At 35.5% G+C, this 72,089-nt stretch overlaps 5 protein-coding genes and 1 pseudogene across 7 annotated transcripts in view; 3 read left to right on the forward strand and 3 right to left on the reverse strand.

Annotated features, from left to right (window-relative positions):
• Positions 1-576, forward strand: part of LOC111411742 (dnaJ protein ERDJ3B-like) — a 4,771-nt gene extending 4,195 nt beyond the window's left edge. The window contains exon 10 of the mRNA XM_023042326.1: positions 126-576. Within this exon, the coding sequence (XP_022898094.1) occupies positions 126-284 (159 nt within the window). The 3' untranslated portion in view covers positions 285-576. The remainder of the gene's footprint in view (positions 1-125) is intronic.
• A 207-nt stretch (positions 577-783) lies between these two features.
• Positions 784-3,045, reverse strand: LOC111411743 (transcription initiation factor TFIID subunit 13-like). 3 transcript variants are annotated; one of them, XM_023042327.1, is made up of 6 exons: positions 2,904-3,035; positions 1,932-2,050; positions 1,723-1,760; positions 1,540-1,599; positions 1,363-1,437; positions 784-1,096 (listed from the first exon to the last, which is right to left on the reverse strand). In XM_023042327.1, the coding sequence occupies exons 2-6, from the start codon at positions 2,032-2,034 to the stop codon at positions 986-988; spliced, it is 387 nt and encodes a 128-aa protein (XP_022898095.1). In that variant the 5' UTR covers positions 2,035-2,050; positions 2,904-3,035; the 3' UTR covers positions 784-985. The 3 variants fall into 3 exon arrangements, with proteins under 3 accessions (XP_022898095.1, XP_022898096.1, XP_022898097.1); XM_023042328.1 differs by having other exon boundaries at positions 1,932-2,046; positions 2,904-3,034; XM_023042329.1 differs by lacking the exon at positions 784-1,096 and having other exon boundaries at positions 1,306-1,437; positions 2,906-3,045.
• A 32,453-nt stretch (positions 3,046-35,498) lies between these two features.
• Positions 35,499-36,927, reverse strand: LOC111412498. Its single transcript, XM_023043438.1, has 4 exons — positions 36,763-36,927; positions 36,499-36,645; positions 36,182-36,347; positions 35,499-36,094 (listed from the first exon to the last, which is right to left on the reverse strand). Exons 1-4 carry the CDS (start codon positions 36,925-36,927, stop codon positions 35,499-35,501), a joined length of 1,074 nt encoding a protein of 357 aa, XP_022899206.1.
• Positions 36,928-40,618: 3,691 nt separating this feature from the next.
• LOC111411744 lies at positions 40,619-43,931 on the forward strand (annotated as a pseudogene).
• Positions 43,932-56,206: 12,275 nt separating this feature from the next.
• Positions 56,207-58,144, reverse strand: LOC111411745 (transmembrane protein 205-like). Its single transcript, XM_023042330.1, has 3 exons — positions 57,807-58,144; positions 57,448-57,667; positions 56,207-56,741 (listed from the first exon to the last, which is right to left on the reverse strand). Exons 1-3 carry the CDS (start codon positions 58,010-58,012, stop codon positions 56,520-56,522), a joined length of 648 nt encoding a protein of 215 aa, XP_022898098.1. The 5' UTR covers positions 58,013-58,144; the 3' UTR covers positions 56,207-56,519.
• A 7,119-nt stretch (positions 58,145-65,263) lies between these two features.
• LOC111411747 (BRCT domain-containing protein At4g02110-like) lies at positions 65,264-72,066 on the forward strand. The gene is made up of 10 exons (XM_023042331.1): positions 65,264-65,674; positions 65,864-65,953; positions 66,113-66,217; positions 66,528-66,629; positions 66,784-66,868; positions 67,497-67,566; positions 67,758-67,802; positions 67,995-70,850; positions 70,935-71,151; positions 71,324-72,066. The coding sequence occupies exons 1-10, from the start codon at positions 65,573-65,575 to the stop codon at positions 71,870-71,872; spliced, it is 4,221 nt and encodes a 1,406-aa protein (XP_022898099.1). The 5' UTR covers positions 65,264-65,572; the 3' UTR covers positions 71,873-72,066.
• Positions 72,067-72,089: the final 23 nt, after the last annotated feature.

Consider the following 72,089-nt stretch of genomic DNA (forward strand, 5'->3'; position numbering starts at 1 on the left):
ATTTGTGTTTTTGGGCTAAACATATCCTATTCACTTGCTTCAATTAGTCACAAACTTGTTGAGTAGGGTGTGAGCTCTATTGTCCGAAACACGAATAATATAGATGTGTATTTTCTTCTCTTCAGGGTATTACAAAGCCCAAGGAAGTAAGGAAATTTAAAGGTGAAGGGATGCCGTTACATTTTAGCAACAAGAAGGGAGATTTATATGTCATGTTTGAGGTTTTGTTTCCCACTTCACTAACGGAGGACCAGAAAACAAAGATCAAGGAAGTTCTTGGATAGAAGTTACAGTTTTCTACTCCGATCGATCTAAAATATTTCCCGTTGTTACATGGCCGTTCATGTGGAAGATTCAAACCACACCTTCGTAGCTTAAGAGCTGAATTTGGCAGTAAAATGTGTCATTTTCTTCGTGTACTGCTATTGAATTGATATTATATTCAACTGAGTTGAGGGACTAGATAGCATAGCATTGAGTTGTAGATTGTTATTGTGCATTGCATTTCGTTTATGCTGAAGGTTTTTGATATGCCTCTCGCAATATTTCCATGATATCTAATCACTTTTTATGTTAGTTTGGATAGTGTACAATGCGATATTTAATGATTTATTTTGCGACATTGCCTAGAAAGGATTTTATAGAATTCTCAGCTATGAGCCTCTGAAAACCAGTTGTGTTTAATAAAGCAAAGACATTCCTGGACGCCAATATCATGCCTGCTACAATAAGGGACCATGAAGCACAAGTAGAAGGGCACATGACCAAAAAATTGAGGATAGATTAATAAAAATCCCAAATATTTATAATAACCTTATATTTATTCAATTTTCCTAGCAAAAATGTTCAAAAATAGCGCCAAGAATACCATAGCAAGCGATGTTCTAGCCTGTATGCTTGTGAATTAACATAGAGATTCAATATAATCTTAATTGATAATAGAATTACAAACGCTTGAATCTTTGTTGAAGTGCACATTAGGCTATCAGTCAATTGTAGCAAGTTTCTCTTCATCTACCTCAAAAGCTTTTCTAGCTTGTTTCAGTTCTTCATTCATGGACAACAATTCCGTGCATCGATTAAGTTTCGGCACATCCTACAAGATCCATTATGGAAATTTGAATTTGTCATACTTTCATCGGAGCAGCTAAAAGTTCAAAGTATGTGAGAATGGCAATTGCAAAGAAGAAAATGACATGCAGATCTCCATAATTCCTAAAAAAAATTTGTCAAAAATGAGAAATATTTATTTAATTTTTAGCTCTATCATATGTAAAAGTCCATCATATATTGCCTACCAACCTAATCCAAGTATCTCCTTCATAATTTTATATGCCTTAGGCATATGCCACAGATTTGTACCTTGCGAATTAAGAAGAGAAAATCCTCGGTCAAAAGCTTTCCTCTTTTAGATGCAGTATCCTGAGCTTTATGGACCTGTAGAAGTCACAGTTATGGTTGACATGGAATTGCAGGTTTACAGCAAATTAAACCAGTTCATATGATTAGAGAGATAGGAAAAGAACAAAAATGACTCACCAAATCTGTTACATACTCAACCACAATATCCTCCACAAGTGCCACGGTCTCTGGAAGTGGCTGTAGTGCATCGATTTAAATACCAAAGAATTATAGGTAAGATTAGAATTTAGAAAACCAGAAACTTCAGGGCAAAGTATAAAAGTTTTCAAAGGGAAAGAGAAAAATGTAAACCCGACGTACATTTTGATTGTCGCCGAAACCATACATCATATGCTGCACTGTTGCATCACATCAAATAATAATTAGATTAAAAAAAAATGCATAGTCAGAACTCCAAAGACTACATCATATGCTGGACTGTCGTAGCACATCAAATAATAATTAGATAAAAATAAAAAAATGCATATTCAGAACTCCAAAGACAAATTAACAGTGAGAGAGAATCGCACAATCTTTCTGAAACATTCCACGTTTGCGCTTAAATGAGCTTTCAGAAGGTTGAGACGCTCCCGCTCTTGATTTGGAGGAAGGTCCAGCAGTATTGTTATTCATCCTCAAGCACTTCTACCTTTCATCCAAGGTGCAAACGTGGAGTGAATATTGACAACATAATATAAAATCCAAATATAATTCCTGATAAACAGTTAAGCGCAACAGAGCCCTGGCTCATTTGACCACAATTAATATGTCCATTCGATTTACTCCCAATCTCCCGAACTGGTGATGAAGTGAAAAGTTAACAAAATGAAAGATATTTCCTAAATCTTACAATTGTATAAAAACAAAACTGTAAAGATTCGCCGAGTTGCTCAACAGAATATGCATTAGTAACAACAAAGCCAAAGCAAGAGTTCTCAGACACTTTTTAGTAGAATGCCATATGATCACCAATAAACCAAACTATTAAACAGCATAAACTCATCTTCAGGTCCATGACACAGAAAAAGATTTTTACTTTACTTCAAATCCACAGGGAAAATAACATGTGAACAGATTTACCAGAATTCTAGAAAAACTACACGCAAAATGAACTGGAAAATATCATCATTGATGATATAATCATACACTATTCCAGGTAGACTCAATTGATGAATTTGACAACTGAATAAATATATTCAAACTCCGGAAGCTTTGGTAAAAACTCACGTCGAAAATACACAGAAATTTCCATTAAATAATTATCCAGAGCAATAAAACTAAGTTCTAATCACATAATTCCCAAATGAAAACACTTCAAAACCACATGCACGAGAGTAATTAACTTAACCCAGCGACTAATTGCAACTTCAATTTGACGTACTAAATTCAGAATAAAAAGAATCCATCAGAAAACAAGAAAATTCAATGAAACCAAAAGACGTTATCACAAATTGAGATACAAAAGCGAGAAATTCCAAGAATGAATCTATCCGAAAACATACACCTGAAGCAAAAAACCCAAATTTCAACCGCGGCTGGCGAGTCGGCGACGGACGGTTTAGACTTGAAAGAGAAGTGGGCTTTCGGCCTTCTTGGATCTTCACTTCTCGAAGACTNTTCTCGAAGACTCGAATGCACCAGCACAGGGAGAGGAAGAGAGGAGAATATCAACGAGGGTATCAAAAAGAAAAAATAAAAAAATAAAAAATAAAATTTGAGGCCCCTTTACTTGTTGGGCCTGAGGCATGGGCCTCATTTGCAGCTGCCCAAAACCTGCTCTGAACCGTGCCTAATTCACCGGCCATCGCCCATCGGCGGTGTGTTCATCTCAATACAAAGTTGGGCCTTCTTAGATTGGGCCTAAAATAAAATTCTGGCCTACTGAGATGCTAAATAATAATATGAAAAAATTTCATAAGTAAGAAAATAAGTATCTATCGTTTCAAAACTAAGAATAAAAGTCTCAAATTTCAAAAATTAGATAATTATTAAATTTAATTAATTATATATTTTATTAATTAAATATATTAAAATCACATATTTATGTACTTTGGTCACAAATTGACGTTTTAGTTAGTCACATAATATTTTTCGATCACAGACTTACAAATCAAAATTTTCATATGTCACAAATTATTTTTATGGTCACAATTTATTGGTCACATATTTCATCAATCACATATTTTGTTGGTCACGTATTACTTATTGGTCACAAATTAGTCAATTTGTTGGTCCCAATCATTCAAATATTGGTCACAAATCACTTCACCACCGCACCCTACCCTAACCCCATCCCACCACCACCATCGCCGAAACAAGCACCACGCTGCCGCGCCCTACCTAACCCCAATCCACTACACCACCATCTTTGCTCTCCATATATCACACCTTAAATCACCGCCACACCATAACCCCCTGCGCCATCGCCATCGTCGGTAGAATCACCACCTCACCGTCACATCAACAGCAATTGCGACATCTACAAACCGATCTGAAAATCTCACCATCAACACCACCACCATTGTCATTTACTATTAACCACACACTACCATGAAATAAACACAAATCCCACAGCTACCTCCATGAGGCGCCACCACCACCACCACCAACACCAATCCACCCTCAAACACCACCGTTCGCGCGCCTTGCTGCTTGTACCGTATCATCACTGCGTATTTGGGTTGTTATAGCAACTGTAGCGACAGCGATCTGAGAGTAGAGAGATGGATGGTGAAGAGAGAAAGGAGAGGACGGCGATGCACGGTGGTACAGAGAGAATGAAGAAGAGCAGGGAGAGAGAAACTTCAATTTAGGATTTGAATGGGGATATATATGGTAGGGTGTATGTATATAGATTAATTTATAATATTATTATTAATATTAAAATATTAATTTATAATATTTAAATTAATATCTGATTTTTGTATAAATAAACATTGCATCTTGTTTTTGAAATTGGATCTTTTAAAGTAGGCCTTTATGTAATTTCCACTTATAATAATAATAAGGAGGAGGAGGGAATTTCACCTGCTACCTTAAAAATAAAAATAAAAATTCCTTTTTTATATTACAATAATTTTTTAACCAGATTTACTGTAATATGAGTAGTATAAATAGAAATGGCAAATCATAAACACAACCCCTCAAATAATCCATTTAGAAGCTGAAATCTTTCCTCCAAACATACCGAATAACTCAAACCCATAATCTCGCCCCCATTCATGCCCAATTACTCCCTGCCACATTTACCCCAATTACCCAGCTCACTATTACAGATTTCAAACCAAAAATTGAAAAATTAAAACCCCAGAATCTTCATTACACACAAGAAATCCTCAAATCATATCTCAATCCATATTTATGGAATGTCTTTATCCACAAAATCGATTTCGAGCACTAAAATCTGGGCATATTGGAATTCCTGCGCTGTTATTTAAACTCGAGCGTGAACAATTCACCAGAAAAGCTGATGTCGCAATGAGAGATGGATTGGTGATGCAAATATTCCATGTATGGATGCCGGAAGAGGAGACGTGTTGGAAGAGGAAACCTGACTTTTTGGAACCTTGGTGGTGTTGGGAATTTACTTAAACATGCACAGCGGAAATAAACAGTTTCAATTCTCACCAGGATTCAGCTTTGTATTTAGATAAGAACTGTGATGAAAAATATACCTTTTTCTTGATTTTGCAAACTCCTTTGCGTTATTCTTTTCCAGCAACTTGAATTTACCTCCCACAGCTGTTCAATTGTCTAGCCTCCAATGAAATCCACACAGAGAATAGACTATAACTACTAAGATTTTTCCTTTTGTGCCAGCAAGAATAATGAAAACCTTATGGATCTTAAACCCTAACCATGTATTTATATAACCCAAACGGGCTCGGCCCGTTCCGGTCCAATATTTAATTAATTCATTTAATTAAATTCGGTCCGTGAATTAATTAATCCAATCAATTCATTCGAGGCTATAAATAACCAATCCAATCAATTAATTTTATCCAACGATTGGATGAATTAATTAATTGGCAATTTACAATCTCCCAATTCTCTTTTGTGTGCAACCCATCAGGTTCCCGACCATAATGCCTAACGATGTGAAATATTATTTTGATCTAATCAAAACTGATAAATTAAACACCCTTTTAATTTATCACAAATTCATACTCGCCGTCCCAAATTGACATCTAGTAATGTATCAGGCAATACATGTGATGAGAAATGTCACGTGGTATGACAAAACCAAAAATGTTCGTTTACCATGAAACTATAATCCCTTCGTCAATATGATCCCATCAACTACGAGATATGAAAGTGTGTCAATCTCGATTATCGATCATATCTTTCATTCTACTATTAAGCCAATATGAGTCGAAAACTCCTTTTCGACTTATATGTATACCTTGGCAAAGAATTTCGATATTGACTTAATTGAACGAAATGCAGATCACAATCTCTTACTATCTAAGAATGACGAATCCTCTATTAGTCATTCACAACCTTCATATGATTCTTGACATACCCGAACGATATTGTATTAGCAGCCCTTGGTAGAGCAACATCCAACACCGTCAAAGCATGACTGTCCTCATACAAGGCACTATGATGACCTCAAGTCGTAGGACTAATTCCACTACCGAACGTTAGAGATTAACCACTAACACTCAGATAGTTATCCATGTGGAATCTCTTAGCAGGTCTCAAATATTTTGTTCTATAACAAAACATCCACGTGTTCATTTAAGTGTCACGACACTTGAGTTCGTGAGATCAGCTACTTACTTCACAAGTAAGAAATGCCACACGTGATGGTCTAACTGTATTAACGATATTCGTATCTCATCATTAATTACGACCACGATTTATTCAAGATTCAATCATACGTAGTTTGTATCTCACAATCACAACTCCTTGTGATTAACAAATCACTTAAACTTTGATCTTAGGATTCTATTATTTAATATTATTTATCACAAAATTAATTTAAATAAATAATAGATCTTGCCAAACTAAATGCATTAAATATATTAAAAGTATTTACAACCTAGATCGATTGGATCTAGGGCATAACACTTACTAACTCCACTTGCACTAGATCCAATCACTCATGTATCTAATACCATAAGCATCCACATGACGATTATGTTTCTATTGTGACAACGGATTTGTCAGTGGATCTGCAATATTGTCATCTGTGGGAACTCGCTCTATTGTTACGTCATTTCTTTGTATAATCTCCCTGATGAGATAATATCGCCTTAGCACATGTTTGGATTGTTGATGAGACCTCGGTTCCTTCACTTGTGTGATGGCTCCATTATTATCACAATACAAAGGTATGGGATCAACAATGCTAGGAATGACTCCAAGTTCATTAATGAACTTCTTGATCCGGACAACTTCCTTCGCTGCTTCTGAAGCAGCAATGTACTCAGTTTCTGTTGTTGAATCAGCGGTTATCTTCTGTTTGGAACTTTTCCAACTAACCGCTCCATTGTTGAGAGTAAATATATATCCTGATTGAGACTTGCTATCATCTTTGTCAGTTTAAAAGTTGGCATCAGTATACCTATGAATTTTCAGTTCATTTCCTCCATAGATCAAGAACACATCTTTAGTCCTTCTCAAGTACTTAAAAATGTTCTTAATAGCTATCCAGTGTTTCTCACCAAGGTTTGCTTGAAACCTTCTCGTAACACTTAGAGCATATGAAACATCTGGTCTCGTACATAGCATCGCATACATGATAGATCCTATCGCCGAAGCATAAGGAATCTTATCCATGCGACTCCTTTCATCATGTGTTTTAGGACACATATCTTTTGAGAGGTAAATCCCATGTGACATGGGACATAAACCTCTTTTAGACTCTTCCATATTAAATCTTCTCAAGATTTTATTTATGTACAAAGATTGGGATAAGCCTAGTAATCTTTTAGATCTATCTCTATAGATCTTGATTCCCAAGATATACACTGCTTCTCCTATATCTTTTATGAAGAAATTCTTTGACAACCATAATTTTACCGATTGAAGCATTGAGATGCCGTTTCCCATTAATAATATGTCATCGACATATAATATTAGGAATACGACCGCGCTCCCACTTGTCTTCTTGTAAATACACGGTTCATCTTCATTTTTGATAAAATCAAACCTTTTGATTGTCTCATCAAAACGAAGATTCCAGCTCCTAGAGGCTTGCTTTAATCCATAAATGGATCGATTTAGCTTACATACTTTGTTGGCTCCTTTGGATTCAAAACCTTCAGGCTGTGTCATGTACACCTCCTCTTGTAAGTTTCTATTAAGGAAAGTAGTTTTGACATCCATTTGTCATATCTCTTAATCATGGTATGCAGCTATTGCAAGCAAAATCCGAATGGACTTTAGCATGGCTACAGGCGAAAAAGTTTCATCAAACTCAACGCCTTGTCTTTGTGTATAACCCTTCGCTACTAGCCTTGCTTTGAGATGAACACCTTCTTCTCAACGGGATTATAAAACTGATATCCAATTGTCTCTTTCGGTTATCCCACAAATACGTATTTATCAGATTTAGCCTAAAGCTTATCTGATTCATTTCTCTCTACATAAGCGTCACAGCCCCAAACTTTCATATGAGATAAGTTTGGTCTTTTTCCTCTCCATAGCTCGTACGGAGTTTTGTCGACGGATTTAGATGGGATAGGATTAAGTGTGTAGTACACAGTAATTAGTGCATGACCCCAAAATGATTTTGGGATGTTTGCATGGCTCATCATAGATCGCACCATGTCTAACAAAATACGATTCCTCCATTCAGATACACCAATATGTTGCGGTGTATATGGCTGAGTCTACTGCGAGAGAAACACATTCTCTTTTAGATAATCTAAAAATTCTCCCTTTAAATATTCTCCATCTCGATCTGATCTCAGCGTGAAAATATTTTTACCAGCTATTTCTCTATTTCAAGTTTGAATTCCTTAAACTTTTTAAGTGTTTCATGCTTGAATTTCATCAGATACATATAACCATATCTAGAATGATTATCAGCGAATGTGATGAAGTAAGAGAAACCACCTCTAGCAGTTATTGACATGGGTCCACATACATCAGTATGTATTAGTCCCAGCAGTTCTATGGTTCTTTCTCCTTTTCCAGTAAAAGGGAACTTGGTCATTTTGCCTAACAGGCACGACTCGCATTTGTCAAATGATTCAAAATCAGTTGATCCTAAGTATCCATCTTTATGTAACTTGAAAATGCATTTGTCGTTAATATGCCCAGTCTGCAATGCCAGAGGTATGTATTATTTAGATTATCACTTTGATGCCTTTTATTTTCTATATTCATAATAGACGACTCAGTATCAAGAATATAAATTTTATTTTGCTACACACCACAACCATAAAAGATCTCATCTTTATAAAACGAACAACGATTGTTCTTAACATTAATTGAAAAACCATTCATATCCAAACACGAAATAGAAATAATATTTTTAGTAATGGCGGGAACAAAATATCAATTTTCTAATTCTAATACTAAGCCCGAAGGCAGTGGTAAGAAGTATATCCCTACAGCTAATGCAGCAACTCTTGCTCCATTTCCCATGCGCAGGTCAACTTCTCTTTTCTGTCGTAGTCTACTTCTCTTTAGTCCATGCATATTTATACAAATATGAGATCACATTCGGTATCTAATACCCAAGAAGCTAATGAAGTAGACATATTAACCTCGATAACAAAAATACCTGAAGTAGAAATTTCAGAAGACTTCTTTCCCTTCAAACTAGCGAGGTAAGCCTTGCAGTTCCTCTTTCAATGACCTTTCACTCCACAGTGATAGCATGGGTTATCAGATTTGGTATTGTCCTTGCCTGCTTTGTTATTACCCTTAGCCTTTTTGGATGTTTTCTAAAAACTTCCTTTGATTTTCCTCTTAGTGCTGTTGGAGAAATGAATAGCTAAGACATGTCCAGTGCTAGCCTTGACATTGGGCTCCACAGTTTTAAGCATATTAAGCAACTCAGGGAGTGTGCATTTGATCTTATTCATATTGAAGTTCATAATGAACTGTGAATAACTATCTGGCAGAGATTGCAGAACCAAGTCAATACTTAGTTCGTGATCCATGATAAAACCCAATGAACCCAGTTTTTCAATGAAACCAATCATTTTCAGCACATGAGCACTGACTGAAGATCCCTCAGCCATTTTGCACCGGTATAGTTGTTTAAAGGTCTCATACCTCTCCACACGAAATTGTTCATCATACAACTTCTTGAGATGAAAAATCATAATGTAAGCATCCATACCCTCATGTTGCTTCTGCAACTCAGGTGACATAGCTGCAAGTATCACACACGCTGCAGTGTTATTGTTATCACTGTGTTTGTTGTAAGCAGTCACCTCTTCCTGAGTGGAATTTTCAGTATGCACCACTGGAAAGGGCTGCTCAAGGACATACCCAATTTTATCATGCTTGAGAATGATTCTCAAATTGCGGTGCCAATCGAGAAAATTTGGTCCAGTCAGTTTGTTGGCATCTAGTATGCCTCTCAAATTCATATGATTACTCATGATTCAAAAATTGTAAATGAAGAAAAAATATAGAATTAATATGTATTATAATGCATATGCACAAATTCAATATGAACTTTAATTAAATGTGCTCCCACTGTTTAAAATAAATTCATGACCCTCATACATTTTGATTCCCAGTGGGCTAGGATCCCATTCGTTGTATCAAGATCTTGAGTATACTCACCAAATTTTAATAAAACATTTGGGTAGATATTATTATCAATTGTATCTCTGTACAACTCCCAGATCATTAAGTTGACAACTCTTTTATCTTCACACATCTTACGTGTTAGCTTAACATGCCTCTAAAACTTATCTCCTTGAGTGTACTCAACAAAAGATAAATTTTAGTTAAGTCAAACCTATCATTCAGATATATCAAATATTTCATAGTGTCAAACATATCCCTAATAGACCAGCCTTGAGTGTATTCAACAAGCTAAAGTCGATTTAGGATTCTCGTTTTTCACTATAATGATGGAAGGCAAATAATATTAATTTAATATTTTAATGAGGAATTTAACATGCAATGGTCTCATCAAGTAATTATATATATATATATATATATATATATAATAGTATGGATGATTATGAATTTGTTCTATCTAGTTTTCCCGAGCCAAAGGGAAGACTAGTTGGTCAATTCCTAAGGGGTACAACATTGGATCAACACCAATGCACAATCTCCATGGTGTCCACCTCTTCTTGCGCCTTCAATTAGTCAAACTGCAACATGTATCATATACTAGTTGGCACGCAGGCCTAAAAGAAATCGGACTCGCAAGCCCATAATAATAACAATAACAATGGACTCGTAGGTCCAATATAATAAAGAGATCGCAGGCCCATAACAACAATAATAACAACGGACTCGTAGGTCCAAAACAATTAAGGGCTCGCAGGCCCATAAAACAACAAGAAGTAAATCAACCATTCAACACATCCATGTGATGGAGTCCGTAATCATCTATAAACATTCATCATATAAATGTTTCCTATGTATAATATCTAATATTATATGCAATGTCTCATAAATCTAGCAATTATAGTCATCAAAACTAATTTAAATTTTTGGATCGAAATAATTAAAGAATTAATTAATCATATTAATTAATTAACTTAATTGGCGGGCCTATTTAATTAAAATCAAATTTTAACTAAATCCCAAATTAGAGTCCAACTCTAATTCCATAACTATTGGGCGAAGTAATTTAATCAAAATTGAATTTTAATTAATTATTAAATTAGAGTCATACTCTAAATTTTAATTTGCATTGGGAAGTGGTATTAATAGAAATCAAATTTTAATTAATATAATATTAGAATCCAACTCTAATAAAATTGAATTAATATTTTAATTTAGGACAAAACTCCCAAATAAAATAAAAATTCAATTAAGGGTCAAAATTAATTATTTAAGTTAAAATCTAATTTTAACAAATATATAAAAGTCGTCAATTTTAAATAAAAATTTAAATCTGGGTCAAAATTAAAATTATGGGTCAAACCCATTTAAGATTTAATTTTAAAATCAAATACAAAACACTTTTGAAAATTACAAATTTGACCCAATTGAAAAATTAATAACAGGGGCTTCCATATTCGTAAATTGCAGGAATGCCCTCCTATCAAAATTGCAGATTGACCCCTTTTCCTTTAATTACAGATGGGTCCCCATAATTTCATAAATTTGAAGAGAGGCCTCATCTTCATCTAGGGTTTGAGAAGAAAATTTTTTTTTCTCCAATGGCGGCGCCTGGAAACTAAGACCCGCCGCCCACCAGTAGTGCCTTCGCGCTGCTGCAACGGCATCACAGCTGCTGTTGGCAGCGCCGACGGTGTGCTACTGCCCGTCGGCAGTGCGCCGCCACTGCCCGCTTCGACCCAAATTTCAAAATCAGATTCTGAAAAAATAAAATTAAAACTACAATTGCTAGATTCATGGATAAACATGATTAAATCAACTTTTAATTTAATCATTATGTAAATCAATTCCTAACAAATGCAAAGTTGGCTCTGATACCACTGTTGGTAATTTACTTAAACATGCACAGCAAAAATAAATAGTTTCAATTCCCACCAGGATTCAGCTTTGTATTTAGATAAAAACTGTGATGAGAAATATACCTTTTTCTTGATTTTGCAAACTCCTTTGTGTTATTCTTTTCCAACAACTTGAATTTGCATCCCACAGCTGTCCAATTGTCTAGCCTCTAATGAACTCCACACAGAGAATAGACTATAACTGCTAGGATTTTTTCTCTTATGTCAGCAAGAATAATGAAAACCTTATAGATCTTAAACCCTAACCATATATTTATATAAACCCAAACGGGCTCGGTCCGGTCCGATCCAATATTTAATTAATTTATTTAATTAAATCTGGTCCGTGAATTAATTAATCCAATTAATTAATTCGGGGCTATAAATAACCAATCCAATTAATTAATTTTATCCAACGATTGGATGAATTAATTAATTGAAAATTTGCAATCTTCCAATTCTCTTTTGTGTGCGACCAATCAGGTTCCCGACCACGATACCTAACGACGTGAAATATTATTTTGATCTAATCAAAACTGATAAATTAAACACCCTTTTAATTTATCACAAATTGACATCTAGCAATGTATCAGGGCAATACATGTGACGAGAAATGTCATGTGATATGACAAAATCAAAACTGTTCATTTACCATGAAACTATAATCCCTTCGTCAATATGATTTGATCAATTACGAGATATGAAAGTGTGTCAATCTCGATTATCGATCATATCTTTCATTCTACTATTAAGCTAATATGAGTCGAAAACTTCTTTTCGACTTATATGTATTCCTTGACCAAGGATTTCGTTATTGACTTAATTGAACGAAATGCAGATCACAATCTCTTACTATCTAAGAGTGACGAATCCTCTATTGGTCATTCACAACCTTCATAGGATCAATTCCATTACCGAACGTTAGAGATTAACCACTAACACTCAAATAGTTATCCATGTGAAATTTCTTAGCGGGTCTCCAATGTTTTGTTCTATAAAAAAACATAAACATATTCATTTAAGTGTCACCACAATTTAGCTCGTAAGATCAACTACTTACTTCACAAGTAAGAAATGCAACACGTAATGGTCTAACTGTATTAACGATATCCGTATCTTGTCATTACTTACGACCACGATTTATTCAAGATCTAATCATACGTAATTTGTATCTCACAATCACAACTCCTTGTGATTAACAAATCACTTAAATTTGGATCTTCGGATTCTATTATTTAATATTATTTATCACAAAATTAATTTAAATAAATAATAGATCTTGACAAATAAAATACATTAAACATATTAAAAGTGTTTAGAACCTAAATCGATTGGATTTAGGGCATAACACTTACAGATGGCCAACTCTTTTGGAATAGCTGGATTTAAATATGTTTTCTTTTGTTTTATCAGTTTGTTTGTTTTATCATTATCTTTTCCTAGATTTATGCATTCAGTAGTCATTCTCGAGATAGCCAAGAATAAATAGTCGGTAGGAGTCTTTAGAAATCAGTTTGGTTTCTATGCAGAACCTTGTCGTTCCTTGGAGTGATTCCAAGTTCCACTTGTAAGAATTAATGTCCCACATAACCAAAAAACTGACATTATTTGAATTTTAAATTTGAGGAAGTTATTGGCTCCTTAAGGTAAGTACTTGAGATTTTATGGGAAGTTATTTTTTCCTATTAACCACCTTTATGGGGAGTGGTTTTATGGCAGTTATTTATGGGGAAAAACTATCATCTCTCTACCCTACATATTTTTTGCTACATACCCATAATGATAGACAATAGAAAAGTCATAAGAAAAAGAGGGTTAAGTTGAGAGAACAATTCCTCTATATTTCACGTATATATCTTGTTTTGTAGATTTGAGAAATTTCAATAATCACCATGGATCAAGATATGTATCTTGATCAATTTACTAAAATGTGAAAATCATGAAATTCTAAGATCTTGGCATTAGGGTCAAAATTTAATAGTTTACATTGGCTATTAGAGCCCAAGTTAAAGAATTCTTGATTTTCCTTTCAAGATTGATGTTTTTCGTTTATGGATCTGTAATTTTACGTAGCAATTTATGGATCAATGTGCAAAATAAGAATAAAAGTTTCTGCTACGAATGTATTTCTGTTTGACCGTTGTTGAAATAATAAATTCATCTTTGATTTTTTTTACTACACCGATATTAATCCGTGAAAATTGCAATCCTTGTAGTCATCAGAAAAGTACGAAAATTACTTACATTTATTGTTGTTATCATGCGTCAGATTAAAGGCCTTTAAAGATTTTGGGTTGCTATACTGTACGCATATATATAATGGCAATTAGGGCTTGTCTTTACTTAGAAAATGTGGAGTAACGTATAAATGTAATTCTGCCATACCGTGACTGAAAAGTTTGATTTCTTGGTTTCTACAATGAAAGGACAAGTCTGGCCGTCCATTATGTATATATAATTTGGAAAGTTTCTGGGATGCTTCTCAACTTGCCTATGGCTTTATGGACTTTAATCATTTATAAAATATGATTATTATATGGGTAGTGACTTGTAAGCCTAACACATGGGAATTAATTGAAGGAAAGAACATTGACTTAGTCACACTGATTATGCAGTAAATGTTCTGCTTTTTTGATCTTCGGTTTGATTAAGAAATTCAAGATTTGATCTCAATTACCGAAATCAGTAATTATGTGTTTTTGGAGGCTTAATGAATTTGCACAGAACAATACATGTCCTCTTGCGGGTATTTATATATTCTGCCTTTACAAAATTCTAATATTAAAGTGATGGGTTTATTATGTATTTTTGTCACTAAACGAGTGCATCTAAATATGTAATTGACATTCGATTAATGTTGCTTGTTAGTCACCAAAGTGGCCAAATATTATAATATGCGAACATTAAATTACATAATTTACTTGTCAAATACTCTTGATAGTGCGATGCTTATAATAGGAAATGACATTAAAAATTATTGATGTCAAGAGTATATTGACGTTCATAGATTATAAAATTATTATGGATCGCCCAAAAGTTGATCAGTTAATTTTATTAATCTTGAACATAATTGTGGTTAATTGATATGCTTAATTAGATGTGTTTTGTATATCCAAAGATAACAGACATGTCTAATTGGAGTATATTCAATTACCAATTAAAGTGAAACTAAAGGTAGCATCTTTGTGTTTATTATGATTGGTATAACGTAGTATCTCCCAAATGAGAACTACGGTAACAATTAAAGTTTAATTGCTAGTATATTGCATTAGTTAATCCAAAGATGGAACGCAATAATATTAATGAAAGTTTTTTCTCTCAAAGCATTAATGTTGTGAATGTATGTATTGCAGTGTCAGTTCTTGTTTCTCTCCATTCGCTAGCTTCATCTATTCCGATCTTTAATGGATCAAATTTCTCTGATTGGAAGGAACAGATCCAGTTTCATCTCGGTGTTCTGGATCTCGACTTATCTTTGCGAATTGAAACACCTCCTGCTATTATAGAAACTAGCAGTGCGGAAGAGCGAGCTTTGTTTAAGTCAAGGGAAAGATCGAATAGGTTAGGCATTATGTTTATGCGAATGTGTATGGCGAATAATATTAAGTCAACGCTTCCTCAAAATGAAAATGAAAATGCAAATGAGTATCTCAAGGCTGTGGAAGATCGCTTCCGTTCAGCAGATAAGTCCCTTGGAGGGAGATTAATGGCTGAACTTACCACCATCACATTTGATGGTAGCCATGGGGTGCATGAACATGTCCTTGAAATGACTAATCTGGCTGCTAGACTCAAAACTTTGGGAATGAATGTTGATGAAAGTTTCCTTGTTCAATTTATTCTGAATTCCTTGCCTGCTTAATATGGGCCATTTCAGATTCAAGAAAGAAGCCGAAGAAGAGCTTCAAGAAAGATCCATTAAAGATTGTTGGAACCTCTAATGCTAACGAGGTTCACAAGAAGGAACAGAATGGACCAAAATGTTATTTCTGTCATGGCTCTGGGCATTTAAAGAAAGATTGTTCGAAACGTAGAGCTTGGTTCGAAAAGAAAGGTGAGCTTCTAACTCATGTATGTTTCGAATCAAATACGACTCAAGTTCCTTCTAATACATGGTGGATTGACTCTGGTTCTACAATTCATATTTCAAATTCGACGCAGGGATACCTATCAATCCAAAACATATAGGAAAATGAACATTTCGTAATCTTAGGAAATGGAATGGAAGTACCAGTTATTGGTGTTGGAACTTTTCGTTTGTTTTTAGAATCAGGCCATTATTTGGACCTATTTGATACTCTTTATGTACCTTCTCTTTCCAGAAATTTAGTTTCTTTATCAAGAATTGATTTCTCTGGATATTCATTTGATTTTAATAATAGTAGTTTTCGTTTGTTTAAAAATGGTACATTTGTTGGTTCTGGCATTTTATATGAAGGGTTGTATTGATTTAATCTTAATAAAACTTTTGCGCAAACTCTTCTAACCCTGCATCGCAATGTTGGAATTAAACGTAGACGAGCTTATGAAATTTCTTCCATCTTGTGGCATAAACGACTAGGGCATATATCCAGAGAAAGGATGGAGAGATTAGTAAAGGATGATATTCTTTTAGATCTTGACTTTACTGATTTTGATGTATGTGTGGATTGCATTAAAGGAAAGCAAACCAAACATATAAAGAAATGAGCCACAAGAAGTGAAGAGCTTTTGAAGATTGTCCATATTGATATTTGTGGACCTTTTGACTCACCATCACTTGGTGGAGAAAAATATTTTATCACCTTCATTGATGATTTTTCACATTATAGTTATGTCTATTTGTTACATGAAAAGTCTCAAGCAATAAATGCTTTAAAAACATATATTGCTGAAGTTGAGAGATAATTAGACAGAAAGGTGAAAATCATTCGATCTGATAGAGGTGGTGAGTATTATGGAAAGTATGATGGAGTGAGACAATGTCCTGGTCTTTTTGCTAAATTCCTAGAAGAGCATGGCATTTGTGCACAATACACAACGCATGGTATGCCTCAGCAGAATGGAGTAGCTGAAAGGCGAAATCGTACACTTATGGAAATGGTTAGGAGTATGTTAAGTAATACCTCGGTACCCATATCGTTGTGGATGGAAGCCCTTAAGACCGCTGTCTATTTGCTTAATCGGGTTCCTAGTAAGGCAGTTCAAAAGACACCTTTTGAATTGTGGACGGCAAGGAAGTCGAGCTTACGACATCTTCATATTTGGGGTTGTCCAGCGGAAGCTAGAATCTACAATCTACATGAAAAGAAATTGGATTCTAGAACTATAAGCGGGTATTTCATTGGTTACCCAGAGAAGTCCAAAGGGTATAGGTTTTATTGTCCTAGCTATAGTACAAAGATTGTGGAAATAGGAAATGCCAAATTTTTTGAGAATGGTGAAATTAGTGGGAGTGACGCATCACGTAATGTGATCATCCAAGAAGTTCGGGTACCCGTCCCGATACCCGTAACTTCAAGGAAAATTGTTGTTTCTCCTGTTGTAGAACAGTATAACAACACCGAACAACAATCTAGTGATCAATCACTCCATAATGAGATTGCCGCCAATGAACCGATTGCAGAACAGCCACGAGAAATAATATTAAGATCTCAAAGAGAAAGAAGATCAGCTATTTCAGATGATTATTTGGTATATCTGCAAGAATCGGATTATGATTTGGGGACGAGTAAAGATTCGGTTTCATTTTCACAAGCCGTTGAAAGTAATGATTCTGAAAAGTGGATCAACGCTATGAATGATGAGATGAAATCAATGGAACAGAATGAAGTTTGGGATGTCGTTGATTTGCCTAAAGGTTCTAAGTCAATCGGGTGTAAATGGGTTTTTAAGACCAAACACGATTGTAATGGCAATATTGAACGACATAAAGCCAGACTTGTTGCAAAAGGTTTCACTCAAAAGGGAGGTGTTGATTACAAAGAGACGTTCTCTCCTGTATCAAAGAAGGACTCTCTTAGAATCATAATGGCTCTAGTAGCTCATTTTGATTTAGAGCTACATCAGTTGGATGTGAAAACTGCTTTTTTAAATGAGAATTTAGATGAAGAGGTCTATATGAATCAACCTGAAGGTTTCTTGATTAAAGGAAATGAGCATATGGTATGCAAATTAAAGAAGTTAATATATGGACTTAAACAAGCTTCCAGACAATGGTATATTAAGTTCAATGATACCATCACGTCCTTCGGATTTAAGGAAAACACTGTCGATCGGTGTATATATTTGAAGGTCAGTGGGAGTAAGTTTATTTTCCTGATTCTATATGTTGACCATATATATTGCTTGCTAGTAGTGTTATTGGATTACTGCATGAAACCAAGAAATTTCTTTCTATGAATTTTGAAATGAAAGATATGGGTGAGGCAACCTACATGATAGGAATTGAGATATTTAGTGATAGATCACGTGGATTGTTAGGATTGTCTCAAAAAGGATATATCGATAAAGTTCTTGAAAGATTTAACGTGGCCAATTGTGCTACTACTCCTGCTCCTATTTGTAAAGGGGACAAGTTAAGTGAAAGGGATAGCCCACAGAATGCATTGGAAAGGAAAAGTATGGAAAATATTCCTTACGCATCTGTTGTTGGAAGCTTGATGTATGCACAAACTTGTACGAGACCAGACATCAGCTTTGCAGTTGGTATGCTGGGAAGATACCAAAGTAATCCCGAAATTGAGCATTGGAAAGCTGAGAAGAAGGTGTTGAGGTATTTGAAGGGAACAAGGCAGTACATGCTAATGTATCGAAGATCTGATCAATTGGAGGTGGTTGGTTACTCCGACTCAGATTTTGCTGGTTGTATTGACAGTCGAAAATCAACGTCTGGTTACTTGTTCCTATTAGCCGGAGGAGCAATATCATGAAAGAGCGCCAAACAGACGGTCATAGCAGCATCTACCATGGAAGCTGAATTTGTGGCATGCTTTGAGGCCACGGTTCATGCATTATTGCCACGAAATTTTATCTCAGAACTTGAAATTGTCGACAGTATTGCCAGGCCACTGAGAGTGTATTGTGATAATTCTGCAGCTGTCATTTTCTCCTAGAACGACAAATATACTAATGGTGCTAAGCATATAGAGCTCAAATATTTGGCCGTTAAGGAGGAAGTTCATAAACAAAGAGTATCTATAGAACATGTTAAGACTGAGCTCATGATTGCAGATTCTTTAACTAAAGGATTACCACCAAAGACATTTAAAGAGCATGTTGACCGTATGGGTCTTGGTCTTAATCTATGAGTTTTGTTTATGGATCTCAATCTTTATGTTTTGTTCTAAAACATTAACAGAGATCTCACTTACCGTGTTTCTGATATTTTATTGTTTTCCATGTATTAAGTAACTATGGATATGGATTATTGATAACAAGAATCGTCTTTGACAAAGACATTATTGGGACATTATAGTTACTTCCCGTTATGGATTGTGATTAAGTGATTTATTGACATCGTGGTTCATGGAAGTGAAAATGTTGCTATAATGATATTTACCGCCATGACCCATGTTGGTAAGTTATTTAATTACGATATTAATGTAATCTCATTAAAGGTGCAGATGATCTAATGTTATGCGCATATTATAGTTACCTTATCAATTCAAATAAATTGTCGTTGTCATATGGGCCAAATGGGAGAATGTAAGACTTAATGTCCCACATGACAAAAAAACTGACATTATTTGAATTTTAAATTTGAGGAAGTTATTGGCTACTTAAGGTAAGTACGTGAGATTTTATGGGAAGTTATTTTTTCCTATTAACCACATTGTGGGGAGTGGTTTTATGGCAGTTATTTATGGGGAAAACCGTCCTCTCTCTACCCTACATATTTTTGGCTGCATACCCATAATGACAGACAATAGAAAAGTCATAAGAAAAAGAGGGTTAATTTAAGAGAACAGTTCCTCTATATTCACGTATTTATCTTGTTTGGCAGATTTGAGAAATTTCAATAATCACCAAGGATCAAGGTATGTATCTCGATCAACTTACTAAAATGTGAAAATCATGAAATTTTAAGATCTTGGCATTAGGGTCAAAATTTAATTGTTTACACCACTTCCATTGTTAATCCCATTAATTGAAATAAATTCGTTTGCTTCATTTTTTCTGTTGCTTCAATTGGCTTTTATGCGTGAGTGATTCCATTGTGGAGCTCATTCTCAGTCAAAGAATTTCCAGGTGGCAGGACCTCGACGTTATGATGGCTCAAAAATGATAGATATATATGTGAATCTTCCATCCCTCAAGAAATCAGATGCAATGCTAATCAGTATCTTGGATAGGTTTCGTGGCATTAAGTTTTTACTACGTTGAGAGTGGGATAGGAGTTGCTGACGCGGAACACGTTGAAGCAAATCCTTTGTTCCCCATTCTTTATCACATTGTATTTGACTCTAGCAATCTCCAATAGGCTGATGCATAGAAGATCGAAGTGATTATGGCAATTTATTTTCACCAAGAAATAACCCGAAACGCAATCTCTTAGCACTTTTTTATGCAATGACGTATAGTTGCTGTTAAGAACACTTAAGATGTATCCAGTGGCTTTGTATGTGTAATTTTCTTATGTATTGTTGTCTCTTTTGATTTGGGATATACTGATGTATATTTCACTCTGTTGTACACAAGAATCTAGCATTCATCTCATTTGTTGGCTCAAAAGTGTAATAAACACCATCGAACAAATTTAATCTTGTTAACCTGCTTCTATTGTCACCACGTATATCAACATGTATTCCCAGATACATAGCCTACTTGGAAAAATGGATTCAATCCATTTTTTCAAATACCACCATCTATACCAACCTGGAAAAATTCATTCTCTGAAGCATCACATAAATCCATAAGCTTATTTGTATAAGCTATAAAATCAAAGACATCCTCGTTAATTTTTGACTCTTTTTTCAAGTCATGGCGTAATTTAGGCACATGTATGATGGTACGATTTTAGAATATCTTTAAAATAATATAAAAACCATTATATAGCATAGCAAAGTGAGGCAATAAGATTGCATATATCTTGAATGTACAGTAGTACAATATCATTCTCCGTTCTTCAATGTTATGGTACATGTTCTAAATACAAAAAAATATTACACAACGAATGATACAATGGAACATTTCATAGTACTCGAGTCGACAAAGTCAGAATTCTCTATTTTCATAATCGTTGTGCAATGACAGCTCCACAACTCCTTAAGCTTAGCTGCCTCTGTCTTAATGGAATCAATTTCATCTGCTACTCTCTCCAAGTTTTCACAAAATATCTTGGCCCCTCATTTGTATTTCATAAAAACCTTCCTGATCTAAATTTTTTGATGTATGTGATTCGATGGTATATTCAGTTTTGTATGCTGCATCTCGAATCTCCCTTTCCAAACACCATACTTCCTAGCTCTTTATCTGCCAAGAATCATCCAGAAAATGAGGTAAGAAACTCAACTTCCCGCGAAAAAGATTTAAATTTGTTGGTCCTGAAGAGGAGTTTGATGTTGTCCTAAATGAGGATTCGATATCTGCTCCAGAATCTGACTGAGAGATAATGCAGTAGCATAAGCCATCTTTGATTTCTTCACAGAATCTGATTGAGAGATAATAACAAGAAATTGCAGTCTTCCTTAACAAGTGGTGGTGGATGGAAGCGATGAAATTAAAGAGAGAAAACAGGGATGGGTTTTATAACACGAAATTACAGCTCACATTAAACAAGTAGTGGTTCTGTGAGGTAGAGTGGAGGAATTGAGTGCAGGGATGGGAAGAAGAAGAGTAAAGAGAAAAAATGGGGAGGGATGAAGACCGAGGCAACGAATCGCCCGTGAAACATAGACAAAAATTCAAGAAAGATGAATCTTACTAGATTTAGTGATGAAAAACTCTATGGAAGCTGAAATTAACATAATGAACAAATGAAATTTCAAGAGTTCAACGCTCCGGCAGAAGGAGAATCTCAATTGCAGGAATGTGTTATATGTAATCATATATTCAGATTAGTTCTAGGTGGAGAAAAAAACTCAATTTGGAATTCCCGCATCAGCAGCTAATAGTTAACGAATTGAGTGATAATTGCCTCCTCAAAATTTCAGTTACATTATAAATGAGGAAAGTTTACAGTCAGTAGTTTTGGATATGTTTAATGGAGTATATAGTACTTCTTGTAATTTTAATAGTGTTATAGTATTTCTTATAATATTTTAGATTTCATATATGGTTTTGAATTTGTCCCTAATAAAAAAAGGGACTTCTAGCCTGTCATAGATGGGGCCTTCAAGTTTGTTCTGAATATTAGAGGGCCCAATAGCATCATGATAGATATACTCAACATTGCTGTCAATCGCAGTGTAAGAGTTCGATTCCTGAATTATGGATTGAGACTCTTTGTGGGCATCAGTGTACTGGCAGCTCTTGTTTCTTGGCCTGCTGGAACACATCCCACGATTAACCTCTCTCACGATACTCTAGAAGTGGGGCAGTGAGGAACCCTTAAAATTGGGGTTCAACAATTGTTTGAAAGTTATATCTATTGATGTTGAACTCGTAGTTATAAATTTGGTAGATTAATTAAGATATGGAAAAAAGTTTCAAAGTCATTGCTGCTATTTGCCCATTTGTGACCACTGATTTATAGATTCTAATTAATGTCCAACGTGCATTGGCCCCTACAACGAGCAAGAAACCACAAAACACCACAAGACTTAAACAAAAAGTCATATTTTCGTATCCACCTGTTTCGACTACTGCTGAGTTGAAACTTTTGTGTAATGGAATTCCAGCCATATCATTCACTTCTAGCCGCCGTTTAACTTGTGCGCTCAACTCTCGATTACATCGATATAGCCTGGATTTTGATGGACTTGTCTTATGATTATGCTCAAGGTTTACCGTGTTAATTCTCCATATTCCACGACTATCCATAGATGCAGTCAGCCGTGCTTTACAACCTGTTTGAATGGTTGGTTGTGGTCTTAAAGAACCGCTTGTAGTACTGTTTCTTTTTCCCTTGCGACTACATGTCAATGTAACATATCTTACAACACCGTCATCATCCTTTTTCTGACCGAAAACCCTTCGGCGTATGCATATTTTTTGTAGTAATCAAACAATTCGTTTTCGTCATTGAATTTCATACCAACCTCGGGTGCTTGTAAAGATGCATCATCTCTTGCTACGTTGTCATCACCCAATACGTTCACATTCTCTGCCACATTCTCAGACTCAGATTCTACAAACATAATGTCATCCACATTGTCCAAAATATTTTTTTCTACAAAATCAATGTAGCAGTTTCGATGTCAATGGCGTAAAGTATTCGGTAATTCATAGAATGTACTCATTCCAAGTTATATGAAACTGGTATATGTATCCAATGTAATATGTACATAAACTAATTCATCTTACGTCATTTTAATTCTACCCTCTGGGTTTCTATTAATTTCAGCTCAACTTTCATCTATTCAACAAAAGTCATTTCAGGAATGAGCTAAAAATGCGGTTCTTGCGATCTTTCAAATGAAGGCATGTTCAACCTAAACTTCTTTTATTGAAAACAATATTTCTCTAAAAAGACAGTTTCAAAGACAAAGTTGATGCAACTTCAACTTCTACACTTTCTTTCCTCAACACGGTTCAATGAACAAAGCTAAATCTCGTACTCATTTTTTTCTCAATGGAAGGAACTGGAGTACGAAGAGGGCCATTTCAAAGTACAGTAAATGGAAAATTTCAGCAAATAATGATGCAACTTCAACTTCTACACTTTCTTTCCTCAACACGGTTCAATGAACAAAGCTAAATCTAGCACTCATTTTTTTCTCATTGGAAGGAACTGGAGTACGAAGAGGGTCATTTCGAAGTACAGTAGATGGAAAATTTCAGCAAATAATACATCTTTTCAATGACGGTTCAAGAATAAGGTGAACAACACCCAACACATAGCATTTTCGACAAAATGATAATAGACCCATTACCTTTGTCTGCCATGTTTTCGGCATTGTGAAGAGTAAATTGTCTCAACTCATTTTTCTTTCAATGCAGTTTTTTCTTTCAATACATGACAGCAGCTGGAACCTTTTTAAAATTGCAACCGAGATGCAATTTTTTCTTTCAATACATGACAGCAGCTGGAGCCTTTTTAAAACTGCAACCGAGATCTTCTTCACTCCTTCAGTGGTCGAGGCAGCCGTCCAAACAGAATGGGGGGAAATTTGGGGAAGAAATGTCTTTGGCACTCAAAACTTTGTGAAGAGGAAAAACAAGGGAAAAGAAAATGAATGGGTCAGGTATTTGGACCATTTCAAAGGGCTCAGTGGACCCGTATTTCAAATGGTAGCCAAATGAGTTTTTTCATTTTTTAAGCAAAAATTCTTGCCAGCTCATTCTATATAGTAGCAGGTCAACCAACATGTACAACAAGAATTTTTCTTTTGTTTAACCTAAATGATGAGGCGATAAAAGTTATAGTAGTTGATGAAATGTATGATTGAAAATTTGAGAAACGTTATGAATCTTATGAAATATGTATTTAAAAAAAATGAAATTTCATTTGTTAAAAAGATGATGAAATTTTAATAATCTCTTATAAAAAAAAAGCACTAAATTAATCTTGAAATTTTCTTTTGGCCCTAGTTCGATCTCTAATATTTTCAAAATACATTTTTCTTTCTTTTCTTTTTAATCACACATTGTTTAATAAAATAATATTACACATATTTTTTAAATATTTTTTAACCACGCTCTATCTATCAATTTATTATTCCAAAATGTATTTTTAGACACAAAAAGAAAGGGGTTAAACATGCCCTTAATACGTTTGGACCATTTTGCCCAATATAGGCCGTGCCTTTTTAACCAGAATTTGAATGAAGAAAAATTATTTGAGTTAATTATCACATTTAAAAGACAGGATCCAACTGGCCACGTGTTGAAATGTCATGTAACATTTCTAGTTGATCTGCAAAGATAATGACATGGCACCATCTTCATATTCCTAGCCTTTGTTTGGTCTCGGTTATTTTTAAAATATTTTTTTTTTCTATTTTTCAACTACACATCATCCATCAAAATACCTTTCTAAAATTCACTTCGGAAAAAAATGGAGTTCAAACATATTTTTAATACTAAAATATTGGGCAGGTGATATTGGTAAGCGATGACATGAAGTTTAAATTATATTAAAATCAGACTATTAAAGAACTTAATATTACATTTGACAATATGTCTAAGCATCAAATTAGATGCACGACCTCTTATCTAAATGTTGTGCTTAAAAAGTATATATTCATCATATGAAAGATAAGTTTCTAAATATAAATTAAGTCGTTCTCTTTTTTATACGATTGACACGGGCATTCATTTAGTTGACCAAACCTCTCTGAAATTGCAATTTAAACTCCGTAAAGTATTCCCATGTTTCAATATCCTAGCACAAGAAATCACATTTATCCAAAAAAAAAACACAACATACTTGCAATCAAGAATTACATTCGATTTCAACAATATTAATAGTGCATTAGTCACTCCAATCAAAGATCATAATTCCAACAGTCAAGAGAAATCTTCTCCAAACAAATTCCATGAGTTAAGCACACAGTTTACATGATTCAAGCACATCTATCCCATAAATCATGCATCCTCTTTGTATAGCTCATTTTACTTTCCCAAACTGTATAAATACCTCAGTCAGTTTGTATTGTAATTGTGTGAGACAATAATATATTCAAAACACTTATATGGTATCAGAGCATTCCCTCTAACGAGAATCTCGATCCGAACTTCTGCTGCTAAGGCATCATCAGATGACTCTTCCCCCTCCAGTTAGCCCGTTGTCTCTCACCCAACTAGCGGGTCTCTCTGATAAAAATAGCTCCTTTATTGCCATAAACGCTAATCAATTACGACGCCTTACTTCCTCCAATTATCCATCATGGAGCGCTACCTTTACCAGTCTACTTCATGGCTACGATCTCATGGGGTACTTAGATGGTACTCTCCCATGCCCATCGAAGACTGATACATCTACGGATGTTACTGTCCATGCTGCATTTAAACTTTGGTACCGACAAGATAAGCTTCTCCTTAACGCTATCCTTGCTTCCGTTGCTGAAGCCATCACACCATTGATTGCTACTGCTCAAACTTCGCGGGAAGCGTCTCTATGCTAATCGATCTCGCACTCGAGTCATGCAGTTGAAAGAAAGTCTCACCACGTTGCAGCATGGTGATTGGAGTATTTCTGAATATATGCAAGCTGTGAAGGCTATAGTTGATGAATTGAGCCTTATCGGCGTTCCTCTTTCAACTGATGATATCACACTTTATGTACTTCACGGCTTAGGGCCAAAATTTCGTGATGTTGTTGCTCCCATTCGCACCAAGGAATCATCCCTATCCTTTGAAGAATTCCATGACATACTAGTCAGTCATGAAGTCTATCTCAAGCGCCTCGAGGCGTCCTGTGCATCTCTTGTGGTGACTGCAAATCCTGCTGCACGTCATGATGGGGTTTGGCCTACCCGTTTCATTGGTCCCCGTCACACTCGTTCTTCGAGTCAGATTAACCAGCAGGCCCATTGGTTCAACAAGCCCCGAAGTAAGCCCATATGTCAATATTGTGATGATATTGGACACATTGCTAAATATTGTCCAAAACTACAGACCGCTTCGGCTAATTGTGTTGGTCGCTCCAAAGGAAAGTCTACAAAATGGTTGCTAGACTCTGGTGCCTCTCATAACATTACCTCAGAGCTTGGTAATTTATCTATCCATTCTAAGTATGATGGCACTAACGCCGTGGTAATTGGTGATGGTTCAGGTTTACCCGTTACTCATATTGGCTCCCTTATTTTACATTCGCCTACTCATAATTTTAAACTCAATGACACATTATGTGTTCCGGACATTCATAAAAATCTCATCTCTGTGCATCAATTCACCAAAAAAATAATGTACTAATTGAGTTTCATCCTGATTATTTTTTGGTGAAGGATCAGACAATGGGGGCGATTCTACTTCGAGGAAGGTGTGAACAAGGCATTTACCCATTACCTACTACACTACCAGACGCGCTCATTCCCATTGTAGCCAATGTTAGTGAGAAAACCTCTAGTGTCATTTGGCATTGTCATCTGGGGCATCCTCACACCGCCTAGTCTCTAAAATAATTTCACAGCATTCTCTTCCTTTAAGTACTCCAATTATGTCACAAGTTTGTCATCCTTGTCATATTAATAAAAGTCATCAATTGCTTTTTCATTCTAGTACTATTCATACAACTGCACCATTTGAATATATTTATTTTGATGTTTGGGGACCGGCATCTGTCCCATCTCACGAGGGCCACAAATACTATGTCATATTCATCGATCATTTCATACGTTATTGTTGGTTCTTTCCCATGCATCAAAAATCAAAAGTTGGTAAAATCTTTCCCCAATTACATGTCCTCCTGGAAAAGCAATTCGGTCGACCCATTAAGAATTTGTACAGTGACAATGGTGGTAAATATACAGGACTTAAACCTTATCTCCAAGCCCATGGAATAGGTCACTATACAACACTCCCCACACTCCACAACATAATGGCCTTTCCGAAAGAAGACATCGACACATTGTTGAGACCGGTCAAACCCTCCTCACCCAAGCCCACATGCCTACCAAATATTGGGCTGTTACATTTCAAACTGCAGTTTATCTTATCAATCGCCTCCCCACCGCACAAGGCCATAAGTTACCGTTCACTCGTCTCTTTGGTATAATACCCAATTACCTAAAACTAAGGACCTTTGGCTGTTTGTGTTTTCCTTGGCTTAAACCATACAACAATCATAAACTTGACCCAAAATCCAAACCATGCATCTTCATTGGCTATTCTACTTCTCAAAGTGCCTACAAATGTCTTGATCTCACATCTAATCGTGTCTATATTACACATCACGTCACGTTTGATGAATTAGTTTTCTCATACACCTCTCTTACTCCATCTATTCAACCCATGGATAAGTCCACTACTCACCTTGATCAACGACCCATCATGCTACCGACATCATCTAGCTCGATCCAAAATGTGCCAGCCTCACCAGCTACGACTCAATCTAACTTCCATAGCCCCCCTGGTTCTCACCTTCTAAGAGCAGAACCCGTGCTGTCCTGTCCACCCACGAGCCCATCACCTACTGACCCATCTGGCATGACACCTACTACTATAGATGCTTCACCAGAGCCTAATGTCCCATTAGGTCCAGTGCCACTTCGTACTCATCCAATGATCACAAGAGGCTTGAATAATATCCAAAAGCCCAAACGGATGTTCACTGCCACCAAACATCCAATGCCACAATCTATTGAACCTACATATGTGGGACAGGCTCTGAAGGACTACCACTGGCGTCAGGTTATGAGTGATGAGTTCAATGCACTTGTTCGCTATGGGACTTGGGATCTTGTTCCTAATTCACTGACAATCAAATCAATTGGATGCAAATGGGTATTTCGATTGAAACGACATCCTGATGGATCCATTGATCGTTATGAAGCACAATTGGTGGCTAAAGGATTTTATCAAAGACCTGGCCTTGATTACAAGGAAACTTTTTCACCAGTTGTCAAACCTGCGACAATCCGGATTGTTCCCACCATTGCCCTCTCTCGTGGTTAGGCACTTCGCCAATTGGATGTTAATAATGCCTTTCTCCATGGTACACTTGATGAAGATGTCTATATGGTTTAACACACTGGCTTCATAGACTCTGACAAGCCAAATCATGTCTGTAAACTTCGCCAGTTTCTGTATGGGCTAAAACAAGCCCCAAGGGCTTGGTACACCACTCTCAGTGGCTATCTCCAGAAATTGGGGCTCGTGATGATATTGTGGCTTATTTTCTTGTTTATGTTGATGATCTTATATTGACAGGCAGTTCGACAGACTTCAATGAGTTCATCATTCAATCCTTGGGTTCATTGCCTATTAGTAATGGGTTGTTCTTAAGCCAACAAAAATATGTGCGAGATCTTCTTTACAGGACAAATTTAGAAGGAGCAAAACTAGTTTGTACCCTGATGGCTACCACTGCTCATCTCCGCCTTGATGATGGCTCACTAGCCAACGATGGTACTGAGTTCGTCGAGTAATTGGGAGTCTTCAATATCTCTCCCTCACACGGCCAGATATTGCCTTTCCTGTCAATCGTTTAGCCCAATTCATACATCGACCAACAGAGCAACATTGGAATGCTGTCAAGCGACTCCTACGTTATCTCAAACAAATGGTACACCATGGTCTCCTACTCTTTAGGGATGATGGAAATGCACTTACTGCTTATTCTGATGTCGATTGGGCTGGTAATGCTGATGATCGTACCTCCACATCTGCATTTGTCATTTTCTTCGAGAACAATCCTATCTCTTGGTATACACGAAAGTAATGTGCGGTTGCACGTTCCTCAAATGAGGCAAAATATCGTGCTCTTGCAACAGCTACATCTAAAATCGCTTGGCTCATATCTCTCTTTCAAGAACTGGGCATTCATTTCACAAAGCCTCCGAAACTCCTCTATGATAATGTTGGTGCAACTCATTTAAGTGTCAACCCCGTACATCACTCTCGGATGAAACACATTGCTATTGATTTACACTTTGTACGAGACTACGTCAACAAAGGCCTTCTTGAGGTTTCTCATGTCTCCACCAATGATCAACTAGCTGACTTGCTGACAAAGTCTCTTCCTCGCTCTCGATTTCAGCTACTAAGATCCAAGATTGGAATCTCTGACGAGGATTCCATCTTGCGAGGGAGTAATAGTGCATCAGTCACTCCAATCAGAGATCATAATTCTAGCAGTCAAGAGAAATCTTCTCCAAGCAAATTCCATGAATTAAGCACATGGTTTACATTATTCAAGCACATCTATCCCATAAATCATGCATCCTCTTTGTATAGCTCATTTTACTTTGTATATCATCATTCCTGAATTGTATAAATACCTCAGTCAGTTTGTATTGTAATTGTGTGAGACAATAATATATTCAAAACACTTTTAAATATCAAATTAGGACAACTGTTAGAGTAAATACTTAATTTTAGATTAAAGAGATTTGTGTGACAGTATCATAAAACATGTTTGGGGGGTGAAAGCTTAGAGCTTAAGCCCCTATTTGGTTCGAATTTTAATCAGAGTCAAAGTCAATATTAATCACATCTTTCTTGGATCTTACAACTTTTCAACCACACATTTCAAAAATTTCTATTAAATCTACTAAAAATCTAATTTTAATCCCCACCAAAGTCTAAGAATATTGTCTCATTTGTGATCCAAAAATATGATAATTTAGCACGTGTAAAATTTCGAACTTAGAAAGATAATTAAGCTACGTAAGTATAACCTAATTTTGTTAAAAATTGTGGGACTTGTAGCTCAAAAGTGTAGCCTTATTTGCCAAACATGCATATATACTGATGCTACTAAAAATCGTACCTGTTGATTTCCTAAGCCTGATGATTTTGATTGAGCACGATCGTAATCTTCTGGTACTTGAAACAAAGGCAACTAGGTATGTTCTCGTCGCCCCTTTTGATACTTAAGTCGAAAAGGAAATTATATGCGTGAGACTATAAACTGGAGAAATAATGAGAACGTACCTGAATAATAGCTTAAGGTTCTGTATTTATAGTAGTGAGTGACATTTTCCTAGTGGGACTCAACTAATTGGGTATCTTTATCCAACGGAGTCCTTTTAGGCGAAGGAACTGGACCAATGCCATAATTATGTGTGGGATAGAATCCTTGCGGGAGTCAAGTATATGGTTGAGTTAGAGTCCTAATTGAATAGGAATTCTAAAGGGTCAACAATCGTAGGTTAAGAGGAGAGCATATACTCGAGAACTATTTATGCTCGAGGACAATTATCATAACATGTTAAAGCAGCCAGACAGGGAGTGCTCAAGTATAATACCCCGGGGGTGAGTCTATGCTCGGGCACTCCATATGTGGAATTCCAAGTTCATCTAAGATTGTTCATCAGGATACATGATTGAGCATTCATGACCTGATATCGTAAAAAGGTTAGCGTACTCCTAGGGATAATATGGTGATCGGGTTAGCAGGTAATGTCAGTATCATTGGCCCCCGTGTACATATGCTCAAAGCCTTCACTCAAGGATATGATGCAAAGAGGCTTGAAGGCAAAAGCTCGGGTGCATGAGCTCGAGGGAGTTCTTGAAGCCAGGTGTTCAGAAGGGCTAATGTGTACTGAGGTAAGCCCTAAATGAAAAAAGACAGTAAAAATGGTATGGGTTGGATGTAAGACACGTGGCCAGATATGACGATCGGGGTAGTGACTTTTGGACTACCTACTCCTGTTGCCTATAAATACCAAGTTCTCTTTTCATTTTTCACTTTTCACTCTCAGTAAACTTCTCCCGCTAATCGTCAGGATCAGAACTTTTGGTGGGTTTTTTAGGCGTCGACTTTAAGGTAAGACCTCGAGACCTTAAGTTATTCTATAGACACTTTTTTGCCTAGGTCAGGATGTCTAGTAGTAGTGAGTCTTCGTCCTCTTCCTCGAGGAGTACCCCCGAGGACAGGGAGCGCTCGATCATACCCATGGCCGTGCCAATTAATGTACATCCTCGGACATAAGGTATCCCGATGCCTCTTAGGTACCCCGACCTTCCCTGTAAATTTAAGGAGCATAGCATAGGCTCATGCCTAAATGTGACATTAGAACGCCAGGGGGTGAGGATAGGATGGTCATTGCTCGAGATGGAGAGTTTGTAGTTTTTAGAGACTCGCTAAAGGATGGATTTAGATGGCCCCTGCACCCCTTCTTTGTGGCCTTACTGGTCAAGCACAACATGAGCTCTGGTCAGCTCGTGCCAAATGAAGGGAGGATGCTTACTTACTTTTTTATAGCTTGTAGGTACTTAGGTATTGACCCATACGTCGACCTTTATAGGATGGTCTTTGATTTGAAACAGCTGCCTCAATATACATGTTTTGCCTACCTTTCAACTCGAGGAGGTTTCAGGATACCGAGGATGCCAAGTTCATTAAAGGGGTGGAAAGAAAAGTGGTTTTATGTCATATCTCAGGATTCTGACTTCCCATTTAGTCCTAGGTGGGTTTTGCCCAACACGGCCAGGTTTTGTGAAGGGCATGCCTATTTCAAGTCTTTAGAAAGGGATAGGGTGATGTTCGAGAACCTCGAGCCTCTTATTTATGATATAGATGACATTTTGGGGGATGATATTCTCGATCTTGCAGATGTGAGAGGTGCTAAGGGTAGGGATCATACTTTCACCTTTTTCTTGTTGATCTGTCTTTGCTAATTATGCTCACACTAATTACTTATCTTTTCGGAGATGATTTTCGATCCTTCAGCTCATCGACAAGCCGTGAACAAGAAGTCGAGGGCCCCTCAAGTTCGAGCCCCAGGTTAGAAAAAGGAGAAGAAGAGGCCTCGAGATTCAGGGCCTGAAACTGTTAGGAGTGGTCCTGGGGAGACCTCTGGCTGAAGACAATCCCCGATCATTCATGAGCATGAAACTCCAATTGCCACTCGCCGATCACGTCCTCAGTCAAGGAGTACCCCCGAGGTTGTTAACCTCGAGGATGAGGTCCCTCCTGTGCTTTCATTCCAAAATTGAGATCTTGATTGGTGTCCTCTGATGTTGAGCATCGTGGACAAATATCGAAAGGACCTCAACTTCGACGAGGGCATGAAAGCTCTTGAATCCCTTACGCTAAAGGTAAGCTCGCTCAACTTACTTGGTATAATTTATGGGTTTATATGACGTGACCGTTAAGCTTGGATTTTATATATTGCAGACTCTGAGTATTGCCCAAGGCCTCTCTCTGAAGGGGAAAGACGAGGCACAAAAAACTGTTGAGCTCGAGGATACTTCTCAAGCACATGAGAAGAGGATAGATGACATGGAGGCTGAGCGCTTCCTTCTCCAGAAGGAGCGCGATAACGCAAAGAGCGACCTTCAGAAAGCCCGGGAAGAGGCTGGAGCGGCCAAGGGCAAGGCCGAGGATTTAAAGGTCGAGATTGAGCGTTTGAAAAGGGATTTTGAAACACGCCTAACTAAGGCTCGAGGTATTGTGATCGAAGGTTTCAAAACATCCGAAGAGTTCAGTGGGCTGAAGGGAGAGTACGCCATGGGCTCGTACTTCCACGCTTAGAAGGAGGATCGGGCATTTTTACGATCGAAGCCTGATGCAAAGCTCGAGGATTTAAAGAACGTCCCTGAGGTTGCTGAAGACCTCGAGCTTTCAGAGTCCGAGGAAACCGTCGAGGACCAAGAGATCCATATTGACGGCGAGGACGTGGCGGAAAAGCAAGGAAGCCCGACCTCGGGAAAAGGAGCCGAGGACCTAGATTAGTTTCTGTTTTCTTTTTGTTTTTTGATACTCTTGGCTCTTGTACCGATTAATCAATTTTTGAAATCAAATTGTTCTTTTGGAGCTTAACTTGCGTTTCTTGCTATGTTATTTCGATTATGTTTGCTCGAGCTTTAAGTTTATTTGAGAACTATACTAAATGATGTGACCTAGCTCGACTTTAAGAGAATCCATAACTCGATGCCTAAGATGACTTAATAACTCGACACCTAGACGAGTTGATATCTCGACGCCTAGACGAATTGATATCTTGACGCTTAGATTAATTAAATAACTCGACGCCTGAGATGTATTAAGCAGCTCGACGCCTAAGATGGATTGATATCTCGACGCCTAAATGAAGTTTTAACCTTGACGTCTAAGTGAATATACCGACGACAAAGATTTATTTTTGTTATGCTTGGCCAACAGGACTCTCTCGAGGACTGAATTTCACAATCATTTTCGAAATTGTGTTGAGCTCGAGCATAGTATACAAGTTATCTCAAGGACTTAATTTCGTAAAAGTTTCAAACAAAAGTAATAACTTGATCTTATGGTCGTCCATTAATTGGGGGATTATCTCGAGGACTAAATGACAATGTAATTGTCTCGACCTATAGCGTGATTCTCGAGGACAAGGATGGGCCTTTTTATAAGATCTATCACATCGTTGATCGGGCACTGTGTGCTCGAGAACTTTACTTGTATTGTTTGTCCTGATAACAATCTCTATGTGTTTGCTTGTGGTAAGGCTTTTTGATTGCTTGCCCGGGGCAAGGCTTTTTGATTGCTTGCTCGGGGCAAAGCTTGAGTTGCTTGCGCATGGCAAAGATTTTTGATTGCTTGCTCGGGACAAGACTTGAGTTGCTTGCGCGGGGCAAGACTTTTTGATTGCTTGCACGGGGCAAGGCTTTTAGTAGCTAAATCAGATTTTGATGAATAGCTTAATTCTTATTATACTTTAAAAATATACTTGGCACGCAGGCCTGACTACCGAAAAATAAAACTTGGCACGCAGGCCTGTGAACTGAAAACGTGAACCTTGACGCGCAGGCCTGAGTATTGAAAACTAGAAGAATAAGTTACTTGTAATATATTTTTAAATTCTCGACGTTCCATTGTCTTGGAAGTGGTCTTCCCGATGTATCCTTTAAATTGTATATACCTCCTTGAAGCTGTCGTATGATTTCAAAGGGTCCTTCCCAAACTGGTCCTAGCTTGCCTAGAGCATGACCTGCTGCTTCGGCCTTTCTTAACACAAGGTCCCCGGCTCTGAATCTCCGCGTCCTCACTTTTTTATTGAAATACTTTGCTGTTTTTTCTTGGTAAGAGACAATTCTTAAAGCTGCATGATCACGAACTTCTTCTAAGAGGTCGAGGTGTTCAGTGGTGTGTCCTGAGCCTTCAGGCTCAAGCCTTCTTTGGCTGGGCAACTTGACTTGAACAGGGATGGTGGCCTCAATACCGAAAGCCAACATGAAGGGAGTTTCCCCCGTAGCAGTTTTGTGGGACGTTCTATATGTCCAAAGTATGGAAGGTAACTCGTCAGACCAGGAACCTCTTGCATCCCCGATCCTTGTACGGAGGTCTTGCAATATAATCTGATTGGTCACTTCGGCAAGGCTATTACTTTGAGGATGGGAAACCGATGTCAAACGATGATCAACCCCTAGGTTGGAACAGAAGTTTTTAAATTGTGCATTGTCAAACTGCCTACTATTATCAGTTATGAGGACTTTCGGTATCACGAACCTACATATGATGTATCTTCAAATGAAACTTCTTAACTTAGGCTCTGAAATTGTTGCTAAAGGCTCGACCTCCACCTATTTAGTGAAATACTCTACAGCCACAGCAACAAACTTCAATTGCTCAAACGGGGTCATGCAACTAATGCTAGTGAGGTCATCTGTGGGAGAGTGGATTACATTGCCAAATCTCTGGCACTTGTCACACTTCTTGACATATTCCTGGGCATCTTTCTTCATGGTAGGCCAATAATATCCATACCTTATGAGCTTGAAGGCTAATGCCTGAGCTCCTTGATGGTTCTCACATATTCATTCATGAACTTCTTCTAGGGCTGGGGATGATTCGGAAGGCCTAAGGCATCTGAGGTATGGAAGTGTGAGGCTCCTGCGAAATAAAACTCCTTCAATCATGCAATACCTTGAAGCTTTGGACCAGATGCTTCTTGCTGCTCGAGGATCTTCTGAAAGATTGCCATGTTTTATGAAGTCCACTATTGAATCCATCCACGATGGCTCATTATCAATATCCATGATGCCTACGGTCTGATTGATGCGTGGCTCAGTTACAATTCTAACGTGAACTGTCCTGTCAAGCTCATCTATCCCCATGAACACCAATCTTGACAAGGCATCGGCTTTACAATTCTCAGCCCGAGTAATTTTCACAATTTCACAACTCTTGAACTTTCTCTGGAGATCATGCACTTTCAAGCAGTATAAGCTCATCTTCTCGTTCTTCCTATCGAACGTCCCTTCAATTTGTCCAACCACCAAGTGGGAATCACTGTAAATTTTGATGTTTTTAAGCTCGAGATTGATGGCAAGTTTCATGGCTATGATGACGGCCTCATACTCTGCTTCATTATTGGTTGCCTCAAATTCGCACTTGAGTGCACACTGAATGTCTATGAGCGTGTCCAGGCTTATGATGATGACCCTTGCACCCAAGCCCGAGGAGTTTGATGCTCCATCTACGAAAATTTTTCACACACCTGTGGAAGAGCTCGAGCTACCATCTGGCCCCCGAGGCCTTGGGGTGAGTTCTACAATAAAGTCAGCTAAGGCCTGAGCTATGATAGATGGTCGGGGCTTGAACTCTATATCCAATTCTTTGAGTTCAATTACCCACTTCAGTAATCTTTCTGAGACATCTAGTTTCTAAAGAGTGTTTTAGAGGCTGATTGGTGAGCACTACAATAGGATGTGACTGAAAATATTGGCAAAGCTTTCGTGCTGCCACTATCAGTGCAAGGGCAAGTTGTTCTGCCAAAGTGTATCTTGTTTTTGCATCAAGTAGGACTTTGCTTACGTAATAAATGGGTTGTTGAGCCCTGTTAACCTCTTTCACGAAGACACCACTTACTGCATTCTGAGACACAGCTAAATACATATACAAAGTATCCCCGGGCTCGGGTTTGGTGAGGATATGAGGAGATTCCAATGTCTGCTTGAGCTCCTAAAAAGCCTTCTCACACTCCTAATTCCATTCAAAACAATGATTACCCCTGAGGGCTTTGAAGAAGGGGAATCACCTGTCTGCTGCTCGGAACATGAATCTGTTTAAGGCGGCTACCTTGCCCATTAACTTTTGAACTTCTTTCTTGGTCCTTGGTGATTCCATTGCTGCCAAAGCCTGAATCTTATCGGGGTTGGCCTCAATCCCCCTATGAGTGATCGTGAAACCCAGAAACTTCCCTGAAGCTACGCCGAATACACACTTCTCTGGATTGAGCTTCATCTTAGATTTTCATAGGGTGACGAACACCTCCTCTAGGTCGAATATGTGTTGCTCAACCTTCTTACTCTTTACAACCATGTCACCCACATAGGCCTCGATGTTCTTTCCTATCAGATCAGTGAAAACTTTGTTGATGAGCCTCTGATATGTCGCCCCAGCGTTTTTCAACCCAAATGGCATCACCCTATAGTAATAATGGCTGAATCAGCCATGAATGAAGTCTTCTCTTAGTCTTCTTCGTCCATTAGGATCTGATGATACCCTGAGAATGCATCTAAAAAGCTGTACAGCTTATGTCCGGATGTGTTATCCACAAGATTGTCAATCCTGGGTAATGGGTAGCTGTCTTTTGGGCACACCTTATTAAGATATGTGAAGTCGATGCAGACCCTCCATTTACCACTGGCCTTTTTCACAAAAACAACATTAGCGAGTCAATCGGGGTATTGGACTTCCCTTATGAAACCCGCTCTCACCAATTTGCCGACCTTTTCCTGAATGACCACACGTCTTTCTGGCGCAAACTGTCTCTTCCTTTGCTAAACAGGTTTGGCCCTGGGGCTGATATTGAGTTTATGGACAGCGCATATCCTCCACCTTCCATACAAAAACATCAATGTTACGGGACAGACAATTGATGACTTTCTCCCGTAGGTTGGCTTTGAGATCCCGACCAATAGTTACTGCTTTTTCGTACTCGAGCTTGACCACTTCCAATTCCTCAACGGGGCCAATCTATCCCTTAGCTCGAGGTCGAGTTCGAGCTCGAGGCCTGAAAGTTGCATGACGTCTGTATTCATTCCTCGGAAGCTAGTAACATAGCACTGTCTGGCAGTTGTTTGGTCTCCTCGAACTACTCCGATGCCATGACATGAGGGGAACTTCATGGCAAGATGGAAAGTTAATACAATAGCCTGGATCTTGTTCAATAGGGGTCTTCTCAGGATGATGTCGTAGGCCATTGGGGTATTAACTACTTGGAATGGTGTGATCTTCGTTACTTGTGTAATACCAGATCCTAATGTAAGCGGGAGCTCGACGATTCCCTCAAGGATAGTGACTCCACCACCAAATCCTTGTAGAGGAGTTTTTACTGCTTTGAGCTATTTGGGAGAGATCCCCATTTTGGCGAAAGCCTCCTGTAAGAGCATATTTGCTGTACTCCCATTATCAACCAGTATCCTCTTTACTTCGAAGTTAGCCACAACCACAGAGACGACTAAGGCATCATCATGAGAATATGATATTCCTTCCAAATCTCTTGCCCCAAAAGTGATGTCTTTGACTTCATCACGGGATTCCTTTGGGGTATGAGCATGTTGGCGGGCATACTGCTTTCGCCCACTATTTGTGTCTCCTCCAGATGCTATGCCCCCGACGATAATATTAATTGTCCTGACAGTGGGTTAAGCACGGCTTCCGATTCTAGGCTCTTTCCGATTGTCACGATCATTCCTCGGGCGTTTATCATGACCAATGTAATTCCTTAAGAATCCTCTTTTAATGAGAGCTTCGATTTCCCGCTACAAAGCTTGACAATCCTCCATGGTATGCCCATGATCCCGATGAAATTCACAATACTTGCTCCTATCTCTTGTGTCAGGGGGCGACTTTATCCTTGAAGGCTACTTTAATTCTTTCATATCCTTAATCTCCATTAAGATGTTTATCTTAGAGGTGTTCAACCAAGTGAAAGGTGCTGACGGCGACTTATTCTTGCGCTTATCCCGAGGAATCTCATGCCGGGGAATGGGATCATGCTGCCTCTTGTTTTCGACCTTTTCATGAGGGGGACCAGCTCTCCTTAAATTCAACATTTCCTCCATATTGATGTACTTTTCAGCTCAGTTATAAAGCTCAATCACTGTCTGTGGTGGGGTCTTTGATAAAGACATTTTGAGGGCCTCGCGCCTTATGGCATAGGTGAGGGCAGAAACTGTCGGGCAAGGGATATGACAATATCTCTGGCATGTTAGGGGTGAAACCTATTAGCCCCCCAGTATTCCATTGGAGGCCAGCTATAATTCCTTCTTGAATGATCCGGGCAATTTCACCGAAATTTATGGCGACCAATCTCGAGCTCGAGGCCATATTGTAAATACCCGAGGTTCCTACTCCGCCAGTTGCGTGGTTTGGTGGTCGTACTCGAACATCAGTCATAAAATCGCCATGCTCTGCCTGTGCTTGCGACGGATGTGAATTTCTTTGACTTAACAGTTGCATGAGCGTGGCCACCTGCTGACGAAGCTCTTCAAAGGCTTCAGTTGTGATGACCGCTGGCAGATGTGCGGGCACTCATGAGGATTCTTCATGAGGAACCGGTTGATCTTCGGTAGGATGAGGGATGGGAGCAAATGAGCTTGCGGGAGAAAGACCTGATCGTGTGTTAACCATGACTTTTAGTAGCGTTTCCCACAGACGGCACCAATGATGCTACCAAAAATCGTACCTGTTGATTTCCCGAGCCTAACGATTTTGATTGAGCACGATCTTAGTCTTCTAGTACCTGAAACAAAGGCAATGAGGTATGATCTCATCGCCCCTCCGATGTTTAAGTCAGAAAGGGAATTATATGCATGAGGCTATAAACTGGAGAAATACTGAGAACGTACCTGAATAATGGTTCAAGATTCTGTATTTATAGTAGTAAGCGACATTCTCCTAGTGGGACTCAACTAATTGGGTATCTCTATCCAACGGAGTCCTATTAGACGAAGGAATTGGACCAATGCCATAATTATGTGTGGGATAGAATCCTTGTGGGAGTCAAGTATATGGTTGAGTTAGAGTCCTAATTGCATAGGAATTCTAAAGGGTCAACAATCGTAGGTTATGAGGAGAGCATATACTTGAGGACTATTTATGCTCGAGGACAAGTATCGTAACATGTTAAAGCAACCAGACAGGGAGTGCTCGAGTATAATACCCCGGGGGTGAGTATATGCTCGGGCACTCCATATGTGGAATTGCAAGTTCATCTAAGATTGGTCGTCGGGATACATGATCGAGCATTCATGACCTGATATCGTAAAAAGGTTAGCGTGCTCCTTGGGATAATATGGTGATCGAGTTAGTAAGGAATGTCAGTATCATATACTATTTTTGACAATTGGATAAATCGTTTGATTTATTGTAACAATTTTACTGATATATTTCATGTTCCACGAAAAACTCAAAAAAGGGATCTTGAATTTAGGTTGGCCTAAAAGTCTCGTCTTTTGGAAGAGAGAGGAATAGCCTGTCTGAATAAAGTCGAGGACATCAAGGTCACACTATTTTTTTAGTTGACAACGTAGAAGAAAACATTTCACCAACTTCCATATATTCAACAAACAAGCCCTCGGGGCATAATTCAGTGGTGCAAAGGATAGGAGTGAGGTAGTCTCAGTCTTGTTGGTAGTCGTAGTGTGAAGGTTCGATTCTTATGATATGGAATTGAACTCTTTGTAGGCATTAGTGTACGAGCAAACTTTTGTTTCCTAACCTACTTGAGTAAATCTCGTAATTTACTTCCCTGACGATATTTCAAGGATGGGATTATGGGGCCTCAAGATTGGAGTTCAACTTTTAGCAAACAAGTTAAATCAAAATTCAAAGATTGTATTGCAGGTTAACATCCTACCAACCGGTATAGCTATATACGCGCACGTGTGTGTGTGTATATATATAGAGAGAGAGAGAGACGCAAACGGTTGTATAAATTTATATAAGTTTGATCGAGAACAAAGAAATCCCACAGACACAAAATACTTCGCTCTTTCAAAAATGGATGTTATCGGTGCAACTTGGCAATGAAGGTGGACGACGGCGTTTTGGAAGAGGAAAGAGAAGAGAATAGAAATGAAGAAAGAGAATCGGAAGGATAAAATGGGAATTGGGTGTTAAAGATATTGCAAGTGAGGTCCCTACGAAAAGAAGGCGAAAAAGATAGTATTTTGGTTGAAGATTAGGGGATGAAATTGGAAGATGAGGATAAAAATGGGGGGCTAAATACAAATGATGAAGAGAAAGGGGAGTTTTGCAACGAAAATGAAGATTGTGATGTGTGTACAATTGATGAAGATGATGTTGAAAAGATAGAATTCAATAGAGAATCATTTTCAGAACTTCTTAAGAAGGTGCCCTTAGCAGAAGCCAGATTATATGCTCAAATGTCTTATTTGGGAGCCTTAGCTTATTCCATACCTCAGATCAAGGTATTCTTTCATTAATTCAACTTATTGATTACTTAATTTCGAATAATCGATTATGAAAGGAAAAATTGAAACGGGATGAAGATTATCTGCTTGATGTGTGATTGTTTTGGGGATTAATGTTGATTATTTCTTGTGAATTGTCCCTTTTTGCTTGATTAGTACAATTTCTTGAAACTCTTTCTGAATCTTGATATCAAGGTATGCTTTCATTAATGTAACTTATTGATTACTTAATTTGAAAGAAAAAGGAAAAGGTGAAATGGGATGAAGATTATCAGCATTATGTCTGATTTTTCTTTTTTGTTCAATGTTGATTCTTTCTTGTGAATTGGCTACTTTTGTTTGTTTATTATAATTTCTTGAACCTTTCTGTGAATCTTGATACAACTCTGAAAATCTATTGCTAGTTCGAATAAGTAATGTTTAGATCCATATGTAGTTATCGTGAAGAATGCAACTTGATCTGGTTGCAATTTGGGTGGTTCTGCTTCTTGATTTGTTATGTTCCTTCGGGATTTTGTGGAAGTTACTTTGTCAGTTCAACTGGTGGATTCCTGGATGATAGGAATTGTTGTGTTGAGATTAGAATATATCTAATTGATTTGGTTTTTTCATTTCATTGTACAGATTAAGAACCTCCTGAGATTTCATGGACTACGCTTTGTAACATCATCATTAGAAAAGAAAGAACAAGAATCGAAAGCCGATGAAGAGAAGGCATTGGTTGATGACCAACGAAAGGAAGAAAAGACAGCCACCGGAGCTTTGGATGCAAAAGGAAATGTAATAGCAGAAGGTGACACGGAGAAGTCTAATAGGAAGCAGATAAATGCATCTGCTGCTTATGAGATTGCTGCTTCTGCTTCTTCGTATTTGTATGCTCATACGAAGAGCATTCTTCACTTCAGAACATTCAAGTCGACGCCGAGGGAAAATTTTCTAGAAGAAACCAAATGCGGCAGAGACACCATTAACATGATGAACGGGGATGCATCTTCATTAATGGCTACCACTGATCGGTGACAGCAGTGTGGCTACGAGGGAGGAAGTAAAGCAGACTGTTGCAGATGATTTAAACACTACCAAATCATCACCTTGTGAATGGTTTGCATGTGATGATGATCAGAGTGCGACAAGATTCTTCGTCATTCAGGTAGATTACTAGATTCTGCTCGTGCTTTTCTATAATCTTCGTTTATCACGAATGGACGGTGTAGTAGGCTTGATTAGTTTTATTTTTAAAAGCTGATTCATATTAATGGAGATAATTTTTTATACTGTTTTATTGCCTATAGGGATCTGAGTCGCTGGCATCATGGCAAGCCAATCTACTCTTTGAGCCTGTTAAATTTGAGGTAATTCTAAGAATAATACTTCAATCTTGTGAACCATTTCATAAATCTAAGATATGTGCATTAATGAAATCCTTTTTATTAAATTTTATGGAAGATTTTCTAACAAAGGGACTGATAAGTTATATCTCTTTAGGGGCTGGACGTGCTCATGCACAGAGGTATATACGAGGCTGCAAAGGGGACCTACGAACAAATGTTGCCTAAATTTCATGCACATCTAAAATCTCATGGAGACCGTGCCAGATTGCAGTTTACAGGACACTCACTTGGTGGTAGTTTATCGGTGCTTGTAAATCTCATGTTGCTAATAAGAGGTGGCGCACCCCTTTGTTCGTTACTTCTTGTTATAACTTTTGGTGCACCGTCAATTATGTGTGGAGGAGATTGTCTCCTCCGGAACCTTGGATTGCCACAAAATCATGTTCAAGCGATCACAATGCACAGAGACATTGTTCCCCAAGCTTTCTCTTGCAATTATCCCAATCATGTAGCAGAGTTTCTCAAGGCTGTCAACGGGAACTTCCGCAATCTTCCTTGTCAATCTTCCTTGTCTTAATAACCAGGTAACGTTGGAATACATTTTCAAAATTCTATGAATTTTCAAATATTAATTTATGCTATCTCGTCAACAGAGGATGTTATATGCTCCAATGGGGGAGTTTTTAATTCTTCAACCAGATGAGAAATTTTCTCACAGCTATGATCTTCTTCTTTCAGGGAGCGGTTTGTATCTATTAAGCTGCTCAGTATCAGATGTTGAGCCAGAAACGCTAATCCGAGCTACACAGGTAATGTTTTTGAGCTCACTGCATCCGCTTGAGCTATTGAGCGATGGATCTGCATACGGTTTTGGAGGAACTATTCAGAGAGATCATGACATGAACTCATACTTAAAATTCGTTCGTAATGTTATTCGCCAAGAGTTCAACCGGATAAGAAAAACTAGAAGAGAACATCGTAAGAAATTCTGGTGGCCACTTGTTGCACCAAGTGGAGGTACTATCATGAGCCAGCGGGTCGCATCTGGTAACATGGGTCGACGTCAGTTCAATTTCTCTGGCCGGCCGAGACTCTTGGAAACGCTTTAGTAGGTTTGTTGCATTTGCTTGTCGTGCTTTTGTTTCCTACGACGTACAATTTGGTCAATTTTCATTGACAAAGAAAGCAGATCAGTTCTATTGGTGTTTCGCATTGAGACAGAACGCCGTAGAATGATGGGACGACTATTCTTTATTCGTTAGGATTAGAATGAAGGAACTCATTTATTTCTTCCCTCCTATTGTAGTATTTTGAGAAAGAAAAAGTTTACGTCAATGTTTGTTTCGTTCTAAAGGCTATATTAGGTCAAGTTTGATCGTTAGGATTAGAATGAAGGTAGATTGAGTCGACGCTGTTTTGAAGTGTTGTCAATCAATTTTGATAAGATGTGTTATCTAAGAGATTGATTGGACAACCAATTTATAAATTTTTTAAAATTGAACATAAATTTTAATCATACATTTATAACTATTACACATTTATTATCCACGTTTATTACTATTATTCTTTATAAGTCATTTATCAAACATAGACTTGATCTCCTAAGTTTAAACTAAATAAGCGGATGCGTTTGATCAAAGTTGACCTAACATTGTAGTCATTTATTTGGCATTGATTTTTCTATGAAACCTATTTCTAATAGCACGGAAATATTGTTGGTTATTTCATAATTAAATTAATGTAAAGTGTGTTTCGTGGTAGAATGAATGGTGCATTGTGAAGTTGGGGCCACCGCACTAAAAGCTACGTGACCATGCACTATATACGGGGTACTTTTAAGAATGGCCAGGTCAAATGACCACTTCACCACTTTAATCCAAAATTTTTGCCAATCTTCACAATAGCCTTTTCTACGTTAAAAGAAAAAAATAACCTTAAGTTGTTTATAAAATTACAATAGCATAACTTTGTTTTAAAAGACAAATATACCCTTAAATTACAAATTAAAAAATCAAACACTTTTCATTTCTTAATATTTAACTACTTTATTTAATTATTTTTTTAAAACACTTAATTCAATAAAAAAATTAATATTTAATTTAATAACTTCTTAAAATATTCACAAAACTTCAATAAAAAAATTAATATTTAACTTAATTTCTTCCTAAAATATTCAAAAAAATAAGTAAAAATGAAATCGAAAAAGTCTTCCAGGCAGTCCAGATCCGGACTCGTGTAGTCCGTAACGAACCATGGTCCAGGGGGGCAGGCCCAGATTTTATTTTATTTTTATAGAGAACAAAATTTGAATCTTATAATTTTTTTAAACAAAAATTATAATCTAATTCGTTTCCCATAATTTATTTTTCATTTTTTTCTTATTTTAATTTTTTTGCTCATTCATGTATGTATTTTTTTTCTTGAATTTAACTTATTTTTCATTAATTTAATTCAATTTATGTATTGTTTAATTTTTATTTACCCTTTTTAATGTGCGAGGAAATGATTTTATTTCTTACGTACTAATGCATGAAATTTGATTTGTTAAATTTTAAAATATAATAAATGCTGATAATTTCTTATAAATGTTTTTAACGTGTATTATTTTTACAGAATGGAGTACCACCTAGACAATATCATAAGAGCTCATTTTGGGAAAAGTTACGTTGTATCGGTATTGGAAGGACTCGATGAGGAACATATAGCCATACTCCGTCGATCATTCCTATGGTCCTTCTATCCGTTTAAAGACATGCAATTTTTCGCTCAAATTATTGATTCCTTATTATTTTGGCTTCGAAAGCCAGTCAATCAACCTTTGAATGCAACTCTAACTAAATAATTAATTAAATAAACAAAATAATCAATGAAATATTTAAAGAAGAAATTAAATTAAATATTAATTTTTTATTTCAGTAAGTCTTTAAAATAAATAATTAAATAAAGTAATTATAATCATGTCTGATTTCGATCATATGAGCAAATTAGAAGACTGTACTCAATCCAACATGTGAACTCCCACCAGACTCATGTCTCTATCTGATTACGATCATGTGAACAAATTTTGTGTGTAATAGTGAGATCACGGTGAGTAACAATTATCTCGAGAATAATGTTTAGATGTGAAAGATTGATAGGGTTTCGACGTACTGGGAATTAGAACTAATACATTTTCTAACTATTTTATGAAAGTAAAAGGTAGTATTTGTTATGTATATTGTTCATTTAATATTTAATTACTTTATTTAATCACTAATTTAAATAAAAAAATAATATTTATTTTAATTTCTTATTTAAATATTTTTTTAATTAATTGTCTTAATTAGCTATGTATATTATTTATCTATTGTTTAATTATTTATTTAATCACTTAATTAAATAAAAAATTAATATTTAATTTAATTTCTTATTTAGATATTTCATTAATTAATTATCTTAATTGGTTATGTATATTATGCATTTAAAATTTAATTACTTTATTTAATTATTTATTTAATCACTTGTTTAAATAAAAGAATTAATATTTATTTTAATTCTTATTTAAATATTTCATAAATTAATTATCTTAATTAATTATGTATATTCTTTATTTAATATTTAATTACTTTGTTTAGTTATTTATTTACTCACTTAATTAAATAAAAAATAATATTTAATTTACTTTCTTATTTAGATATTTCAGTAATTAATCATCTTAATTGGTTATGTCTATTATTAGTAATTAATATTTAATTACTTTATTTTAGTTACTTATTTAAATAAAAACATGATATTATAATATATAAGTGGCATAACATTATTGAAAATTTGAAAAGCAGTTTTTTCGATCCTCCACTCATGGAATTCCACATGTATATTATGGACATCCTTATGAATTAGTACAGGTAGAATTATCCAATATTTAATTTGATTTCTCGTTTAAATATTTTTTTATTAATTACCTTAATTGATTATGTATATTTAATTATTTTATTTAATTATTTATTTTAAACACTTACTCAAATAAAAAATTAGTATTTAATTTAATTTCTTCTTTAAATATTTCATTAATTAATTATTTTAATTTGTTATGTATATTGTTTATTTAATATTTCATTACTTTATTTAATCACTTATTCGAATAGAAAATTAATATTTAATTTGATATATCCTTTAAATATCTCATTAATTAATTACCTTGATTGGTTATGTATATAATTTATTTAATATTTAATTAGAACATAAATCACACTTTGTATGGGAATATATAACGAAAATGGGAGTCGAACTTTAGGCATGGTCACATTTTCAGTACATTGAACATTATTCAAGAATATATCGAAACTATATTTCCTCTACTAAAAAAAGTCGAGTGAGAAGTTCCCGATTATAGTATGTTAATCTCTACCCAACGGATGTGTAATATCTATTTAAATCATATGTACTCTCTATTTATAGTGTGTTATATACGTAATTAAGAGTAATTAGTTATTTATTATACAATTACATAAAAACTAAAGTATTACAAACATTTTTAAAAAAATGCTTACATTTGAAATTATCATAATTACGGATCACAATGTAAATAAAAGAACGCTTGCATTTTAATGTGTGTTTAGTTTATCAACTCTACGCCACGTTCGATGCAAAAAATTCGATGTACTTCAATTAGGGCTGTCAATGGATTGAATTTTTATCCGAATTCGATAAAGTTAATGGGAGATGGATTTAGGGTCTCAATCCGATAACCCAATCGAGATTCGAATTCAATAATTCGTTAACTAAATAAATCAATAGATTGGATTTTGATCCGAATCCGATCTGAATCCGATGAAATTAATGGGAGATGAATTTAGGGTCTTAATCCGATAACACAATCGAGATTCAAATCCCATAATCCGTTAATTAAATGAATCAAATATGGATATAGGTCAATCCAATCTGATAAATAAATAAAATCTTTATTTTTCTAATTTTTTCAATTTCGGATCAGATATTCGATAACATAGTTAATCGGATATGGATTTAACATTCAAATATCCGTCGGATTATTGAATTGGATTAGATAAGATAATTATTATCAACGAATCAGATTGGATTTGAGCAGATCTAATCCATTTACGGCCCTAACTTCAATGCGAAGATTTCACAATCGCCTGGGTCGATTTCACGGAAGTGGTTAGGCAACGTACTGTCAACAGATGTTCTCTTCTTTGCCTCGATCGTGTACGGAGAAATAATGTGTTGTGACAGCAATCTAATCCTCTTGTTAGCCATTTGCTCTGGCACGTCAATAATATGTTTCTTACAAGCTGTCATTCAAACTCACGACATTATCTGTGAAGTTGGGGGTCCTCTCCGACACAGTTATATATATTATTTATTTAATATTTAATTACGTTGTTTAATTAATTATTTAATTTTAATCACTTAATTAAATAAAAAATAATATTTAATTTAATTTATTATTTAAATATTTCATTTATAAATTATCTTAATTGGTTGTGGGTAGTATGTATTTAATATTTCATTATCTTATTTAAATAAATTTTTCAATATATACAATTATTTCATAAATAAAAAATTATTTACAATTATTTAGTCCCCACCATCGGCACATCTTCCATCTCCACTGACATCCATAACGATTCTAATGAAACATCTGTGTACATCCCTACCCCCTCCATCGCCACCCTCCCTGTCACCATCTCCGTTACTCTCTGTCACTGTCTAGGACCCCTATCGCCTGCAGACTGTATCTCCTCATATATGACTCTGACCCTCTTCCTTGATGAACGGTGTTAGCTCAATGAGCAATCAAGCTGACATATTAACATTTCACCGAGTTAATAACCATGCTTCGAAATTTCGAAATGACGTACAACATAAATCACAAATGAATAATTGTACCTCAGGATCGCTGATGAGAGCTGATAACTGTCAGTTTTGTCCTCATGGACAGTTGTTGAATGTGTCAATGTCATCAACAACTTCCAAATGAAAGACATCGATCGACATCTTCTTGTGATGACACCTCAGTATGCTCTCTAGTATAAATATCCACAACTTCAACTTGTCAAACACAACGTCGCATTTATTGAATGCATCTCCTAACTGTGTCAGAGTTACCGTCATAAGCAGGATTGGTGTAACAGGTCTGCGCGCTTCTCATCCAACAAATCTAGGACTAATGCGAAACTGACAAAGTTATAGTTCTACGTAACTTTATCGAGAATCTGTCTCATGACGACGTCCAAATGGTAATTCATCTTGTAAAATTTAAAATGTTTGGACCTTGTATAAGAGACAATGGATAGATCATAATATTTGAAAATTAAATGTTCATTTACTTATTTAAATTGTGCATTAAATATTTAATTGTTAACTATTTATTTAAATTGTTTATTGAATATTTAAGTGTTAAATATTTATTTAAATTGTTCATTTAAATTATTTATTCAATATTTAAATGTGTAGTTAAATTATTTATTTTAATTGTTTGATTGTTTATTTAATATTTATTTTAATTGTTAATCGAATGTTTAATTGTTTATTTTAAATGCTAATTATTTATTTCAATTCTTTATTTAATATTTAATTACTTATTTTTATTATTTATATTTATGGTTCATTTAAATTATTTATTTAATAATTAAATGTTAATTATTTATTTCAATTTGTTTATTTAAATTTTTTATTTAATATTTATTTACTTATTTAAATTACTTCTTTTTATATTTATTGTTCATTTAAATTATTTATTTAATATTTAAATTCTAATTATTTATTTCAATTGTTTATTTAATATTTAATTACATATTTAAACTATATTATTATTATTTATATTTATTTGTTATTTATGTTAATTAATTATTTTTATTGCTTAATTAACATTTAAGTTACTTATTTATTGAATTTATTTTAATTAGTTATTTATTATTTCAATTCATTATTTTAATTGTTTTATTAGTATTTATTTAATTTATTTCAATTAGTTATTTAATTTTTATTTAAATAAACAATATACATAAATAATTAACACAAATAACAAATAAATATAAATAATAATAAAATAGTTTAAATGTGTAATTAAGTATTAAAAAAACAATTAAATTAAATATTGATTTATTAAATTACTTATTAAATATTTAATTAAATATTTTATTTAAATATCTCATTAATTACTTTAATTGGTTATGTATATTGTTTGTTTAATATTTAATTACTTATTTTAATAGTTTATTTCATATTTATTTACTTCATTTAATTATTTATATTAATTTCTCATTTATTTTAATGGTTTATTGAATATTCAATTGTTTATTATATTTATTTCATTATTTACATCTTAAATGAAATAAAAAACAATTAATTATTTTACTTAAATAAATAATTTACAGAATTCATGAAACATTTATAAACAATTAAATTGAATATTAAAAAAATAAAAAATGATTAAATATTTATTTAAAATCTTTATAGATATTTAAATTCTTTATTGATATTTATTTAAATGCTTTGCAAATAATTAATTTGATTGATACTTTAATTTTCTAATTTAATTGCTTATTTTTAATATTTTACGAATGCTTAAATGTTTATTTAAATTCTTTATGTGTATTACTTATTTAATATTTAATTATTTCTTTTAATTTTTTTACTAACACTTATTTTCATCATTTATTTTAATATTTTCATCACCTATTTTAATTTTTTAATAACATTTAATTTAATTATTTATTTTTAATTAATGTCTAAATACTTTTTTTTTAATTCTTTATGCATATTGCTTATTTAATATTTAAAATTTTATTTTAATTGCTTTGCAAAAATTTAATTTGATTGATATTTTAATTTTCTAATTTAATTGCTTATTTATTATTTTACAAATGTTTAAATATTTATTTAAATTCTTTATGTATATTACTTATTTAATATTTAATTATTTCTTTTAATTTTTTTACTATTACTTAACATAAAATAACTAATTAAACTAAATTGGTAAATAATAAATATTTAGATAAAATAATAAAACATTTATATTAAGCATTTCAAAGAAATAATTTTAAATACATAATATACATTAAAATTAAACAATTCAAATAATAATTGAATATTAGACAACACAATATAAGCAATTAAAATAAATAGTTAACTTCAATAAATAAGTAATCAAAAAAATTCTGGGCCTAGATAACGGTCGGCCCAGACGACTGGGCCATCTTGGCGCCCATGCGGCCCAGTCAACTATGTCGTTTGGGCACAGTTGACTGGCCCAGGCGGCTCAGTCAACTAGGCGGTCTGGGCACAGTTGACTGGGCCAACCGTCTCCTTCATAGAGATTGCCGGAAAACTCCATTTCCCGCAATCTCCACTCCATTTTTCTCCTCCCAAACTATTATTCTTACCCAAAAATCATGCATTTTTTCAAAAATCAACACATGTACATAAAATCATGTTTTTTTTTCCAAAAATCAACATAAAAACATTAAATATGGGTTGCCTATTTTTCCTTTTCTATTGGTGCTACAGTAATTTTTCTCTTTCCTTACTATCTTCTCTTTCTTCTTTAAATGGTAAAGATAAATTTGGATTTCTCTTAATTTTTAATATTTTAAACATTTTTGGTTTTTTTTTAATTGGTCAAAGGCTCATTTGGAAAAATGGCCGAGTCAACCAGTCATTGGCCACTATTTCCTCCACTACATACTGATGACAAAAAAAGGTCCAAATTGGTTTATTCTATCCAACTTTGTCTTAGAATATCGGTGGAAATATATCCCGACTCTTCTCATCTAATTACACCAACTAGTCGCTATCACGTGCGTTGCACAAATTTTGTATTTATCGTATTTTTATTAGTGTATGAATTTTAGTTTTTTTGGAAAGTTTTTCAAGCAATATCTAAAAATATTTTCATGATATAAGAAAATAATTGCAAATTATTTTTACAATTGCATAGCAATATGTTATCTAGAAAAAATATGCCTGTATATTTGATATGATTGAATTGAATGTGAAGATTATATTTCTAAATTTTGTGTAATTCAATATTGTAAAATAAAAAAAAACTCTCCGTACAGTGCGGAAAAAGTTGAGCTAAGTGCAAAATAAAAATAAAAAAAGGTACAGAGAGAAAAAATCTCTCCGCACAGTGCAGAGAGAGTTAAACCATGTGCGGAAAGTTGGCGAACTCTTCGCACAATGTAGAGTAAAAAAAATCTTCGCACAATGTGGAGAGATGACAAACAAACTCTCCGCACAGTGCGAAGAGTTGGTCCGCACCATAACAAAACTCTCCGCACAGTGCGTAAAGAGTTGAACCACGTGCAGAGAGTTGGCAAACTCTTCGCACAATACAGAGTAAAATAAACTCTCCGCATAGTGCAGAGAGATGACAAACCAACTCTCCACACAATATAGGGAGAAAAAACCCTCCCACAGTGCGGAGAATTGTTTTCAAATTCTTTAATTACAAGTCAAATTTCAAGATTGTAAATTTTTCATATATACAACGAAATAGAGTCGAAAAACATGGCTCAAAATCAATTATGTCTTCATTAAATTATAATCACAGTTTAATTTCTGAGCATGCAAATCATATTTACAGTATTGAAAAAGAGCTTTCTCGTGATTCATACGATGAAACAATACGTGAGTTGTGCAAAGGAGGGGATATTGATAGTACCATGACATTGCTTTCACAAATAGAGGCTCTAGGGTACCATCCAAATTCAATATTTTATACTTGCTTGATAATAGCTCTTGGACATTAGAAGCGGATACAATTTTTAATGAAATTATACTTTCGGGTTGTAGGCCAGGAATTAAAGTGTTCAATACATTGCTCAAAAGTTGTTTGAGAAAAAACCTCTTGGAACTTTCAGATAAAGTCTCGAGAGTTTTTATTTTTTCTTCACACTATGCGAAGAGATAGTTTGCCATCTCTTCGCAAGTCTTTTTTTTTGCTCATGTGCGGAGTTTTTTTGTCTCATGGAGTTTATATATACTAAATTTTATTTTTTTTAATGTTGTTGGCATAATGCGTGTGTGGAAGAATATTTGTCAATCACTATAAATGAAATTATTCACACAATGCAAAAAATAAAAATACATAATAAATCTTCTTATTATGCTAATAAAATTATAATAATTTTTTTTTGACAAATAACATAAAAAAATTAATGCAAGTGACAATCATTGTGTGGAGAGGTTTTTTTTTTTTTTTAACTTCGCACTGTATGGAGAGTTTGTCAACTCCCCGCACTGTGCGAAAATTATTTATTATTATTTCTTACTCAGCACTGTATGAAGAGTCCGCACTTTATGAGGACAGTGTCCACACAAAATGTCATTTCTTTGTACTATGCCGAGAGTTTTGCCATGGCGTTTAACATCTCTCGGCACTGTGCGGAGATTTTTTTTTTTTTTTTTTTTTTACTTCGCACTGTGCAGAGAGTTAGCAAACTCTCTGCACATGATTTGCCATCTCTCTGCACTATGTGGAGAGTTCTTTCTTCCTTTTTACTCCGTAAATGATTTGTCGTATCTCCGCACTGCGGGGAAAGTTTATTTTTATTTTTTTTAAAGTTCATGTACGGAGATTTTTTTTTTTTTTTTGGCTCATGACAGTTTATATTTACTAAATTTATTATTATTTTTTAATGCTAGTGTCATGATGTGTGGAACAACATTTGTTTAACATAAACAAAATGGAAAATAAAAAATGACATAATGTATAATAAAATTGGATTAAGTAACCATTGCATCAATAGTAGACCCTCCTTCCCCTTTTTACTAGAAGTTAGATGTAGGATTTTTAAGCCTTGTTTGGTAGGAATTAAAATTAAAATTAGATTTTTAGTAAATTTTGATAAAAATGAATGAAATGTATGATTAATCATAAAATGCATGGTTAAGATATATTGTTAACTTTGACTAAATATGACTTGGAGTCGATCCAAACCAGCACTTTCATCTTAGACGTCAAGACAAGATTGTCGAAATCACACCGATGGCTTCAAATTTCTACACTTTTCTAGAGGGTGTTTGGAAGATATTTTTATGTAAAAATGTATTTTTGAATAGTAAATTGATGGAAAATGTGTGGTTGAAAAATAAGGAAATTTTTTTGATTTACGTGTAATATTATTTTAATAAAGAATGTGTGGTCGAAAAAAAAAAAGAGAGAAAAATGTATTTTAAAAAAAATGGGTACCAAACGGGCCCTATTTTGTAGACAAATGGGCCCCACGTGGCAACGTCAAATCATAACCGGGCCTTGTCCACATGAACATAAGCAAATGTTGAAAATTATTTTATTTTGGGGGATATTCCTAATTTGTATATTTCTTCTGATTGGATGTATGACAGAGAATATTTGAGCCCGTTTGGGAGTGATTTTTTATTCCAAAAAATTACTTTTTTGATTGTTATTTCACTATTTCAACTTTCATTTTTGACTTCTTCTCTTATAGGTGGCCCCCACTTTTCTCCTAACGGTCAAAAAATCAATTCTCAAAATTCCTACCGAACATGTCCTACATCTGAACGAATGGATAAAGATATCTGAACGAATGGATAAGAAGACGCCCAGCAGATTTATCCAACGGTTGGAATGCTCATTAATTTTTTACTTTTTTCTGCCACCTCCATTCCTAATCGAAACAACCTTCTGTAACATTTCAATTTTCATTGCAAGAAGATAACGAGTCTCGTCTCCCGTCCACGTTAACCATTCGTCTAAAAGTTGGAAGTCACTGGAGAGAGCAATATGTATTCATTTACATCAATACTCTATTTTTGCATGACAACTACACCATCTTCATAACAAGTCTCAAACTCAATTCTAAAAGTTTAAACTATATATTAGTTGAAAGATAAGATGTATTCGTTTTAACACAATCTGTATTCAAATAGCAAAAGGAAAGAAACTATTGATTTTCGGTTGTGGGAAAATCTTTTCAAATCATTTTTGGATTAGTATTTGACGTGGGTACACATGCTCAATCGCATTAATTCTTCAGTTTCCTCAACATTCCTCATCGATGAGACGTTGGAACATAATTAAATTAAGACGTGACGAGTTTATATTATTTGATAATTAATAAGGTATTTAGCCTTACAAATTTAGAATGTATGGTTAAAATTAATGTTTGACTTTGAATGAATTTATAAATTAAAAATAAAGTTGCTATAATAATAATAATAATAAACTCATAAATTTTGGTAATTAATAAATTCATTGTTTTTCGATGCTTATTGGTTGATGTACCAGTCTGCCTATCCCTCTACAAAGAACATGGTTGCGGTGCCCACTATCTCCAATTCGAACAAGCTTCCTACTATGGGAAGAACTTGGCCTTTTAGTGACGGTGGATATATGTGTCTCCCGGGGTCTACAACGAGGAAACGTTTAAGGAACGTCGTCCATGCAATCTAGACTTTGTTTAGGTTTTCGCCTGGTTTGCAAAGAGGTGTCTAACATGTTTATAAACTCATTTTCAGGGACTCGATTTTGTTTGTGTTGTCGGAGGCCAAGAAACATGGAGTTTATTTGATACTAACCTAGGCGAACAATTGGGAAAGCTTTGGAGGGAAAAGACAGCACGTTCAATGGGCAAGAGACCGGGGCCAATACGTGAACAGCGAAGACGAATTTTCCAGTAACTCAGTTATTTTAAAGTTAAACGCTACTACAAAAACCATATCAAGGTTTCTACACATATATATAGCTCCTTTTACTGAATTTCAATTGAACATTTAATTTTCTTGAAACTATTCCAATCTGCAGGCCGTGCTCACGAGAGTCAATTCCATAACTGGCGTTCCATATAAAGATGATCCTTCCATATTTGCACGGGAGCTAATGAATGAAACCTGTAGTCAATCCGACCTCTCCAGGTAAATTTAGCTTGTCAAACATGACTTTCAAAGTTACTATCTCATATAAATCTTGGATCTTTTTACAGGATTGGATCGAGGAGATGTCGGAGTATGTCAAATCAATTAACAATAATCATCTGTTAGAAGTTGGGCTTGAAGGATTTTATGGAGAATCAATCTCTGATAGGAAACAATTCAATCCTGGTTAACAAGTTGGCACTGACTTCATTTCTAACAATTGTATTGCCAACGTAGATTTTGCTACAATCCGTCTATACCCTGATCAATCTGATCAATCGTAATAATCTCTATGAGAGTAGTACCATCCAGATCCAGTATTATTCGGTAGCATCCTAACACTGACATATACATTTGTATACACGGCTAAATTCACCTAAATGACAGGGTATCCGGCTCAAGCTGAGTTCATAGAGAAATAGATCCAATCACATATAGAAGACTCGAAATCAGTGCTCGGGAAACCAATCATATTGACTGAGTTCGGGAAGTCTTCAAGAACAGAGCTCTACACTGTTGCTGCTCGGGACTCAATACAAACTTGAGAAAATTGATCATCTATTTTTTGCCAAATAAATAAAAGGGCATTATTATGCACTATGAACTGGTTATAAAAATGATATGTAACCTCTAGTCTGTAATAAGAAATATACCTAAGCAATTCAATATAAGTTCTGTCCAATTCGAGCTCTATACATTAATATGGGAAATCAGTACTTCTGAAGCAACCTATCACCAACATCTCTTTGCATTATCCAATAAGCATATTCATTATGCAGATGTAAATAAGTTTTACCTTCTTTTCCATCTTAAATGCTAGTATTATACAATCTTCCCTACCACACATGCCATGTCATGACAACTCCATGCACCACAAATTCAACTGTTCTATAACAAAATCCATAAAGCATTCTGTCACTTCAATAAGACGAATGAAGGGGAGAAAAGAAAGGGGCTGGGAGTGCAGAAAGAACAGCAAAGTTAAATAATGGTAAATGATACAAGCCACTCATTTTTATTTTTTAAATGCCAAAAGAAATTTAAACTCTTTGATTGAAAGAACAACTATCTGGCTTTTTAGCTTTTTATTATCAACATTGTGCTAATTCATATATAAGTCAGCTGTCGAAGACAAAAAAGACAGATTTGATACCTCCTCCCCAGTCGCAGGAGTGTATGATTAGATCGACAAATTGATCTTACTTGCTAAGTACCAAGAATGCATCGCAAGGCTACCAAATGATATGATATTAGCAAGAGAAGACAGTCCATGAATCATTCCGAATTTCTTGTTCATGGCAGCAAGTTTTGGGTTTTTCTCTGCAACTTCTCGGTTCTTAGTCGACCCAATTTCATCCCCAATTTTTGCCTCTCTCTCTATCTTATGCCTTTCCTTCATCATCTGCTAGGTACCAAGCACGTCATATCATGTGTCAATAAAATGTTGACGTATCAGTAGAGAATTTGTTAATGTAAAGAAAGAAATGCCTGAGTCATGACGATTATCTCACCATTACTTTCAGTACGAGAATGATTCCTGGGCATGGGGTTTTGGTAGATGGATCATTATCTCACCACCAATGGCTCACCTCTTTACTCATTTCCATGGCCTCGTTAGATAGGTACAATAGAGTGAAATAATAACACCACTACATGTATATCAATTATCCCTTTTTTCTCAAAAAAAGAAGCACTAGTCATTCTCAAACGCCAACAGTTTTTCAAAATCACTAGTAACATGCAAAATGCCAATAGTTTTTCGTCAATTCCTTTTTTGACTATATCCGATTTGCTTCTATAAAAATATTGAAATAACTTAAAATATTCAAAATACCACACATTTTCCCTTCACTATTGATTGGATGTGTAAAATAAGCATTTTCGTCACTGAATTACTTGTAAGCAACTGTATAACATACGATCAGATGGTAAAAAGTTGATCGTAAGCTTGAAAGTTTGGGCAGTGTATGCAGGTGAGAACTGTGTAGATAATAAAAACAGCACAAACAAGAGGTAAATAGATTGTGCAGGAAATATGGGCAAGACAATTAATTTCATGATACACAACTTGGAATGAAATTAGGAAAGAAATGGCAATTTTGTTTTACCTCGATGGTCATGGGTGTAAAGATAACGAGATTGCTGAGATTGAAAGCAAACGCAGCGAGAAGGAATCCCAGTTGGTACTTCTCGGCAGCTGCTGAGGTTTTCCAAGGATGCAAGTATCCAAAAGCCCCCACCGTAACTGCACAGCACACACCCACCATCGAGAAGTAAGCCGGAAACATCTTACTCTGCAAGTTCCCAAATTGATGCCTCGGCAAATTCCTACAAAAAAAAAAAATCCCCATAATTTCATATAATTTCTACTTCAATTCTTTTTCCCTAATTGAACAGCATATCAATTTTAAAATTAGGGAAATTGAAGAAGAAGAGATATTGGGGTTTGGGTTAAAAGGGGTTTTACTTGAACATCATGATGCCGCCGATGAAAGTCACCCAGAGGGCAGCGCCCCAGGCAGTTGAGAAACAGAGGAGGTGGGCCAGCTTCAAGAGAGTAGTGAGTCTCGGCGGATGCTGACCCTCCGATTTTGACCCGAAAGTTTCCGGCGAAAAAATTACCCCGAGTGCCAAGAAGGCCAGTGCTGTTACAAATCTTGTAATCCAAGCCATTTTTATACAAGATTTTCTTTATTCAATTATCTGAATCGATGATGAAGGTGAGAGAAATGTATTTATAAGATTCACAATCTATTTAGGGGGACCCATTCAAACAATGTTCTCGGTTAAACAATCTCATTTCAATGTTTGTTGGTTTCAATTATAAAATATAATAAATAAATAATATCAAAAGTTCAAAATGTCCATACCATGAAAAAGATCCAAATATCGCTTTCAATCCATTTAAATTTATCATTTCATCTCCAAAAATTATCGTCTTACTCTCCTTGTAGTAATGTAAATTTTTGTTATCTATTACTTCACTCATTTTCTTCAATATTTTGAATATTTGAAAAAGAATATTGATTTTTATACTATTTACATTGAAATCTCTCCTATATTTCAAGAAAAAAAAAAGTATTTTTAGAAATGTCGTGTACATTGATACTTTTATTGTTGAATATAGTATGAAATGATATTTTAGTTGATTTTTTTTTTTTTTACATTTGGTGTATTTTGGCTGTCCGCAACTATTGAACGATAATGACACTCCAGTCGTTATTTGTAGTGTAGAACGATACTATAGACGTTATCGTCCATGTAAAGCGACAGTAAAATCAAAAGTGTAATAAGTGTTTGAAAACTGGGCATGACCATATCACTTGTACGGATCATGTATCACTCAGTGAGAGATATGAACGATGAAGACAAAACGACACATCGTTAGTTTTTGTGGTTTATAATGTGCTATTTTTGTAATATTGAAAAATAATGGTGGTGTTATGATATTCTGCTTTTGTCATTTTGAAATGCAAACTATTTATAATGTTTGGAACGATTGGTTTTGACATTATCATAGGATCGATGAAACTAGAACGGCAGATATACTTTAATTTTGTTGTTATAAAACAATACTGGTGTCGCTTTAAATATTTCACCTACAAATTGTAAAAATAATAGTCAAAAATTAAATATTATTGATTTAATAGAAACTAATTTCAAAGTATACATTATATCAATTATTCATATCATGTTTATATACGTAACAGAACTTGTGCCATTTTCGTAACAGTAACGGCACTTTTGCCCTTTTCTTTTCTCATGTTGATTAAGTAACGAGCATATCTCTCAAATTTTGTAAATGTCATGTCCATCTTACAACTTAATGAGTTCAAATTATCGATTATTGAAACTCAAACGGGTCGTGGGTACTCATACTCGTATTTATGGATAGAACGATACACGTATCGTTTAATAGCACCTTGCCGTTATGTTGATTTCTCTATTATTTTGATCATTTTTCATCGAAACGACATCAAGTATTGGACTCCCTAACTTAAGAAAGTCGAAAATGTTATTTATGTGACAAATGTCAGTAGAATTGACATAGATTATATAATATCAAGTTGGAGAAATTACAAGACATTATCTACATTCGTTAGAAAATATAATTAATGGGCACCTCTCAAATTTTGTAAATGTCATGCTCATCTTGCAACTTAAGTGAGTTCTTATTGATTATCGAGGCTCGAATAGATCGTGGGTACTTATAATTATGTTTATAGATAGAATGACGCATGTGTTGTTTAATGACGCTTTTGTAGTTATGTTGATTTCTCTAATATTTTGTTTCGTTTTCACCACAACAACCTCAAATATTAGACTCCTTAACTTAAGAAAGTCGGAGATGTTAGATATGTAACAAATATTGGTAGAATTGACATAAATGGTATGATATCGAGTTGGAAAAATCCTAAAGCATTATCAATATTCGTTTGAAAATATAATTAATGTGCATATCTCTCAAATTTTGTAAACATAACGTCCATCTTGCAATTTAAATGAGTTCACCTTATCGATTATCGATGCTCAAATGGGTCGTAGGTGCTCATACTTGTGTTTATAAGCAGAACGACACATGTGTAGTTTAACGGCACTTTTGTCGTTATGTTGATTTCTCCAATATTTTACTTCGTTTTCACCATATCGACTTCAAGCATTGCACTCCCTAATTTAAGAAAGTCGAAAATGTTAGTTATGTGATAAATATCAGTAAAATTGACGTAGATTGTATAATATTGAGTTGTAGAAATCACAAGGCATTATCTATTTTCGTTATAAAATATAATTAATGAACATATCTTTCAAATTTTGTAAACGTTGTGTCCATTTTGCAATTTAAATGGGTTCATCTTATCAATTATCGAGGCTCAAATAAGTCGTGGGTGCTCATACTTGTGTTTATAAGTAGAACGATACATGTGTTGTTTAACGATACTTTTATCGTTATATTGATTTATCCAATATTTTACTTCGTTTTCACCATACCGACTTCAAGCATGCACTCTCTAACTTAAGAAAGTCGAAAATGTTAGTTATGTGACAAATATTGGTAAAATTGACGTGAATTGTATGATATCGAGTTGGAGAAATCAAAGGCATTATCTACGTTCGCTAGAAAATATAATTAATGAGCATATCTTTTAAATTTTGTAAATACCATGTCCATCTTGCAACTTAAATAAATTCAACTTATCGATTATCGATGCTAGACCGGATCGTGGGTGCTCATACTCGTCTTTATAAATAGAACGACACGCGTGTTTTTTAACAGCACTTTTGTCGTTATATTGATTTTTTCAATATTTTACTTTGTTTTCACCATAACGACCTCAAGCATTGGATTCCATAACTTAAAAAAGTCGAAAATGTTAGTTATGTGACAAATATTTATAGAATTGACATAAATTGTATGATATTGAGTTGGAAAAATCACAAGACATTATCTACATTTGTTATAAAATATAATTAATGAGTATATCTCTTAAATTTTGTAAACGTCATGTCCATCTTGCAACTTAAATAAATTCAACTTATCGATTATCAAGGCTCGAATTGGTCGTGGGTGCTCATACTCGTGTTTATAAATTGAATGGCACATGTGTTGTTTAACGATACTTTTGTCTATTTATACTTTTGTTTGTAGAAAGAACGGCATAAATGACACTTATACCGTTCTATTGATTTCTACAATAATTTGCTTCGTTTTCACCATAACGACCATATGTATTGGATCCTCTAACTTCTCTTGTGCTATCCTCATGAATGACTTTGTGTATCGTTAAAACGTCACTTGTGCAATTGAAATGAGCAAATCTCTCAACTGAAATTAGTAAGGCTCGTGGCTGCTCATACTCATGTTTATCGACAGAACGACACGTGTGACATTTAACAGCACTTGTGTCGTTCTGTTGGTTTCTCCTATATTTCGCTTCATTTCCACCTTTTCGACTTCAAGGATCAGACCTCATAACATGAGAAAGTCAGAATTATTGATTCAGTGGCGAATAACTGTAGAATTGACATAGATTGTAGATGTCGCGTTGGTGAAATCACAAGTCACTATCCACATTCGTTGGAAAACAAAAATAATGCGAGTATTTCCCAAATTATGTGAGCGGCATGTCCATCTCATGACTTAAATGTGTTCAAATTATGGAATATCGAGTCCCGAAAGGCTCGTGGCTGTTCATACTCGTATTTATCGACAGAATGACACATGTGACGTTTAATGGTACCCGTGTCATTTTGTTGGTTTCTCCTATATTTTGCTTCATTTCCACCGCGACGACCTCAAGGATCTGACCTCCTAATATAAGAAAGTCAGAATTATTGATTGCATGGCAAATAACGGTAGAATTGACATAGATTGTAGATGTCGCATTGATGAAATCACAAGTCACCATCCACATTCGTTAGAAAACAAAAGTAATAAAAATATCTCTCAAATTATGTCAGCGACATGTCCAACTCGCAATTTAAATGAGTTCAAATTATGGAATATCGAGACCCGGAAGGCTCGCGGCTGCTCATACTCTGTTTATCGACAGAACGACATAGGTGACATTTAACGGCAAATGTGTCGTTCTGTTGGTTTCTTCTATATTTCGCTTCATTTTCACCGCGTCGACCTTAAGGATCGGACCTCTTTACATAAGAAAATAAAAATTATTGATTTCATGATGAATAACGGTAGAATTAGCATAGATTGTAGATGTCGCGTTGGTGAAATCACATGTCACAATCCACATTCGTTGGAAACCAAAGTAACGAGAGTATCTCCCAAATTATGTGAGCGGCATGTCCATCTCACGACTTAAATAAGTTCAAATTATGGAATATCGAGGTCCGGAAGGCTCGTGACTGCTCATACACGTGTTTATGACGTCACCCGTGTCGTTCTGTTGATTTCTCCTATATTTCACTTCATTTCCACCGCGTCGACCTCGATAAGACCTCCTAATTTAAGAAAGTCAAAATTATTTATTACGTGATGAATAACAGTAGAATTGACATAAATTGTAGATGTCAAGTTGGTGAAATCACAAGTCACCATCTATATTCGTAAGAAAACAAAAGTAATGAGAGTATCCCCTAAATTATGTGAGCAGCATGTCCATCTCGCGACTTAAATGAATTCAATTTATTGAATATCGGGGCCCGAAAGACTCGTGGCTGCTCGTACTCGTTATCTTGTCAATAACGGCACAAGTGTCGTTATATGAACAGTAACATCGCTTGTGTCGTTCCCATTAATAAGGTTATGTCATTATAATGTCACTTGTGTCATTTTTTAAAAACTTTTCAATATCAGTAACGGCACAAGTGTCATTCTCATAGACTTGTAAATTTAAATATAATGACAGTTATACTGTTTTAAACATTAACGGCACAAGCGCCGTTCTCATGAACAAAACTTGACCAAAATAACGATCGAATTACTATTATCATAGAAATTCATACACACATTTAAATGAAAGACATAAAAACTGTAACTACAATTCATATTCAATTTGAAGCAAACATGTGCTTATCACATGACCTCAAACATGGATTTCCTAACTTAAGAAGTTAGAAATGTTGATCACGAGACAAAGAACGGCTGAATCAACATAAGTTATTCTATTATTTTCAATAAAATACAAGTAATGAGCATATCTCGTAATTTTTTTAAATGCCATAATCAACTTGCTAGTTAAATGAGTTCAACTTATTATTTCACGAGGCAGGGACGGGTCCTGGTTGCTTAAACACTTAATGATAGACAGAACGACACAAGTACCGTTTTATTATCAGTAACGGCACTTGAGCTGTTATGTTGATTTCTCCTTTATTTCGTTTGTTTTCAATGCAACGACCTTTAGAATTGGACACCCTAAATTGTGCAGTTCTCATAGTAATAATAGAAGTTTATATTTATGTACGTCACTTGTGCTGTTCTTTTAAATCTTTTCATTTCAGTAACGACACTAGTACCGTTCTCAATGACTTTTAATATACTGTAAATGGCACTTGTGCCATTTGCATGGACACTTATAAATCAAATATAATGTCAATTTGTAGTTCTCATAAATATTTCATCTCAATAACGATACAAGTGTCATTCTCAAAGAGAAGTGACGTTCTCATTTAGTAACAGCACAAGTGTCATTTTTATAAACAAGTAAATTTACAATTATAACGACATTTTTGCCATCATTGGGATGATAGGTTAACAATTAATGAGCATATTTCTTAACTCACATTGGGATGTTAGACTGACAATTAATGAGTACATTTAACTTAAAAGATATTAACAAAAATGTAGGAAAAATCAACAGAATAGCACAGTGCCATTATTAATATGAAAACGACCATTGTGCCATTATAGGGTTGTTTAAGCCATTTTTTTCAAAAAATGATTTTTGTAATAGTGTTATGATGGAGATTGTGTGGTTAAAAAATAAGAAAAAGTTTTGATTTTGTGTATAATATTATTTTATTGAAAAACATGTGATTAAGATGGGATCAAATTACTATTCAATAATGCATTTTGATAAAAAAAAATTGAGGCTCAAACAAGGGCTATACGTATAAAAACGAGTAAAAGCAGTTACGTCTTATCTATGTCTTGAGAACCAATAGTGGAACTCATTTACGTTATTTATGGCATTGTCAAACTTTCCATATTATATATGTCAGGGAGTCCATTATTAAATATTGTTTTGTCGAAAAATTGAATATAGGTGAAAATTTCAGAACGACGCAAGTGTTGTTAATGGATATAGAAATGACACTTGTGCTGTTACGTGTATAAATATGAGTATAAGTAGTCACGGTCCATTCGTTCCTTGAAAAATAATAAGTGAAACTTATTTATATTGTAATATTTACATGACATGTACAAAAGTTGATAGATATGTTTATTAATTTAATCGTCACATATAAGTGTGATAACTTATATTTTCACCAGCCCAATAATATAAATGTTATGTCATTTTTATCGTTCTTTGTGATTAGTCAATCTTTTGTGTTATATACGTTAGTGAGTCCATTATTAGAGTCATTTCATTGAAAAAATCAAACTCTAATAGATAACGACTGTAGTGTCGTTTTACTTTATAGATAACGACTGGAATGATGTTCTATATTTCAGACAACATTTGGAGTGTTATTACATTCAACGGTTGCGGATAACACAAAAAATACACTAAATATGAAAATAATACCAACTAAATATTATTTAATAATAAAAATACAATAAAGATGAGATTTCTAAGAATATATTTCCCTCTTCTTTGAATGTAAGTGCAATTTTTCAATGTAAATGATATGCTAACCAAACCCTTGTTCAAATACTCAAAAGATACCAAAAATAAGTGAAGAATATAACAAAAAAACATAATTTTAGAATAGCAAGAATAGTTATTGAAGAAAAGAAAATAGGTTATTGTAATTTTGAGAACTTAAAATTGAAGAAGATGATTAGGGGAAGAAGATGAATTTTCACAAATTTGTAGTAGATTTCGTGAGATTTTCACAAAGAGGAAGAAGAAGAGAGACATTGATTCTTGAATTTGGGAGAATAGAGTTTACCTGAGAAGAACACGGGTGAATGAGGGAATTTGGAAGAATTTTTGTGTTAAAATGTGGATGATAGTTTGGTCATTTTATTAATTAAACCATCCTAATTTTTTTTTTCTCTTTTTTGTTTTGGTGAAAGGCTATATATTCAAAATTATTGGACAACCTAGGTATCTCACCAAATTCCCCGTGTATTTACCCACCGACCACTGCTCCGAGAAGTTCCATCCGATTCGGGTCGAGTACCAATTATGAAGGAAAATTATGGATTGGGACTTTTTTGTGATCCTTTAGGTGGGCCAAGATGCTGGGCTTGGACTAGATTGAATGGAAATTTACGAGGAGGCTCCAATTGCTCACGCACGTGCTGTTCCGTGCTAATTGCGGCATAACATTCATTTTCTCCCGCCAATCACCAAATGAATCCCTTCTTGTGCTCCAAATTCCCAATTTTACCCTTCCCATTTCCCTTAATCTTCTCTCTCTCCCCGCCCATTCCCATTCTTCCTTGAGAAGCTTTGCCTTCCGCAGCCAACAAATAATTTTGCACTCTCTACTGTTATACAGAAAGCAAAACCTTTTCGCTTCGCTGCACTGAAATTCATCTGTTTAACATTTCTAGTTTATATACCCTGAAAGTTCGTGCCGTCAAATACAATTTGAAGTACAATGTTGGAAGGCAAACAAGATTTGGTTTATGATAACCCCTCGAAACCCTTTGCCAGTGTGTGCTTTGTTCTCGTCGGATTCGACTCCATTAAGAAAGACAAGGTTTCCTAATTTCTGGTTTTTCCATTCAAATAACTAATACTTATTTTTCGGTGACTTTATTTACGGTTCTTGAGGTTCCAGGGGAATGGTTTCCTTTTAAATTGTTTTATTTTTATCTCTGATTTCAATTGTACTCTTCATTCTGTTTGGGTCAAATGGATATTTCACACTGACTTTTAAATTTGTCAGTTCCGGCCGAAGCTTTTAGAAGGCGGAGGGGTTGATGCTGGTAATTACAGTCCGGACTGCACTCATGTGATTGTTGACAAGCTTATTTATGTGAGTGCAGAATTTTTACTTCAACTGCATATTGTATATACGAGCCATTTTGATTTTGTGCCCCTCTAAAGGAATAATTAGTTGGGATATAATAGTTATTTTTCCTGTAATTGACGAGATTGGTCAAGTGAAGAACTGATTTGATGTATTGTGGTACAGGATGATCCCATATGCGTTGCTGCACGTAGAGATGGGAAGACGTTGGTGACTGGCTTATGGATTGATCATAGTTTTGATGTGGGAATGCCTGTTGATTCCACCTCCGTGAGTTTCTCTATGCATGCACTTATTTATTTTAGATGTCGTAGTTAGTTTACAAAGTATTTCGTTATCTTTGCTAAAGCATAAAGATGCCTTATTGTCTACTCGAAGAGCATGAATCAGCATTTTTTTTTTTGCTCGATCAACTTTTTTCATATGAATTGCTTCTGCTTCTTTGTTTGGTAAAATTTTCTTCTGCTATGTCAACAGTATCATATGCTTCGAACTTTCAAGTGTTAATGACATTCAAGATCCCAACTTTCTTCTCTGGCCTTGAAGTTTACACAGAGTTAACATTCATGTTTCCTTACAGGTCATGTATAGGCCTCCAAGAGACTTGAACGGGATTCCGGGTGCTAATTCTCTGATTGTTTGCTTGACTGGATATCAACGGCAGGACCGAGATGACATCATGGTTCTAGCAGCTTCCTTCTATATCACACTTTTTACTCATTAAACACAATATACTATTATAATTTTGCATGTTGCATTGAGTAGCTAGAATCTTAAATAGATCCCTATATGCTCGGCGTAATGCGATCCTACTATTCACTTGTTTTTCCTCACAGACCATGGTCAGCCTGATGGGTGCAAATTTTTCAAAGCCATTGGTTGCTAACAAGGTTACTCATCTGATATGCTACAAATTTGAGGGTGGGTTGTTTTAAATATGCAGTTCCATGGGATAGTATGTATTGGCTTCAACTTTTATAACATCGTTATATCCACTCTTTTCCTTATGTTGTCATGTTCAAATTTTGTTAATTCGAAATATTTATTATTTTTCATTTATCAGGATAAAATTTCTTATGCAGCTAGTTGTTAGTTAATAAACTCTTTAATAACTTAATCAGCATTTCATCTCTCTGAGTCTGCTTTCTTGCTGGAACCCAAGTGTTTCTAAAGAAAAGTCATGTTTATCAATCTGCTTGGATGAGATCCATGAATTGCACTTGTTTGATCCATGAATTGCACTTGTTTGAGACTATAATTCTATTTCTCTCTGCTAGATGTACTGTATTTATGTGGCTTACTCTATAATTTCCATATGCTGGCTTCCCCTTTTACTGCTTTTCATCTAGCACATCTTTGTCTGCTTGTGTATACATTTGCACTGATCATCAGTGGACAAATTGAAAAACAGACAAATATATTGTGTGTTTTGGAGCCGTTAATTGTATTTGAATGTTATACTCATATTTGTAAACATCTATAGTTTTATTTTGATTGATGAAGTATTCTGGCAACGTTGGATTTAAATAGAAATTTGTTTATTGAATAGGGGAGAAATATCAGCTTGCCAAGAAAATGAAGAAGATAAAGCTTGTTAACCATCGCTGGTTGGAAGATTGGTATGCCCGGTCTAATCTTCAGGCTGTTGATGTTATTATTCTCTAGTGTTTTTTTTTTTAATTAACTATAAACATGGTTATTTCATTCTGCCACCCCGCTACATGCAAATGCTTTAAGCTTTTTTTCCTTTCTTCTGTTATCTATTATTGTATTTATTCTAGTATCAGTTATCTCATTATGTATTTATCAGTTTGAGGGCTTGGGAACTTCTTCCAGAAGATGAATATGATAAGTGGTGAGTTACAATTTTGCTTTTCTCTCGAGACGTGGTAGAGTTCTATTTGTAATAAGCTGTGCATATCTGTTCTTTCTAGCAATTGGATTCCATTTCTTCTTTTGGCAGTGATGTTATTAAGATTTAAGTCCTTCATTTTTCATTAATAATAGTAATTTTGAACCATGCCTTAAATTTTTTTTCCTGCTGCAGTGGGTATGAGTTGGAGGTGATGGAAGCTGAAGCCAAGGATTCTGATGAAGAGACAGAAGACATGGCTACTATGAAAGATGCAGAAAGAAAGGTTGGCAGTGCTCTGAATACACGATCGGAGATGAAATGTCCTTATGAGTCACTAGTGAAGCAGGAAGTCTTGAGAAACAGCTTAAATTTAAGTGCATCTAAAAGTTCGACAAATATTGGCAACAGCAATGAGGTCCTATCGACTCTTGGAAAGGTGAACTTTGATCAATCATCATTTTTGAAGGAAAGTCATAATAAGCATCTTGAAATGCTAGTCTCTTGCAGTGCCAGAAGTCCTGGAAAAATGTCCTCTGATGTGCCATCGGGTACAAGGTTTCTTGAAAAGGTTGAAAATGACTTGGCTTCCTCATCTAGAAGTGCTAAAATGTCTCCTAATACTGTTGTGTCAAAATTAGGTGAGAATAGTTATTCCAGGAAAACTCCTGCGGAGCCCAGTCTCCTGCTATTCTCTGAAAGAATTGAAAGTAATGCAGGAAATACTTCTACCTCGAACGCAGACGAACTTAGGGCAAGTAGTGGTTTTAACATATCCTACTGGGAGAAGCACCAGGATGGAGCTGGTTTTGATAGAGTAAAAACACCTTCAAAGAGACCTGCATTGCACCTTGACTGGGAGCAAACTACGACATTGCCTGAGAAGAGGAAAATGACAGTCCTGGATGGTAGTTCCAAATCAGTAAAGATGAGTAATGATCCAAAAATGAAAGTGGGATATGAATCGTTCGTAAAGAGAACTGAAGGGTTGGTGTCTGAATCTTTGGTTGGTAATTCACACGTGTTGGCTGGTCATATTTCTCCTGTACATAATTCAGGTGAGGAAACTGATTTGGACCCCATGAAAGCTGTTGACATTTATAGAACTGCCGTATTACGGGCTAGGCAAGACTGCAGCGAGAAACTGATTCAACATACTTGCGAGGGATTGAAAATGAGGGGCTTGTCCTGCAATTTGGATGCAAAAGACCTTTGTTTGAGCAGAACAGAAAGATCCACTGATGAAGTTGAGATGCAGCAAAGTAATCTACAAAATATTGAACGATTATCTTCTGGAGCTAATGTATCAGAGGTTGAAAAAATCAATGTTCAGGTTGATTTGGACTTGCCAAAGGAAGGACATACTGGCCCTCGATCAAAATTACTTGGGAGAAAGATGCTCGCGAAAAATACATCTGGTTCTAGATCAAGTATCAGTAAAGGAGACACTACAAAACCTAAAGGTTCTATCAGCCTTCATGAAGTCATCTCACCGAATGATTCTGCAAGGTATTCAATTGGAGCAGTCTCAAAGGAAGGCTATGAGAAAGTTGCTCGTACTGGGAAGGTTAAGATGGCTTGTACTGATAAAGATGGACACGTGTATGATGAAACTGAAGCTCCAGAGGACAATGAGGAACATAAATTTGATGTGGCAGGTGACAAGCAGAGGTCTACTGGAGTTGAAGCTCCACATTCAGAAAATATGCGTGCAGATAGAGGGGTAGATGTTAATGATATAGCGAAGCGAGTTGATGGAAATGTTAAAGGTGTGAAGAAAAAGGATGAAAAATCTGGGGCAAATGATACTGAAGTTAATAAGGCTGTTTTTGGCATCAAAACTGGATTGAGCGAATCAAGACCCGTAAAGGATGCTGGAGAGAGAAAAGTAACCAAGGGAAAGAAGCATAGTTTAACTAAAACTAAGATTAAGGCATCTTTAACAATGGAAAATTTGGAGAATCCTCAGGAGGATACTCAGAAGGATGGATCCAACACCAAACGGGATGAAGAGAAGACAGAGGCAGATGACAAGGAAACAATTTCGTTGGCTATTATAACTAAGGGAAGAACACTAAAGGATGCAAATGTAAGTGACACTGAAGTTAATAATTCTGTTTGTGACAGGACAACTGGATTGGGCGAATCAACACTTGTAAAGGATGCTAGAGAGATAAAAGTAACCAAGGGAAAGAAGCATAGTTTAACTAAATCTAAGACTAAGGCATCTTTAGTGACAAAAAGGTTGGAGAGTCATCAGGAGGATGCTCAGAAGGATGGATCCATTACCAAACAGGATGAAGAGAAGACAGAGGCAGATGACAAAGAAACTATTTCGTTGGCTGTTAAAACGATGGCAAGAACACTGAAAATGGATGCAAAAGCTGGGGCAAATGAAAATGACACTGAAGTTAATAACTCTGTTTGTGGCAAGAAAACTGGATTGAGCGAATCAAGATCAGTAGAGGATGCTAGAGAGAGAAAAGTAACCAAGAGAAAGAAGCATAGTTTAACTAAAACTAAGACTAAGGTGTCTTTAATGACAGAAATGTTGGTAAGTTATCCAGATGATGCTCAGAAGGATGGATCCAACACCAAACAAGATGTAGAGAAGACACATGCAGATGACAAAGAAATAATTTCCTTGACTGATAAGACCAAGGCAAGACCATCCAAGAAGTTAAAACGCTCTATAAATGTAGAGAAGGAAAAGGAACCTGTTATTGTTGGGGGTCAAAATGTGAGCACAGATAAAAAATCATCTGGGGAATTGACGTTTAGATCTTCTAAAAAGCCTCTGAAAAGTGGGATGAACATAGCTGACTCAGATTTAGCGAAGGGGATACAAATCGTAAAGGGGAACAGTGAACCTGCATGTTTTATATTGAGTGGGCATAAGCTACAAAGGAAGGAGTTTCGGCAGGTTTTAAGGCATTTGAAAGGAAGAGTATGCAGAGATTCTCATCAGTGGTCATATCAGGCTACACATTTCATTGTTCCAGATCCTATAAGAAGAACTGAAAAGTTTTTTGCTGCTGCTGCATCTGGAAGGTATATCCTATATTAAGCAATGCTCATAAATCCGCTTGTTGTTGATTTAGTTCGTGACTGTCTTTAAATAAATTGATTTTGCAGTTGGATTCTGAAGACGGATTACTTAATGGCTAGCAATGAGGCTGGAATATTTTTGGCGGAGGAGCCATATGAATTACACAAGAAATGCTTGAGTGAAGATGGTGCAATCAACTTAGAGGCTCCAAGGAAGTGGCGTCTCTTGAGGGAGAGAACCGGTCATGGTGCATTTTATGGAATGCATATTATCATATATGGAGAATGCGTTGCCCCTCCTTTGGTATGTGGCCGACCGACCATGCTGACTTCTAAAATTTTTTTGTTCAAGTTGATTGATTTTAGTTTTTCATTTGTAACTTTCTTTACTTGATAAAGCACAATGATAGTATGCTGTTACTTCTTTTTCTGCGTTCTTTTCACAAATCAGTTTTATTACTCTTGTCACCAATCAGGACACTTTGAAACGTGTTGTGAAGGCTGGAGATGGGACCATATTGGCAACTTCACCCCCTTACACGCGCTTTCTAAAATCCAAAGTCGATTTCGCCATTGTTAGTCCTGGCATTCCACGTATAGATATGTGGGTTCAGGAGTTCCTAAGACATAAAATACCTTGTGTGGTGGCCGACTATTTGGTCGAGTATGTCTGCAAGCCAGGTTATTCCCTAGAACGGCATGTACAATATAATACCCATGCTTGGGCTGAGAAGTCAGTCAAGAACCTCGTAAATTGCATGGAAGAGGTCATTGAGGACGTGAGAACACCAGAAAATGATGACTTAGCATGTACCGTGTGTGGGTCTCGTGATCAAGGCGATGAAATGCTTATTTGTGGTGACGATAGTGGTTCGGCTGGGTGTGGCATTGGTACCCATATTGATTGCTGTGATCCTCCACTTGAAGATGTTCCAGAGGACGATTGGTTTTGCACAGAGTGTAGAAAGAAGAGAGAGAGTATTAGAAAGAGCCCCAGAAAAAGGGCCTTCATATCAAAGAACTAATATTATTACCCTTTGCTGGGGTGTGCAGTTTTAGTCCATTGATGCATAAACCCGTTTTATAAATTAAGCTTAGTGGTTCTCTGTCTGTAAGTATTATATTTGCTGGTTGGCTTAGTGAATAAACGTTCCTAGCGGACAAGATATCATGTTAAATCCATAATGTATCCGCATATTATTTATTTTTTTGGTGCTAATATTGAATGGTCCATGGTTGTAA

This window comes from Olea europaea, chromosome 16 (assembly GCF_002742605.1).
Source record: "Olea europaea var. sylvestris chromosome 16, O_europaea_v1, whole genome shotgun sequence".
In the NCBI taxonomy this organism is placed as follows: domain Eukaryota; kingdom Viridiplantae; phylum Streptophyta; class Magnoliopsida; order Lamiales; family Oleaceae; genus Olea; species Olea europaea.

What these genes read in the sequence shown, in the direction of transcription:
- LOC111411743 (XM_023042327.1), bottom strand. Translation starts at nt 2,034, where the DNA reads ATGAATAACAATACTGCTGGACCTTCCTCCAAATCAAGAGCGGGAGCG. An exon ending in TTGAGTATGTAACAGATTTG is followed by an intron (nt 1,438 to 1,539) that starts GTGAGTCATTTT and finishes TGACTTCTACAG; the next exon opens with GTCCATAAAGCTCAGGATAC. An exon ending in TTCTCTTCTTAATTCGCAAG is followed by an intron (nt 1,097 to 1,362) that starts GTACAAATCTGT and finishes TGGATCTTGTAG; the next exon opens with GATGTGCCGAAACTTAATCG.
- LOC111412498 (XM_023043438.1), bottom strand. Translation starts at nt 36,927, where the DNA reads ATGAAGCTCAATCCAGAGAAGTGTGTATTCGGCGTAGCTTCAGGGAAG. An exon ending in TTCAAAAGTTAATGGGCAAG is followed by an intron (nt 36,646 to 36,762) that starts GTAGCCGCCTTA and finishes AAGGCTTTTTAG; the next exon opens with GAGCTCAAGCAGACATTGGA. An exon ending in CTCAACAACCCATTTATTAC is followed by an intron (nt 36,348 to 36,498) that starts GTAAGCAAAGTC and finishes AACACTCTTTAG; the next exon opens with AAACTAGATGTCTCAGAAAG.
- LOC111411747 (XM_023042331.1), top strand. Translation starts at nt 65,573, where the DNA reads ATGTTGGAAGGCAAACAAGATTTGGTTTATGATAACCCCTCGAAACCC. An exon ending in TGCCTGTTGATTCCACCTCC is followed by an intron (nt 66,218 to 66,527) that starts GTGAGTTTCTCT and finishes GTTTCCTTACAG; the next exon opens with GTCATGTATAGGCCTCCAAG. An exon ending in GATATGCTACAAATTTGAGG is followed by an intron (nt 66,869 to 67,496) that starts GTGGGTTGTTTT and finishes TTTATTGAATAG; the next exon opens with GGGAGAAATATCAGCTTGCC.
- LOC111411745 (XM_023042330.1), bottom strand. Translation starts at nt 58,012, where the DNA reads ATGGCTTGGATTACAAGATTTGTAACAGCACTGGCCTTCTTGGCACTC. An exon ending in GGCGGCATCATGATGTTCAA is followed by an intron (nt 57,668 to 57,806) that starts GTAAAACCCCTT and finishes TTTTTTTTGTAG; the next exon opens with GAATTTGCCGAGGCATCAAT. An exon ending in TTACACCCATGACCATCGAG is followed by an intron (nt 56,742 to 57,447) that starts GTAAAACAAAAT and finishes GGTACCTAGCAG; the next exon opens with ATGATGAAGGAAAGGCATAA.